General features: G+C 38.1%; 1 protein-coding gene across 1 annotated transcript; it reads left to right on the top strand.

The window, feature by feature from the left end:
• Positions 1–35,494: 35,494 nt before the first annotated feature.
• Positions 35,495–65,794, top strand: LOC149300238 (SPRY domain-containing SOCS box protein 4-like). Its single transcript, XM_089485434.1, has 2 exons — positions 35,495–36,188; positions 65,667–65,794. The coding sequence occupies exons 1-2, from the start codon at positions 35,495–35,497 to the stop codon at positions 65,792–65,794; spliced, it is 822 nt and encodes a 273-aa protein (XP_089341560.1).
• The last annotated feature ends 6,295 nt before the right edge of the window (positions 65,795–72,089 follow it).

Here is a 72,089-nt window from a genome sequence, read left to right as displayed (position 1 = left end):
TGTATCTCAAATAAAGAATTGCACAAATAAAAGCATTTAATGTGCATGTTATTAAAATTGTATTCTAACAAATACAAGACATTAGACAAAATGTACTAATTCAATACATAAATCAAAGTAGGGATCAGCGACATATCCCGACATCATATCCTGGAGCTCTAGGACCTTTACAAGCCGCCCATGGACGTACATAATGTATGGCTTTTTACTCTATAGTATTTCTCTTTTCCTGGTGAGACCCTCCTCTCCTGGTGAAGTTAAAAAGTTTATTATATTTCCTGGTGTGTGTGTGTTTGGGTGTCTGTGTGGCAGAGCATGTCCTGGTGTGTGTGTGTGTGTGTGTGTGTGTGTTTGGGTGTCGGTGTGGCAGAGCCGGTCCTGGTGTGTGTGTGTGTGTGTTTGGGTGTCGGCGTGGCAGAGCCTGTCCTGGTGTGTGTGTGTTTGGGTGTCGGCGTGGCAGAGCCTGTCCTGGAGTGTGTGTGTTTGGGTGTTGGCGTGGCAGAGCCTGTCCTGGAGTGTGTGTGTTTGGGTGTTGGCGTGGCAGAGCCTGTCCTGGTGTGTGTGTCTGGCTGTCGGCATGACAGAGCCTGTCCTGGTGTGTGTCTTTGGGTGTCGGCGTGGCAGAGCCTGTCCTGGTGTGTGTGTGTTTGGGTGTCGGCGTGGCAGAGCCTGTCCTGGAGTGTGTGTGTTTGGGTGTTGGCGTGGCAGAGCCTGTCCTGGTGTGTGTGTCTGGCTGTCGCATTGACAGAGCCTGTCCTGGTGTGTGTCTTTGGGTGTCGGTGTGGCAGAGCCTGTCCTGGCAGGGCCGGCCCTACAATGGAGCCGAGTAAGGCAATTGCCCCAGGCGGCACTTTTGAAGGGGAGCCCCAAGCGGTTTTTTTTGTTTTTTGTTTTTTTTTTAAGCGGAGGAGAGAGAGGGGTGCCGAGTGTTTTTCGCGCCCCTCTCTCTCCTCTGCGAGCCCTCTAGCTCGGTCTCGGTGCCGGCTTGTAATGCTGAACGCCGGAAGTGACGTCAATTTCTGGCGCTCAGCATTACAAGCTGGCACCGTGGCAGAGCAGGGAGACTCGCCGCAGGACTGTTTAACAGTAAGTAGATAGGGAGGAGGGTAGATAATGGCGTCGGCGAAGTTTAAAATGCATTTTAAACTTCGCCCCAGGCGGCATTAAGTCTTGGGCCAGCCCTGTGTCCTGGTGTGTGTGTCTGGCTGTCGGTGTGACAGAGCCCGTCCTGGTGTGTGTGTTCTTGGGTGTCGTGTGGCAGAGCCTGTCCCATTGTGTGTGTTTGGGTATTGGTGTGGCAGAACCTGTCCTGGTTTGTGTTTGGTCATCTGTTTCCTCACACACAATTACACATCCATGTTTACATACATACATGCCCTAGAGGCACCGCCCGACCCCTGTAGTTACGCCAGTGCATGTATGATGACTTTTCTTTTTAATGTACTGAGGTACTTCCAATCCCTTTACATAAGAGCATCCTATACTATCTGCCTAACACTGATGTGATCAGTGAGTTAAGATTCTGTTTAGTCTGTCAATTTTATGTATTTCCATAAAAAGGCCCACCAAGATCCTCAGCACCAGGCCAATGATGTTCTAAATCAGATCACTCAATATATATATTACTTTGGATATGTCATTTTCCCAAACACTACACTTTACAGTTCATTCTATTACATTACATTTATAGAGCACTGGAAGATTCTGTAGCTCTATTATAACACAGGAAGAGTGAAAATTAACAGTAAGGAAAAAATGGAAAATATGTAAATTTACAAAAAGGTTAATATGCTTTAAGGCATACTGGTATAGGAGAAAAGGCCGCTCCTCTTGCAACCTTAAGTATATACCGTATGGGAAGACATATGAATGGAGGTATTTGCATGATTATTCCTCCTCATTGTTAACTTATTGTTCCCTTTTGTTAAGCGTTTGCAATAATTGAATGTGAATGGAAGAGGGTTCCAAGGCAGGTAACTGATCATTATGTCTGTAGTACAGGCGAGTAGTTTTGATGAATTTCTTTCGTTATGTTAAAACTTGTGTAAATGTTTAACGATAAAGTACACTTAACAGTCGGAAATGACATTTAATATTAGAAAGAGGAATTGTTATTAATCTATACTATATATACATGAGCCACTAATGTTGTTTCAGAGCCCCTGAAGCTATTGAAATGATTGTTCAGCATGTGTCATGTTAGACGGAATGACACTGAAGGGTCTCGGTACAACAGAAAACATATTACTTCCATGTATTGCTCTGAGTTTCAGGCAATGAATATGCTCTCTGTGACAATTGTGGTTTACACCAGAGGAAAACATGACACTATCTACAAGTAACATTCCCCAAAGCTACATTCTAACAAATAGTGATGCAAAAGTGTTATATCCGGTTCTCTAATTAAGCAGCCCACTATACTGCTTTGAATTAGACCAAGCGACCGTATCCTTATTGTGTATCTATCCTGTGTAAAAAGACAATCCAGTGTCCCATGCAGCCCCATTAATGAAGAATGCATAGTACTTTAATTTGCGTTCTTCAACCCGTTAACGGGACACTCCAGCCATCGTATGCACTTTAATGCATGTAATAGCTGAGTGGTCCCTTTAAACTTTTGTGATGTTCCTAGAAAAGAATCTACGGATTGGTAGCATTTGTGCAGGGGATCATATACTTATCGCATTATATATTGTATACCACCAGTCAGCTCCCACACTGACTGAGTGAGCGTTTCTGTGAGGTTCTAACAAGACACCCCGTGGACAGAAAGAGCCTCCACTAATTTTAATCAGTGGCACCAAATGTGCCAAATGAAGGATTTGGGATCTATAGCTGCAAATTCTATTAAAGATAAGTGACTAATCGTTTTAAATTTTTTTGACAGGTGTAAGGAATGCAAATCAATGTACAAAATATTGTAATATGAATTGTTTGTATTAAAGGCCACCTGGAAGTGCTTCCCTGCCACTGATTGGCTGCTTGGACACCAGTGAAGGAATCTGCAGCTTCTCCCAAATGTAAGTATTTTTTTAAAAGTTTTTGCAGTAATGCATACTAAAGCTCTCAGAAAATACTTTAATATGCAATCTTAAACGGAGCACACTTTGAGGAGGTTACATTATTTTCGCAAGGAAACCTAAGCCATGATTAGCAGCACGGATGTGTATGCAGGAGGGCTTATCTATTCCCTAATTATAGCAGATGCACATGAAAGTTGCCACAGGCATCATTGTGATGAATAGATGGATATAGAGGTTAGCAGAATATAACAGCTTTTTTTTTTTTTTTGCTCTTTAGGTGATCATTTCTGAATGCTCTTTCACGGAATGTAAAAACAGAGTTTAACCAAATTTAACAACCTCCTTCAGCTTGAATATATATTCAAGCTAAAGGAATATATATATATATATATATATATATATATATATATATATATATAATGTAATATATGACAAGGACTATACAAGGAATTATTATTATATATGTTTCTTTTCAAAGGAAGGTGAATTTAAAAACCAAACTTTAAACTTCAAGCTATTCAGTTCTGAATGGCAAATATTTTACTGGAAGCAAGACACAGAAGAGCTTTGACATTGTATGGAAATTAGCAGAGCTGCATTTGGTCTGTCAATCTGAACTTTGGTATGGGTAAAGGGTGAGGGGAAGGGGTTACACGAGGACATGGGAGTTTGTGTTAACAGAAGCTGTCACCTATGTAGCATTAGCAATCAACATGGATCCCCATAACTGGCTGAACCGGGATACTGAAATATCATATTATAACATCAATATAATTTAGTTAACTTTTTAAAACCATAGGAAGATTCTTCACCATATTCACTAAACAATATGGATGATTCCCCATCCCCCCAGCTCCACTGCCCTGCAAGGAACACATTTGCTGTGCTTACGTGCTGTCTTACGGAAGATTTACAAGCGGTCTAATAAGACCTACCTGCGCACAAGCACGTTTGGTGATCCCATTTATTTCCATCACAATGTAAATTCTACATTGGCTACACTGGGACTTGCAACATACTATAATAGATTATCCATATATGATGAGGTTGAAATGGGCAGTAGAATGCCCTTTTAAAGTGCTATCTTACAAAATTCAAAATCAGATATTATAGGGGCAACCATTTGAAGACTCAATTAACTGCACAAGTTCAAAACCATTTGGGCCATCTAGTCTGCCATTATTCTTGCATTAAAGGCTCAATTCTTAATCAGCCCTTGATTCTGCCTTAGATTCAGGATAGCCAAATGCCTATTCAACATTTGTTTCAATTACATTACTTTATAACATCTAGCACTGAGACTGATTGACTTATCTACCACTCACTCACTAAAGCAGAACTTCCTTACATTGCATCTAAGCCTCTGACCGTCTTTCTTTAGATTATGACCTCTTGTTCTAATATATTTTCTCCTTTGTAGGTTCTGGGAGACCCCAAAAAAGGGGTCCTCTTGTGTCCTTTATTGCGGCGCCTTTTAACGCAGGAAAGATGCTGACCTCAGAGGGGTTGGGGGGGCTTGGCCACCAAGGAAGATGAATTCATCTCTGACTGTAAACATTTAGTACTGTACTTGGCCATAAAGCACAAACTCACCTGCAAAATTAAGTCACTTTTAGGGAGGTGAATCCTAAGATAAAGTGACTATGATAAGAGAGAGGGACGCCTTTACAAGCTTTGGACAAACACAGTACTAATGTATTTTTTTTTAAATAATATTAATTATTATTTATATTAAATATTTGTTTGAATTTCAGATTTGGTACAGTACACTTCTTAAGGATGGACAGTCTCTACTTGGGAACCTCTCTGTCCCTGTTTCCTCCTGTCATGTACTTTTTCTTTCTAGGAACTCAGAATGTTCACAGGTAATGAGTGTATTGGGGTTCTACAGCACTAAAAGTCACAATAATTCATACAGAAAAAATGTTTATAGTTTAAACTGTTAATAAGGTACATTTTTCTTCTTCTTAATACCTTATTCAGTTATCAGTAGGTCAGTAAGTCTCAGTAAAGCCATTTGATAAAAACAAAAGTTTTCTTTGGCCATATCTGAGGTAAGACCCAAATAGTTCATAACAAGAATAATTATCAAAATACATCCAATAAGACATTTATTATGGCAGACATTGCAATATTTCAAATTTCCTATATAAGACAACTTTATGTCTGGAGGGGGCATGGTTGGTGGCATGTTACTTTTTAGATGACTTTATGACCTAAAAATACAGTTCAGGCACCAACCCACAGGGTATTTGCAAACCCCCAACATTTTGGATGTCCAAATTGGGATTCCTGGGTAGGTAGTGTACCTAGAGGCAGGGTGGAAAAGGGACCAATGTTGTGAGGGGCATGGCCAGGGGTCACCCACCGACAATGTAACTCCTTTATTAAAGTACAATTTCTTTACAACTTAAATAGTATATTGGGTGGTCCATGCTGCGCGTACTTATCAAGCATTTTGTTTTGTATGCACAGAATGCATATTCATCAATCTTACGTGCTATTAGTGTTGTTGAACTGTCACAAGATCTCAAATCAAGTAGACCTTAGTGTAGCATGATATATGCATATTTGTGACAGATCAGCATTTACATCCTGATAAGGGGCTGCTGTCCCATGGGAGCCCCATTAAGGCATGAGGAGAATTTCACATGTCAGTTTTTTATCTACTTTGCATTTTCAAATCCAATATTTATGGTGTCAGCAAAGGGACTCTAAGAAGCAGGTTGGACGGCCCTTTTATATAACATCCAGAGACTGAGGAATTGCAGATGTCTAAATTATGGGTTCCCCTCCACTATAATCATGCCCAGATTTATAAAAAGTATAAAAGTTGCAAATAAAGGAAAGGCAAAATATGTTTAAGGAATTGGGCAATAACTTTAAAATTCATGAGAATTGATGTATTAAACAAACATTACTTACATATTCCTCCAGCACCATACCAATCATCATTATCTTTTTGTTTTCTAGAAGCCCAAGGTACATCATGATTCCCCTCGTCATGTGGAAAAAAAGGTGCTGCAAAAGTGATAGGGACCCAGTTTCATTGTGGCATTTTCAGGGAAAACCAAAAAAAAATGACCAAAACACATTTGCACAATAATCAAACAAAAAGGGTGCCAGGGAACATGACATTCCACTTCAGTCGTGTAACCAGCTCCAGGGGTCTCTAAGAGTAACTTGGGCGTCTTAACCCACTTGGTCTTAAGGCCAGAGGACCAAGCTTTTTTTTTCTTCATGCAGAGATGTATTTACCTCCATCGCTGCCCTAGACCCAACCCAACCCAACCAGCAACCTCAGCTGCCCCCTACACATTGTCCATTCTCAAATGGTGCACCAAGATATCATCTTGGCACTACATGTCTTAAAGGCACACTGCGCCTTCGGATGCAGACTATGGAGGCCTGTGTCTCCTCAGCACAGTCCCCCATAGTCGGCAGAGGGACTACTGCCCCACTGGACCTGCCACCCCAGGCCCAGACCAGAATAAATTGCTGGTCACACACAGGTGTTCACTTGATGTTAGCCAGAAGGCAGAGAAGCCATACCAACCACCATTTCAAGTGGCCACAGAGGATACTATTGATTAAAGGGGTATGGTTTAAGGCATGGCCATCAGTGGGCCTTTTCCTGGACGTTATTGAGATTTTGTGACCTACTGAAAACTTTAAATGCAATTCAGCAAGATGTGTGAAGAGCAACCCTGGGGCAATCACCGGAGCAACCAACACAATGTTCCATATGACTGCTTCTCTCTCTTACCATTTTGCATGAGAATATATGTTTGATTGCTAAGGGTTATAAACCAGCTGCACTGTTTGCCCCTGTGGTGTATCATGGTTTGGAAGCACAGCTAGCCTTTTTATGTCAGTTTGGATGCATATAGTCCAGCAATTCAGCAAGTACATAAGGTAGTAGGAATAGGATGTGTGGTTTGTATTGCTTCAGCAGCAGCGCTAGAGTGTTAGGTTGTGTGGAGGGCTGAAGAAAGCTCTGCGATACATCACAGTTCAGGGGCAAAGCTGGTCAGTGATTTATATATATATATATTACTTATGTGATATAGAAGCTGTAGCTAGAGAGCTGAAGCTCTTCTTCTCCTCCGTAGTCTGGCATTTCTTTTCCTACTATTTGGCTACTCCAAAGAAAGCGCTTTCCACACATGCGCACAGGGGTCTCTATAGACACCAGCAACCTCCCAGAGCTAGCAGTGGAGCTTACTGGAAGTATAATATCTGAGTGGGGAAAGGTGAAAATGCATACACAATGTTAGTTTCTTCATTAACATAGATGAATTCACAGAGGTAATGACCAAAACCAGCTTAATCTTGCCAAGTAATCCCGGTACCATACCACACACCAATTTTGGGAAGGGACATACCCAGATGCCCCAACCCAGACCTGAGCTTCAAAGCACAGCTCCCTGTAAGGAACATCCCACCAGTTATGACCACCAATGATTATACCACCACATTAACCCCTTGGATACCTGGCAAGCTACCGCCCACGACTGTGACTAATACAGCAACACAACCCCAAACAATGGGACAAACAATACCAGGTAACCTTAAACAAAATGACTGTTTTGTTGGGCTTCAATATATGTTGAAGAGCTGCTGTTTGGTCTGTCAAAGCAAAACATGGCAAATGTCTCCAACAATTTTCCTAACTTGGCCTACATTAGCAAAATAAAAACAGGTGTTTGAATGGTCATTGAGAACACATGTACATTTTAGGTACTTTCCCCACAATATTAATTAAACCCTATTGTACAAATAATGCTCAGCACATAAAGACATGCTCATTATGTGACTGCATCTTAAAATATAAATTCATATGATTATTTAGTTACAAGCTGCCAACATATTCTCCAGCTCCACAATGACATTGAATATAAGATCGGTAGCCAAACGAAGCGTGACTAATAGAATGTTCTTTGCGGTTGTGCCACATTTAGAACTAATCACTAGAAGTGCTCTTTGTAAATATGGCCTAGAAAAATGTGTTAATTGCAATAAGGATTTATTGCGCCTCAACATGTACCTAGTCTCCTACACCCTTTTAAAACCAGCGTAAGAATCTTAACATAGGCAATAGCCAATTTGTTATATAAGTGCCTCTAATAACACAATTCCCATGTTTAAAAAATGCAAGGTCCAATAAACCAAAATGTGGGTCGATCACCAAGAACATCGCACTAGTTTCCATAGTGATAGCTCCACATTTAGAACTTTGCCCAACAAATCCTCTTTATTAAAAAAAATAGCTTTCTATACTCTAGATTGTAAGCTCCTTTGAGCAGGGCCCTCCTCACCTATTGTTTCTGTAAGTCAAATTGTTATGTTACACACTACTTGTTATGTCCTGTCTACCCATTGTACAGCGCTACGGAATTTGATGGTGCTCTATAAAACAATAAATAATGGTAATAATAATAATAATAATAATAATATGAGAAGCGCAAACAGAAAACCAAAACCACATGCCACAGCCTAATAAATGTAAAAAATATCTAATATGATAATTAGTGTAAATTAAAAGTTGTTATGGGAATACAAACAGCAAATTTGGTAAAGATGATGATACATTTTTTGACTAACTGAAGCATAATAGATTGCAATCTAAATCTCTTCTTCAGGCATATCATAGAGAACACAATAACCCTTTAAATGTCTGCAAATGGCACCCCCACCCACAGTATGATACTGCCCTAAATTAAATCTCCATTGTTTCAGTGGCATTTTACTTTCTATTACTCTATTTTTAACAAAAGGCTTTTGGAATTTGGGGATTTTTGGTCTTTCTGCTGACAATAAGTCCTGATGACCACTAGAATCCCTGAAGATGGAGCACATCCATTGAATTCCCAGCACCGGCAGCCAGGATGAGTCTATTTCCACTCGCAGCCAGCTGGGGGTCTCCTTTCATTGTGTGAGCTGCCGGGAAGAGGAGGCAGAGAAGGGGGCGTCTCCATCTGCTCCTAATACCCCGGCCATTGGATTACTTAGTCCTAACTGATGAGATCAGCGAGGATCAGCTTTCAGGATGGGGGATTGTTTTAGCAGCAAGCTCTTCCCATCTGGGCTGTCTCTCCCTTATGAATGCGGTGGGGGTGCGAAAGGTAATCTTTAAACACAAAGCAAAAAAAAAAAAAAAAGGGGGGAAGGGAAACGCTGGGGTTCCCCAAAAACCTCCCGGAGAAAGGGCCAAGAAGCCGGAGATGTAGCTGGATGGCTGGCGTTACTTCCCATGCGTTCTGTGCTGGTGAGAGAGATATATTTGGAGGTGGCTCATTGCTGTGCCTTTAACTACAAGTGTGCATCAGAGGGGGTGTACGGCTGGGTTCTGCTGCCTTAATGATTGGAGTGTCCATCGGTAACTTCAGGAGGCTGAGCTGACGATTTTCTTGGGGAATAAGTACAATCTTTCAATAGCGCATCTACACATCTGGAATCCTGAGACCCCCCCGGGAAACGTTAACAGTTTCATAACCCACCCACCCAAACTGGTTTACATTACGTCTTGTTACTAGGACGGATACTGGGTACCCCGCACACTATAAGGTAAGAGCTCTCTTTTCTCATCGGAGGGGTTAAATCTGGTCTAGGAGGGATCGTTTGAAATGTCTGCTGTTTGTTGGAAGCAGCTCCACCTTTTTGTCCCCGGGAAGTGTTTTTCCAGCCGTGTTGCAGCCAGTGATGCATTTTATTGGAACGATTTGTTTTTAAATTGCTACACGAGTGTTGGTAAACAGGCTCGTTAGAGGCACAGAAAGCTTGGTTTAGTTAAGATCTAATCGGATATTTTGTTGCTTGTGTTAAACCATGCAGATTACACACACACACACAGCTGTACAAACTAATGTGTTACAAAAAGATGTACACACATAGAATGTGTGCAGTAGCATCGAGATAGGAAGAGATCATTGCTAACCAAGATCTGCGTGTTTAATCTGATTCAGGTTAATATACACTGTCTGTGTGTGTATGGGTGTGTGTATATATATATATATATATATATATATATATATATATAATATATTTTTTTTTTTTCTCCGATGAGTTTCACTGCAGCACATCTTTATCTATGTATTCTCAACTAACAATGACAACCACTCCTAGTTGTATGCAGAGCCACTCGGCTATCTTCAAACACACACATGGGCTTTATCCTGAAACCACAATCTTCTCTGAAAATGAAACGCTAAAGCAAGTTTGCCTGGATTTCATATCATGCCAATCGTATCCTTTGTGTTAGGAGATTAGAAGGCTGACTGGCTGTCTTCTGCAGACACAAGTGCCTAATCAGCCCTAAAAGGTATGTTCTAACTGTCTCGAAGTTTGGAACCTGCCCATGTGGTAGGCCATTAACCCTTTGATCAGTGTGTGTGTGTGGCCAGTGATGCCTAGAGGGTATAAATTGAGCCTTTCATTCATATCCCTGGAACTAATATGCAACTAGCCTTCTACATAGAAAATACATTTGGTAAAGATTAATACCTTTATTGGTTAACTGACATATAATGGATTGCAAGCTTTTAAGACTACCTAGGACTCTTTTCAGTCATATTATTCCTTGCCTGAAGAGCCCTAGATAGCCTATAAAGGTATCATCTTAATTTCTCTTTTTCTATGGTACAACACTGTACTTTAGTCTTCTACATAGGGGCTATGACAGCAGAGTATTGGCGAGCAAGCATTGCTGTCAATAAAAGATATGTAATCTGGATTATGCAATTTTCCAACATTATTATAATCATTTATTTATAAAGTGCCAACAGTTTATGTAGCACTTCTTACAGTACGTACATTCAAAGGGTACGACAAACTCATGCATTATGAAATGTTCTGTTTAAAATTAAATATTTCCTCCTCAAACTGCACTAATATCGTATAATGGTAGCAATTTACCCCACTTTTCTGGATTGTTCTTATGATGGTGCTTTTTAAGGGCAGCTCTACCTAAAACAAATTTGATTGAACACAAGGAGATAAGGCAGCAAAACCGTGCATTATCAGAGAGTTTGTTCTTGCATACATATGGTACAAATATAAGTGAGCTTTAACTCTGCAACTTGACTTTGATCCATACCCCATGAGTCTTAATGTCATGTTGATAAATTACAAGCTTTACCTTTTGTAAACATTACACACAAGCTCCCAAATCTCCACTTTAATATAGCATAGATAGAGAACACAAGTTTTCCTGGGAGACAAACAAAGGGTATAAATTATTACTGATCCTTGTCTAGCTGACCGTTTTATAGAAAGGCCATGTAGTATTGGCGAATGGAAAGTTCTATTAGCAAGTGCTAGTTAAATTGTAAATGTACCGCACGCGCATAATTAGGATGAACACCAGGTCTGGATACGTAGCGTGCTAAATGGATTTGACAAATGTACCGTATTTTACCTGTCGAGATTTATTTTGTGATAGCCTGCACTTTTATGCCCTGTTCTTATAGGACACTTGCACAAGTTTTCATGCCTTGTTAATAATACAGTGCTGTGTTCTTGTTGACAAAGCTGCGACTCTTCTAAATTTCAGGTCCGTTACAGTTGGCAGCATTATTAATGGCTTTGCTGCCAGCCAGGGCCTTAGCATCGTACAATAGGTCTCATCCAGTGCTATGCTCGGTAAGATTCGGAAAATTAATCATCAGGAAACACTCAGATTAAGGGGAGCCTCTAGCATTTTAGGGCTACGTGTAAATAATCAAAGATCCAAGAGAACCTATTTCTATGAAAAGCACCAAATTACACACATTGGACAGTTTGATACAATTGTAATGTTTCTTTTGAACGATATATTAAACATTACAAATGTTGGCCTATTTGGTGGTGCCATCTTTGGATTTATTGCATCGTTGTTATCCACAGTCATCCATTTAAATCTTTGTGTGTTTTTGGGTAATTTTAACTCTTTACCAGAAATCCTTGTGTGCTGGTGAGAAACTTACCAGCAGGTTTACATACAAGTTCAGACACCAGACAGGTAGGCCAGCCCTACCATCCTCTCATATGAATACATTGGACGCTCCCACTATGACATGTCCCTGTGACAATCATCTTTGGCACTACTGTTGTGGGTAGATATGGTAGATCCCTATTGAGCTAAATTGTGTCTGCATTGATATACTTTGGATTGAGAACTGTAGATCAGCTGTCTTCCAACTGAACTCATATGAACTGTGCATGGCATTGACCACCTTCGCAAGGGCAGTATATCAGTACATATAACAGGTTCATATGTGTTCACTCGTAAATGGTTAATCTGCTAACGATAAAAGGAAATGTTCACTTTTTGAGATTTACTCAGCCTTAAAGGCAAAGACAGGGAAATATGGTTTATTGCTTTGCAACCAGCGCATCAGCGAGCACTTGGCCAATATTTAGTACCCATTAGATTTGGTTCTTTTCTTGAAGTATCTGTTCTGATAAGTGCTGTGATGACCCTTTAGTAATACCGTATATATGTTTTGCTGTAGTAGCCAGCTGTCACTCAAGGGTTCCAGAGTAGTCTTTGCAAACGCAGGTGAATAATTTAACACGTGAGAGGAGTAGTCATTCAGCTTCTTAAGAATTTGGTCTGTGGCCAGGTTTAGGACTCTGAGCTTTAGGAAAGATGAGAAGCTTAGATAAGCGTTAGTAGGAATCAGGTGAGACTAAATAAAAAAAAAAAAAAAAAAGTGATCATGGTGTACTATCATAAGAAATGGATGAAATCCCTTTCATACAACTGGGAAAAGGATGTGCTTGGGCCCAGTTATTAGATCTCCCTTCTTCAGAAGAGGAGTACCAATTATGTGACAATAAGTCACAACTGAACAGAGCATGGAAAGCCATCTCACGTGTTTTTATTATTTATTGATTTATAGAGCGTCGTCATATTGCTCAGTGCCGTACTGTTGTAAGAAGTTGTACTTTTTTGTTTTCCAGAGTTCTTGTTTTGGCACTTATTTAGTTTAAATGTTCACCTAACGGAGGCTGAGCTCAGGTTTTTTTTAATACAAAGTGCTTGTTTTAAAATGTAAACACTATTACAGAACTGTAACATGTTGAATTTGGGAAGAGTAGCAGATCTGCATTCAGTGTGGTAATTGGTCTTCTGACAAACGTGCTGAGTTACAGAGGGAGAGTAAAAAGAGACCGTCACCTATCCACGGTTATTTATTTTAAATCATGTCATAGACCTTCAAAGTTCCCTTAAGGGTCGATGAGATCTGGGACAGAAATTGGTCAAGGGTAGTGTTGTTTTTATCGGGTGGTGTTCCAACCGGCAAAACACTACACACATAATGTTAACAAAGTAGCAGGCTAGGAGCTTCCAGTCATGCCTTACGTAATTTGATAGGGTAAACGGCTGTCCTTGGGAGTTGTGGTCATATATTTCAACAAATGTAAATGATGCAATGTGCAATAAGCACTCTGCCAAAGGGCCTGCAACATCACGATTTCCCGTTAGCAATCATCTGCCTCCACCATAGCCTCTGCTGAGAACAGTGAATACCATAATTGTTGGCCAGGTAACACATACAGGAGTCATAGTTCTCGGCAGCTGACGTGACAGAAGTCGCTTGTGTTTCTAGAGAAGTTATGATTGTATTATCTTGTGTTACTGTTCAGAAAAATAAACACACACTCAAACAGCAGTACCAGGCCCTGGCTGAGCCACACACTCACACGTCTGCCACTAAAGTGGCTGGAAGCTGCAGCACAAGAGGATTGATATGTTCGCATATCGAGCTGTTAGCTGCAGCCACTGAAGGGCCAGGACCTCCCCGTCATCGCCAGTCAGGCCCTGGCAGTAACTTACCAGAAGTCAGTGAGAAGGACTTGAAGGCTTGCAATGCATGTACAGAATGACACATAAATTACACTCTAAAAGCAAACATAGCCGCTCATACCAATGGAGGTTTATACTCCAATAAAACTTACAATGTGGGGTTTTTTTGCCTGAAAAATGTACCAGAACAGTGACTGTGCAACCTCCTTACAATAGTTTCTTTATTTTGCTCTTGTAAACAAAGCAAGGCAGAAAGGCATGAAGAAAAGCAGATGCTAGTACCATGCTGCCTTACACAGTCATCGTTGCCAACCACGTTAAAGGTTCTGTTCCACTTAGACAAATCATTCATTGTATTCTTTAGCACATTAAGCAAATAGTAATACTGTAATAGTAATAATCTTAGCAGATCTGCCATATATTTCCTCAAAAGTTTCATCAAATTCAGCAGAATGGGCGAGACAGCTTCTGTAGCAGTATTATACTAGCAGTATTAAAATTGACAGTATACAAAATCCTTTGAACAGTCTGTTTGGTGGGTGTATAAAGATATGTCCTGCTTGTGAACTCAAAGGGTTAATGCCAGAGTAAAAAAAATAAGTACTAGAAAATGTGTAAATATGGATAGATTGGTGGGCAAGTAGTTCATATATTCAAGTATAGTATTGATATACCTTTTCTGGTTTCATGAATGCTATATTTATTTTATTTTCCCAGAAGGAGGGTGCTTGTCTGTTCCATACAAAGGGACTAGTGTTCCAGCTTTAGACATTGCTATTTTGAACTTAGTTTCACTATACATTTTTTTTTTTTTTTTCGGGAAGAGGGCAAAACCAGGACATGCATTTGACAGGGCACTGTAGACTCTTACTTAACCATAAATGTCATGTCCTTCTCGTAAGACAGTCTGTCTGATTTATAGGAAAAAGCATGATGTCACATGAACCTGCTCACCAGCCCGGGTTATTTCAGCTTGGATCTGCCTGAAATATGATTGTGGATGCTGGCGTTTAACCTTAAAAAGTATTGTAGGACTAGTTTGTCTTCTGTGGTAACTCAGCAGCTAAGGTAAATTTCTTAAGCCAACCAAAAGCAACTTCTTGATTTTGTTTTTCCATATTTACAAATAAAATAGAAAATAGATTTACAATCTCAATCCAGTGGACGGTTTATAAATACTTGTACTGCATAACTTGATAACTATTATTATCTTTACAGTACTGTCTTTATTTTTAATGGGACCATGGCAAAGGCCTCTTCACAGGTTCTCCAGGCACCATCTCTTGTCCCTTCTCCTCCTTCCATTTCACCTTCAGGTTTTTCCTGCCTAGGAGAGTAAAGCAAAACTCCAGTGGCTTTTGAACACACAGACCTTCTGTGGGCTTGATGAGAATAAATAGGCCCCGGGCGGCCTCCTTTTGGCTTGGTTTAAAGACATCCTGTGATATTTAATACATAGTCTATTTTGGATTTTGGATTACAGTGAAGTACAAATGCAGTAAAACTGCAGTAATACTGCCGTAAAAGTGCAGTATTGCAGTTTTTTCATGTCCAAAACACTGCAGTATTACTTAAGAAAAACTGCAGTAATTTTTTCGTAAGGGTCTTTAGAGGAACAGTCTCACACAAACGGCTTCACCAGTGATGAGTGCATTTTAGTGTACTTGGCAAGTATGTTAATATGCACTTTTTAACTTGGAAAAATACTTACCTTGCTCGAAGTTGCAGCTGCGGTGTACCACACCATCTGCTCTCTGTTTCTCAATGGCTTTGGTTGCTGAAAGCAGGACAACTGAGTATCCATCCATGCATGCATGTTGCAGTGCAGGTGATGGGTTCCATTAAACACATCCACTGCAAAGCAAACCAGAGCAAACGCACAAAGAATATTTGGTTGAAAAAAAGCTAAAATAAAAAGGCAGCAGCTATTGTATATATATTAAAGTACTTATGGTTGCTTTGGAGTGTGCATTTAATGGAGGTAAAGTAATTGCGGCAACTTTAAAATGTTATGGTATTTTTTTTTCCCTGGAATCCAGAATAAGATCTACATTATAGTCATCAAACAATGTAGCCGTAGGGAATGTTGGTGTGATACCTTCTTTTTAAGTATTAGTAATATTTTAAGTCCTACTTCCTTCAGCTCTGAGTCACAGCTGCTCAGAGGTCATTTTTTATTATCTTGTACATTATTAGAGAAATGTAATGTGTCATGCAATTGTCTTCATTTTTAACATTTACTATTGATTGCCTAATTAGCTCCCTAGCAAAACAAAATGTACAGCGCTACTAAATATCACCACATGCAAATAACAATAGATACAAAATTTTGTAGATATAGGTTAGAGATTTGAGTAATTATTGTAAAAGAGTTTCTGGTAGAACAAAAATCAACAATAAAGTGGACAGGAGATAAAAAAAAATATATATTTCAGTAAGTACCAACAATAATAAATCTAATCAACCTCCCCCCATAGAGGATAGCATAAGGAAGGCATTGTGTTGCTACTATCGCATATTACATCTGTGGGGGATTTTTAAAAAATTAGTATTATTGCAACTTTTACTGTAATCTGTATATATATATTCAATGTTTCCATACATTTAATATTCTGGTATCTTAATTGTTTTACCCACTTGTGATTTTTTTTATATGATGAAATTATATCAATTAATGTAATGTAATAAAATATATATTTATCTAGTGTCACAGTATTTTGTTAATTTAGCGTTGTCACCTTTATTGTTGATTTTCCACCAGCAAATAACAAAAGCCTGCTTGAAAACAACAAGCTTTTATTTAAAAAAAAAAAAAAAATCAAAAAAAAAAATTATAAAGATCAGCAACTAATTAAGATGCGGCTTTAACACATCCCCACTTGGATATCATTTTTGCTGTTATTTCTTAGAAATTAGTTAATGAGTTCTGAATCAGAATCAACTACCCTGGCCGATACAGCTTTGACACAAATTGCATGCCAGTTTCTCATGCCAACGCAAGACAGATGCGGAGAGGAGCTTGAATAGTTGCAGGGCTGAGGCAGTAGGCTCCATTTGCATTATGTAAGCCAAGAAATGAACCTTGACGTGTGCCCACTGAGGCGCGAAGAACTCAATCTCTGCAAAGGACACTTCTGATTTATTTGCAGAGCTAATTTATTTCCATTGTCCTGGGACCACTAAGCTATGTTATTGGAAAGGAAGGGGGGCCAACCAAATGCAAACTGCATGACTGTGTCAAGGGACAATGTAAATGTATTCTAGTTAAAACAGAGGGCAGATGATATGTGCCTTTTTAGATGGGCTTGACATAAAAGAAGAAGAAAAAAGAAACGAGGGACAATGAATGTTTCTTTAGAATTTCATCGTGTGTTTAGCAGGGGTTAGGAGAATGCATAATGCCGGCTTTAAGTGGCATAGGTTATATTTCTGTGCTTCGTGAAACGACCACTGAATGATGGGGAAACATTTTTTACTGTTGTGTTACAGCATTGAAATACACCAACACCAATTTTCTTAAAATAGATCTGTGTGCCCAAGGCTAAAACCAAATTCAAAGCTTTATTAAACCATAAACGCGCAAAAAATAAATCACTTACATCATTATCTTTGGTGGACCTTTTATGATCTAGACCAGGGGTAGGCAATCTTCGGCTCTCCTGATGTTGCGGACGACATCTCCCACAATGCTCTTAGTCATACTGCGGGCAAAGCATCAAGGGAAATGTAGTTCACAACATCTGGAGAGCCGAAGGTTGCCTACCCCTGATCTAGACTATTTATGTTGTACACTATTTGGGATCTTTAATCTGGTTTATCTGACTTCCTTTTGGATTGCATTGCTAGCATACCTTGTCAGGTAAATAATGCCTTCTGGACAGTATTTGGCATATAAATGCCCAGAAGTGGTGGCCGACCGGGGTGCAGTTATTATTTTCGTTGTCTGTTAAAGCAGTGTCTATGTAGGTTCATCCTTGGGTTCAGTTTATGACCAGGTTTCTCCAGTGTAACACATCCTGTTTCACATATATTGCCCTTGACATATGTTTTGTTTTTGTGATGGGCAGTGTTGTCATTACAGATGTGTTTGCATAGTTTACGGCAAGATATATTGCATTTTTTGGTACCAGTCTCAATAATGTTTTGTTCACTTCACAATTTTCTAAGGACCCTTTTCTGTTTCAGGTTGAGTGTCTGAAAGCCAGGATAGGATCTAAATAAAGATTAGGATTTTTTTCACTTTTGAATACCCAAATGATTTAGATTTTAAAAGAGGATCTATTGTGAATTATTAGCAAAGATACACGATTACTTTTCGTTCAAGGTGAAGCTCTGTGTCTGGCCAAAGTTCCATTTCAACATTTCAGCCTTTTAAGGTTCTTCTGCTTCACTTGGTCATTGCCATTGTTACCTTTACTGCTCATGGATCCTATGTGTGATCCCTGTGCATAGGGAATATGAACCTTCCTTCCGCCAGACACATTGCGTCACCAGGAAGGAAAGCTAAATATCATCTTTGTTGACAATTTGTGATCGTTCGGCTTTATGAGTTTAAGCAATTACTTGTATTTGATTGTACACTCCCAAAAGCAGGGACTTCTAAATCTTATGCATCAGTAGCATTTTATGTTTTTTTTTAGTTCTAGCTAGTTGTATTTTACGGTCTTTATAAAATGTAACCTTTCTTTTCAGTACATTGAGTACTTGAGGGAAAAATAAAGAAGAATGTAGTTATAGTAATAAGCATTATCATACAACCATTCATTTGAGGATAGATAATCAAATAATAGGTGTTTGACAAAAGTGTATTATATTTAATCTCCTTGCAGCTCTTATTTTTACCTCCTTTCTTTTGTGCTTTTTACATCTTTAATGCTGTCACGTTTCTAAGGTTTCCTCTGCTTTTTGTTCACTTGTCTCACAGTATATATGGTTTGAATGAATATTGTATGTTATGAGTGAGCTTAACGTGCCTTTGATTTGTCACAGATCCTAAGCAGGTAGCCAGTCCTTCTGTCTTCCTCCTATCGGTATCTATTAGCTTCTTGTTTGACCTGCCTCTCTCCAGTTTGTTTTGGTTCAGGTGGCTCGACAGATCCAAAGAGGTATTTTATACATTGTGCACCATAAAGCTGCATCCTGGAACTGGAACTTCCAGCAGCTACGAAGGAATTTCAGTTAGAACTTTGTACCCCTAATGTACTACCACCAGAATACTGGATGGGTGAACAACATATTTTGTGAGAGAGTCTAATCCTCACCATACAATTCCAAAATAATGCCCCAGTGGGGACAAGGGTAAGTTACAACTAAAGCAAACCACTCCCATTCCCTGGATCAAAAATACCCTTATTATTACCCTAAAACATAACTTTTATTACTATTTTTGTTAAAAGGTATAACCAAAAAAATCCTTACCATGAAGATCACCATCTTTTATAGCCCTTCATGTTTTTGAAGGTGGTGGTGTTTGGTAATAATAAATGGGATTCCCAGTAGGTTTCAAATATTCAAAAACTTTACCCCCAGCTCTAGTTGGGGACCTTTCATTGTTTTTTTTGTTTTTTTTTGTAAAATAGTATATGGGCTTCCATTATTAGCCAATACCATTGCTCTTGCCGTAACCGACTCCAGTATAGGATACAATGTTATGGCTGTGCTGTTGTGGATGTTTTAGACATTATGTTGGGAGGCACACATAAATAAGGACAATTAGATGCTAGAATGCTGTTATTTATGCAGCACAGTTGGTTAACTTTTAAAACCACAGGGAGAGAGGCAAGCAAATGGAAAGAGAACTGAAAACATACTAGAAACTTGTATTTTATAAATCTTATATTGGTGTAAGATGTTTAACCGTGATTTAACCCGCGTTTTATTACTGGTATCTGATTTAAAAAAAAAATTTTGGAAGTATTTTGCCATTTTCCTTTTTTCCATACATTAATGCTTTCAGGCAGCTGCATATTAGTCATTTGTATGTGGCCTGATCTAATAGACAAACACCACTCATTGTGGTAAAAAATAGAATTACTCATTCCTAATCATCCGGTCTGACACTCTGATTAATGAAAGTCCATGGAGGAAAGGAATTCGTTGTACAAGCATGACTTTGTTAGCATTGCCATAAAGAATCAGCTCAGTGATCTGATTGTGTAGGAAAAGCCATTATTTTTATATATATATATATATATATATATATATATATATATATAAATATGAATTAATCAGCACTGAAAGCAAGTTGTTAATAGGGTACTTAATGCTCAAGGAGAAATACATTATTCCACGGGTCCTCATCTTTTTATGCTGCTTTAAATAAACAAAATTGTTTATTTTCACACAAGTACTGCTTTAAGACAAGTAAGCGGTCTCATTATTTATAGATGTCACACCTCAAATCTGAAATTAAATGCATATAAATGTATATTTCTTTACATATCTTGGCTAGAGAGTGCTTCATGAAGCACCAGGTACTGTGTGTCATAGAATTGTAGAGGCTGGTTGCATCATGTCCTGTAGATTGCCGTGAAAGCTGACCAAATGTCTTGGCGTGTTTAGTACAGCTACTATTTGGAAGACAAGCAGAGGTGAATATATATATTTTTTTTTTATTTATTTTGAAATAAGCATCTGTAGATATTCTTTTGTATGGTAGAGAAAACCATAGATCCCAAATAAAGCTAAATACAGGTAATTCTCTGTGAGAGCCTACGGTGCTAAATGTACCTTGATGCATGTTCCTGCTGAGATCAGCTGCCTGTTGGGTAGAACACAAATAGTAGGGAATTAAGTTTAGTCGCGGTTTAACGTGATTGCTAAAACCTGGGGCTTAATGAATAAAACACAAAAGAATGTCCCCCTGCCATGACAAAGCTTCTCTGTGCTCCTCTTTGGTCATCTCAATTAATTTATGCTTTATTTAATTATTAGCAACTATGTTAAGGCTTGGAAAATCCATTATCTAGAGGAACATGAGATGCAAGTTCCCACAATTACTCAAATTGCTATATATAATGTTACAAAAATTATGGAAACATGAAATTTGATGACAGATAACAAAAATCTTGTTTCTCAGCTATAAGGGCCTCAAAATGTATTTGGTCCTGGGTGTTGTCTTATATTCAGCCTTATGCCTTATGCCTGTCCCTTGCGTGTTTAAACAACCTTGCTGTATGATCATCACCTTGCCCTAACTTTTCTACTATAAAATAATATAGGTTGAGATCCTTTAGTGCTGCCATTTTTGTTTGCAAACCATCCACCGTTTTGGTAACGCTTTTCTGAACTCTCTCATTATTCTTTTGGAGTAGGCGATTCCGGAGCTGTATGTTTAGTACTTTTACTGTATTAATTAGTTTTTAATTCTGATGAGGTGGGGTCCTACCGGATGGATTTGGTGTATGCGTCTCCCTAAAATCGAGCTATAATAGAACTCTATATCAAAGATTACCAGCTGGAGCCAGCGATAGTGATCACGCGTGCTCCTCAACCATCAGTGACCGGTCATACATACTTGGAACATGTCTCAATTCTACATGCCCCTCAAGGTTGGAAGACTAAATAACATCAACACACAAATAACTCTAAGAATAGCAGATACATTGCATGTTGCAGACTGCATGTTGCAAAATGCACTGGAGACTATGCAAAAGGGACCTAAAAAAATACATGTACCTAGGTTAAATGTGTGTCTCTCTCATCTACTTTGAAAAAACATTTCTGAACTCAATTCTATCAAGAATCTTAGAGATGTAGTTAAGAGTTTCCGCATTAGTCCTGTAATGTAGATGGAAGGTAACAAACTGTTGCAGAATCTTGTAATACTTTTTTATTGGGCTGACAGTATTTTGTAATGACAAGCTTTCAGTAGTCTTCCCATTATCAAGTCAAAAGCATTTCTGACCAGCAAAGAAACACATTGGCTTTTTGGTATAGAGTATCAAGCCGACTTTTTTTTCTTCTTGTATTTCACCTGCAAACATCTGTAGCCAATGGAAGAGTTTGTGTCACCATGAATTTGTACTTCTGTATGCAATTTGCTGCTACACAACTAAATGGTTATTATAATAATACAATATCATGCTCCACCTGAATATAAAATTGTCAAGCGTGCAGGAATAAAACAAAACTGGGTATTGCAAGCAGAAATAGTTACCTATTTTTCTTGTATGCTTCACCTACCACAAAAAACTTTGACTTTCCCATTGTAGTGTTTAAAATGTTGCTTTGTTGACTTCTACTGCAAAGAAATAGGACAGCAGTGCTATCTTATGCATGCTTTTGCTTCTTGTTAAATTGTAACTGTACAGAAGCATTAGTCATGGATATGCTGATGTAAATATTTTATATGGATGTCTGCAACATTGTGCATTAAGACACTTGTATAGCGTTTCCATTGTGCTTGCTATAGAACTACACATGAATACGGAGCACCGTACTGTAGCATGTTGGAATAATGGTATGTTCCTGTGTGTGTATAATATATATATATATATATAGATATAGATATATAGATATAGATATATAGATATAGATATATAGATAAAAAATGTACATGTTAATGCAGTCTAGGGCTGGCTTAGCATCTGAAATCTTCCCAAGAAGGCTGTGTGCACCATGCCTTTGTTTGAGGGGTTTCCAGGTTGGTCCCATGCTTATCCAGATGGAGTTGAAGAGGAACTCCCACCATACTTTTAGATCTTTTTGTTATTGTCATATGGTTGCGTGTAAAAATTATGTAATATTTGTTCCAAAATGCTGCATAAATGGTAACTTTAGCAATTAAGTTCTCACTTACTTATGATCCACTGCTATGTGAGAAGCTAGTTCTTGTGACCTGGAAGCCGCTTGGAGATCAGAAGCCTCTCCGATTGTGTCGCACGTGACTTGGGATGTGACACAATCATGTAAATATTTATACTGCAAATTTCATTTAAATTCCTTAAGTACTATAGTAAAACAAAATGGCAAAATGCATCTGTATTTGCGACTCTGGCTTCCCATACAGCACTTCTGGTTTATTTTACTTTACCAAGAGCGTGGTTGATAAATGTAAGAGCCTCCTAGCAGATGTGGTAGAGGCCAAAACAGTGAGGGAATTCCACAATGCAAGGAAAGGCATACAACGATCCTGACTCTAAGACAAGACCAAGGACTGATTAAGGTCTGAGTCTCTACATTAGGAAAAATGGACAGACTGGATGGGCCAAATAGTTCTCATCTGCCATCAAATTCTATGTTTTGGTGTGAGCTCAGGCTCCCCCTTAGTGTCTGTCTAAGAAGGCAAACAATAGATGTACTGCATATAAATCGAGAACAACGGACTCCCAATGCAAAACTTTCCTCCTCGCTTATCAAATCTTCCTTTTTCCCGTCTACAAGACTTCTCTTGTGCTGCCTCATACCTGCTTCCACTGAACCTTCCCTCCCAACATTCATGAAATATCTGAAAACCCACTTCTTCAGAGAAGCTGCACCATCTTAGCCGCTGGAACTTTCCTGTCACTGATAGAACCCCACACTATCTCTCACCTTTCTCTGTTCCTTATGTTTTCCTCACCCCATTCCCTCAAGATTGTGAGCTTGCGAGCTGGGCTCTCTCCACCTAATGTATTGGTTTGTGTAAGTCTGTCAATTCTAGTCTTGTCATACCGCTCGTAAATATTTCTCGTAAGAAAATTGTTGGCACTTTATAAATAAGAGATAATAAAAACTTTGAGTTTTCCTTTTGCTTCAACTAATAAAACCCTAGTTGGCATACGTTGTTCGTTACCACGCTGACAATATAATTATGCCATGTACAGGAAAAAGAAGTGTGTCGTTTATTGATTCATGTAGCGCTATCATATTCTGCAGCACTGTGCAATAGGTAAACACGGAAATGAATTAGTACATCACATAACAATTTGGATTTACGTGAACAAAATGTGAGTGTCACATTGCAGCAAGAGGGAGAGAAAGAAGGGGTTGTCTAATGTGTAGAATACTGTTTTGTGACTGTACTATTTAGAAAGGTTTAAATGCTGGTGAAGCAAGAGTTCAATGCTAGTTATGCAGAGGTTCATCACTTAACCAGGTACTTTAATTTGCACTCTTTAAAATGTTTAGAAATAAAATACTAAACTTATGGAGAAGCTGCAGCTCCATGGCTGCAGGAGAATGCCTCCTTTCTATGTATTGGCTATTAGACCCTTACCACAATGCTGGATCTGGGACAGTTGTAATAACGCTACGGAATCTGCCTGGACTAATGTAGAAGAATGATAAAGAAGAAGACACGTTTCAATTTAATGTAGCTCTCACCGAAAGTTAAGATGGCTGCTTCTGTGTATACCTATCGGGTGGGATTATAATTGATTATTAAGTAATTATTACTTGCAGAGGTATGCAGCTTTAATAGTTAAATGTTTAATATCTTTTATTTATATAGCGCCAACAATTTACGAAGCACTTAAATGTTTAAAATCTACTTGTATTGTAAAAGCAACTACTAAGAAATATTAGCAACTGGTCCCTTGAAATAGTAATTTGCAGTGTGTCCCTATTGGGGATGAGATATAGATATATATAATATATTTTGTAGTTTAAATTCAAAAGCTAAGATAAAAGGAAAATTAAGTTGGTCATATGCATTAAAGGATATCACACTGAGAGCACATTTCTGCCTGTTTGCCAAAAACAGGATTAATGTGCATTAAAGCATTTTGCAAAAAATATCATTGGGGAAACTTTCTATGGGGCAGAAAATATATATCAATCAGTACTGTCGAAATGTTAATTATATGATCAAGCACTCTGCTGGAGGAATGGAAAATATAAAAAAAAAATATTTCATTTTGAAGACATGACAGCATTTTAGGCTAATACTGCAGGTTTTTGGGTAACTAAAATGATTTTGAATAAGGATATTTACATAATGGACCATCATATTTATTCACTGCGGCACAGAGGATGACTATGCTTATGGCAAAATATAGAACTGTCTGTCAATTCTGTGTTTGCCGCAAGCGAAGCACTGTTTGTTGATGTGGATTTAAATACAGAATTGTAATTGTTGCAGTTATTAGCACTGACTTAACAAGTTTAGTGTCCAAGGACTTCTCAACCCTTAGGTGAGGGGGCACTAAAGTGATGGCCAAGTGGTACATTTTCTGAAATCTCTGCCTTTTGCCTGCATAGATGTCCATCTCTCTCAGGTTCTAGAATCCATTCAGTGTGGCAACCGGGTATGACATATCCCAGGTTTCCCCAGTGTTAGGGTGCAAATGATGGCACCTGTCGGCATCCTCTCCCCAAGTGGTACTACAGTCCTAGTCCTACACATACATGTGATCAACAGAGCACCAAACAAAACACGATCTGACTGTCATTAACACCTAGACTATCTGTGGAATGTCCTCTGCAAACATAGACTAGAGAGGCTTGCTTCAGATCAGTCCTGAACTTATTTCTTATATTCTCACCAATGTTGAAGAAAAAGTAGCTATACGTCCAATACCCGTTTTATAGGTTAATTGTTTTAGCAAGCAACACAGCTGTCATTTTGGAAGGTTTATCATTAAATATATTAAATATGAGCTCTTTTGAGCTATCTGGGTTATATTGTACGTAGTTATGCCTAGTGTCCATCTTCTTTGTTATGTGTCTTGCAGAACTTGCTCTGTTTGTTTGACTTGTGAAAGAAATTAACACGTACCATCAGCAGAGATTGTCATACTGAGATTACTTAGGGTCTGAACTAAGAACAAACTCCAAACAGAGGCAGAAGTCAAGTAAATCAAAATTTCATTTGATCAGGGGAGAAGCCTCCTGATCAAATGAATTTACAACATTTAAGGTGTCCAAATCAGGGTCCGTATTGGGCGGTCAACCGAAGTCAGGACCCCAGCTGCTCTCTCCTTGTGCCTTTTAGACATAGTTATGTGGTCTATGTAGACTGTGCTTGGTTGGCACAGCCTTCATAGTGTAAATGGGCCAGTTGGGCAAGATCAAAGATCTCCTTTGTAACCGGCCCATTGAGCAGCAGGATACAGGGGAGTCCCCCCCCCCCCCAGCAAGGAGACTGCTTTTGCAGTTGAAGATGACAAGATTTGATGAGTGATTTAATTTATGCCTTTACTTCAAGATATGTAGAAACATTGTTGTTGTGTCTTTCCATAACAAGCCATGTGTTTTATTGGAAAGAGATGCTTCTCCTTTAGCAGCTTTTCACTAGAATACAATTATACTATTCTAAAAAAAAAACACTGCTCCCCGCCATCACCTCTATTTCAATTAATATGATCTCCAGTGGTTTTCCAGCTGTCACTGAAATGTGGCTAAGCAAGCAATATTGGTCCCCATCACGTCATACAAGCAATAAAGCAAGAGGTATGCACAGGCTGAAGCCATCTGGTGAAGAGCAGGGGATGCAACCCAGGTGCTGGTTTTATAACAACGATGAGCGTATTAATTGGAGGTTCTCCCTAGAAAGTAGGGTTGTTGGACAGTGTTAAGATATAGGCATGTCACGCATTAGTCTTATTTTAGATACAATCACCGGCTGCCTCTTATGTTAATTTGGTTCTATCTAGAAGAGACATCAACAATTTTTTTTTAATCCACAAGTTAATGACATTTTGTAGCCAATAGTCTATAGACGCCCACCCCAAGATATTTTTATAGGGATGTGTCTGATTCCTACATGTGTTAATATAATTGAAAAAATACTAATTTAAAAAAACCCATATACAATACATGAACTTTTCATTATTGCATAAAACAATTTAATAAAATGTTTGCTTGTAAACATATAGAAACCAGCATTTAACACCTATGTGCAATATATATATATATATATATATATATATATATATATATATATATATATATATATTAGTAAATATGGGCAGTGTCTCAATACTAAAATTCCTGTTTCATATCACTACAAATTCCGGAGAGCAAATGGACCATTTCATATGTGATCTTTACTAACCATTTTAAAAAGATGGCCTCAGATGAACTTGAAAGTCAATTCTTTTCCACAATTAACACCTTCCATCCAAGGATTTCCTTCCATACTCTCACAGAGCTGCTAGAGCAAGGCATATAATAGTTTCCATTTGTCAGATCGGCAGCCAGACAAAAGCATGTGGTTACATCAGTACTTGTTTGTCCATCACATTTCCTGACCATGTTCCAGTTGTATGTAATGTAACGGGAAACTCCTCGTTATAGACTAATTTCTAGGAATTTTAGCGGAACGCTTAACAGTTTGCCATTTATGTGTTCCAGTTACTTTGCTTAACACATGCATCACTTGGTTTATCTTAACTTAAACACGCGTCAATTTCCATGGCCAATGTCTTAGAAGAGATTGTTCAGCCTACAGAAGACAAAACATTTACTTTCCACTTAAGTAAATAATGTCCTTACAAAGTACACATTGTGTTCAGTGCATGTCCCCTGATTGCCGGAAGCCCTCAGAAATACTGGTTTATGCTGCAATTTACCTTTTTTATACTACTAGCTCATTCAATCTTTGTGTACATATACAGTATATATGTTTTTTAAATATTCATGTTGAGGGTTATGACATGCATCTTGGATCCGTGGTGGAAATCCATATTTTGCTATCAGGCTATGTTCTTATGTTTTCCTAATATAAGCAGTAAAAAAAAACAAACTTGCGGGTGCGGGCGTTTTTTCGGGAATTGCGGGTGGGAGAAGGTGGTCAGACAATGTATCTGCGGGTCCCAGTAATCCCACGCACTCCCACAAGGCTGTCTTCGCGTTGCTCACAGACAGCGTCTCTTCTCTTGTTCCACCCAGGAACCCAGTAGAGTCACGTGAATTTACGTCACGTTGCATGCCTCTGCTCCATCCCGGCAGGACAAGAGAAGAGGCGCTGTGTGCGAGCAACGTGAAGGAAGCCTTGCGGGAGTGCGCGGGAAATCTGCAGTTCAGTTAAGGAGGTGGGGGAGTTTGTATGAATGAGTATGTGTGATTGAGGGAATGAATGAGTATCTGTGAATGATTAGTCTCTGTGAATGAGTGAATGAATGTTTGTGAATGATGTTTGCGGGAGCGGGCAGGATTGGACACATATGTTGCAGGAGCGGGTGGTAATGGTCAGAAATTCAGCGGGAGCGGGCCAGAGCAGGATTAAGAAAACAGTTCCGCACGGGGTTCTACTTGGTTACACACAGCAATTGCGATGAAAGTTGGCATATACATGCTGATAGCAGGGCTATCTCACTGCCGGTAGCTATGCATAAGCAAAAGTTGGTGGTGAGGATACCGTCATCATGTATTTTATACACATACCAAACTGGGGTATAAATAATTGTTTGTTGATGGCAAGTTCCTTAAATCGGCAGACTCAACGGAGTCTGAGTTTAGGACAAAAAACTTTAGTGTTAATGATTTTACCCTGAATGCATGTTGGCTAGTAAAAATAATAGTTACGTAGCTACTGTACTATCAGTATGTATTATTAGTAGCAGTGTATTCTAAATCCGGAGGTAAGCGGTTAACATGCTCCTTTTTAGTCATTGAGTAGCTTAAATGCAAGCAGAGTGCTGGTCAGACGCTGAGGCGTTTTTTTTTTTTCTGGCATACTTATGTCATCTTGTAGCTAAAATTAGTCTGGTGCAATTGACAGGAAACGCAGGAATCTGATATCTAGAGATAGATGGAATATCCCGCAGGCTTCGCTCATCTGCCTTGTCTGGTCAAAACACTGCAGTCTGGCTGCAGAGGACAAAATTTATAATTATCAACCAGCATAGAAGCAGGAGTCTGTCTGATCATTTGATCATTTTTATTTTATATTTTACACTTTCTGGTGGGGGGGGTCCTCATTAAAAATCTTAAAATAATTGGCAATTGGCAAAACTCAACACAACCTAAAATAAAGTATATCTTAATAATTTCACAAAATTGATTATTCCATAGTTCTTTGGAAGCTGGTTTGAGAACATTGAGAACTCAGAAGAGGGTTAACAGTGGGACAAAGGGTCAGTTCCCAGGGCTTTAACTAGGTATTCCTAGTCTGGCATTTATATGTCTACAGTTATGGGAAAATATATTTTCTCCTTGCCTGACTCGCTGCATTATTGGATATTTTTTGGCACTTTTTATTAGATCTTCAACAATCACCTTATATTAGATAAAAAAGGAACCTGAGTAAAGAAACACTGTCCCTGTAACAAAAATAATCTCCCCCTCTGGCTCAAAACCTGCCCCTGTAACCAGCAAATGGAAGGGCAGGCTGGGTAACTGACACGGATATCCGTAAATCCTGCCATGATGATTTCAATGTATGCATGGAAGGGAAACAGACCGTGTCTTCTTAGTGCTTTTGGAGGCTCCAAGCTCTCTTCTCAACAGCTTCAGTGCTGAGCTGACTTGTAGCTTCATGCAAAATCCTCATTCAATGATTAGTCCAATATCGGTCCAATACATAATAGAAATGGCAAGTACTATTGTATGTGTGTGTGTATGTATGTATGTATATATATATATATATATATATATATATATATATATATATAAAAGCGGGGCATGATGGACGTGCTCTGGCTGAAGCCACAGCCCCTGTTCCTGAGTTGTTAAATGTGGTCACCTCGGAGTTGAGTTGACATGCGTATCACATGTGTGGGATGCATAGTTAAGTACATGGTCTACTTCAATATTTACAGACAGGAGAGAGAGAAGCTGAGACAGAAGTCTCATATTCCAACTGTACACTGGAGTCCATGTTGAGCGACACTGTTTAATATATCTTTCATTCATTGAATCTTCTCACTAATTATACATTATTAAGGGCCAGCCACTCATGAAGAACAATTAACCAAATATGCCACTTTTAAAATGCATAGCAAACTCTCCTGCTACCTTTATGTTTCTCTCTGAATAAACCCCCAAAATGTTCTAGACTGAAACATTTCAAACCTATTCATTTATTTTTAACTAGAAAACTTGAGCCAGGTTTGATCGTAAAGAAAAGTATTTTTGTCTTTAACCAGTTCACATACTTCTAAAGTCTATTATGTATAAAAACCACTCCGTTTGCCCTCTGGATTTCTTCCAGTATTCCACTAATGTTTTCTTATTTGCCAAGAAGCAGCTATGAATGCTTTGGTTGTTATAGCCCAAGCTTAAAATATTCTAGACTCATGCTTGACAAATACTGTCTAGTCTGATAGAAGCAAATTTGACTAAGCCAGATAATTAGATCTGGTGTCGTTTTAAGCTGAGAGGCAGTGGACGTGGGTCACGTGATTTTTTAACACTTTACTGCTTCTAGTCGAGACCAATGGCCCACTCTTAAAAATAAATAAATAAATAAATAAAAATTGCTATCTGTATGCATTATGAGCAGTTTCCTACCTGGATCCTGTATGTCAACAACGTAATGTATGGTAGGGCATTCATTCCTAGGAGAACATTGGACATGACCTTAAAATATGTCCCATTTTTTTGCTTTTCCATTTAATACTGACTATTCTGTATCTCGAATGCCCTTTCAGTGCTGGAGATATGCATTCTTTGTGGAAAAAGAACATTTCTTTTTCATTTCTTTTTGTTTTGGAATGGAAGGTTGCGCTAACATTTATGATATGAAATACACGTCGAGGACGCTATGTTCAGTGAGCTCATTGTTCTTTGTGTCCTTGTGTTTATATCGGAAAACATCAGTGGGAAAGTATGAGACAGTATTTAGGTTGGGAATGTCCAAGTAGCAAGCAGATCTGATGGGGGGGGGGGTGTAAAGAGTATCTAAAAATCTGTTCAGGGTACCAGAGTTTCTGGTGTAGATTGTGTTCTCCTATCTATGATAACAATGGTTACCAAAGAATGATCCCTTCAACAAACACATTTAATTGGTTACTAAATGTATGTAGATGTTAGGCAAATTAGTGTCTTACTACACCTATTCTAAGGTGTTTTAATCTTTTTTTTAAAATAAAGTGCATTTTATATTATATTAATTGGGAGCCTAACATAATTTTGCTACATTCTTGGTGGAAAAACAACCCATTAAACTTTAGTTATTGTAATGTATAATGCTTTTCACTTGAAAATTGAAATTTGTGGCTTTGATCGTTCCATAAACCCATTGAGCTGCCCAGAGCCGGCCTTAGGTGTTCTGGCGCCCCCCATCCCAAAAAAAGAAAGGAATAAAAACTTGTAACAAAACCCCAATCACTATATACTACGCCAAACATTGATGTGGTCTAGGCCTACCACTTAATTGTCTGGCTTAGTAGTAGGGATGCACCGAAACGAATTCTGGACTGAAACCGAAAGTGCAGCATTTACCTGGCCAAAACCGAATATGACCCCCCCAACACCATAAAAAATCTAACACTTTTATTTAAAGTAAGTAACACACCAAAATAGGAGAAAACAATGAAATAATATTATTCATATTCCTATCATGCCCAGGCATACCCAGATTCCAGGATTTACTCGCAGACTTGGCATGATAGGAGTATGATTGCCCTATCTACCCCTTCTCACTCCCTTCTCCCTATCTACCCCCTTTCCCCTGTCTCACTCCCTTCTCCCTATATACGCCCTCCTAACTATCTACCCTTTCCCTCTTTGAAGTTCACTTACCTTTCAGGAGTCCTGCGGTGAGGGTGCAAGGCCTCTGCCTCCCAGCTCTGCCACTGTATGGAACAGTATAGAATGATGGAAGTTATGATGTACTTTTAGAGCATAATTAGATCATGAAAAAGACATTGGAAATGGTACAGCATAACACCCATCACTCTCACACGCATACCAATCCACACGCATACCAATCCACACGCATACCAATCCACACGCATACCAATCCACACGCATACCAATCCACACGTATACCAATCCACACGTATACACTAATCCACACGTATACCAATCCACACGTATACACTAATCCACACGTATACCAATCCACACACATACTAATCCACACATGTATACCAATCCACACATATACACTAATCCACACATATACACTAATCCACACATATATACCAATCCACACATATATACCAATCCACACATATATACCAATCCACACACATACCAATCCACACACATACCAATCCACTCTTACTCTCATGCTTTCCTACCTTTCCTCTTTTCTCCTTACAGCTCCTTTTCCTCCTCTTCGTTCTTCTTCTTCAGTTCTTCTGTCTTCTTCCGGGTCAGAGGGCACGGACAGCGGTGGGCGCGGCTTCAGTGTTGTGCGCCGGGATCTGACAACAAACCCCGGCGCACAGCAGCTGTTGCCGCGCGGATCACAAGGGAGTGATATCGGAGGTCTTTAACGGACCTCCGGCTCCCTCGAGTGATGTTCAGCCGGGTTCAAGGGAGCCGGAGGTCTGTTAAAGACCTCCGATACCCCTCCCTTGCGAGCCTGCTCCTCCAGCGGCGGACATTACTGTCCGTCTCTGGAGGGGTGCCGGGTGCCCCCCTGATGAGCGGCTAGGTACGCTGCTGGCGGCAGCGGTACGCTACGGTGGTGGCGGCGCCCCCTGGAGTGTGGCGCCCTGTGCGGTCGCACAGGTCGCACACCCCAAAGGCCGGCCCTGGAGCTGCCATGGTACCCAAGAGACGGTAAAACCATTTTTTACGGAAAGGCACTGGGGACATTTACTCGCTGGTAATGAGCCAGAATCACAAGCTTTCAAAGTCTTTTGCTGCAGCCAAATCAATACTTTTCAAAGATTAGTTATACGTAGGCGCTCTGTATAAAAATACTTCTCCCAGCACTGAAGATCCCCTGTGCGGCATCACTGGATCTTGGGATGCACGGATATAATAAGTTTCCCTTTTTGTGTGTATTTTATACTCCTCTTGTATCAGAACCGATTAAATACACTATGGAGCTACTTGTACTGCTAAATGGGTGACTCTGTAAGTCGCATACATCTCTGTGCAATGCCTATTGCTGGTTTTAAGAGTATTTTTATCTCTTGCTTTATTATCGGCGATGTTGAAACCGTGTGGTATCTGTGAATGTTCTTTGATGTGTAATAGTTACTATTTCTTATGTTTTTCTTTTACGGTTTCATTTCAAATAACGTTCAGTCGAGTGCTTGCGGAATGACTCATACTCTTCCCATGTACTGTATCCCGGTATGCATCCGTGGGGAGAAATATGGCATGCCGTGATTTATCCGCATACCTACAGCCTTGGAAAACGAAAGAGCATGTTTTCTTATAATTGCTGTACTTGTTACCTGCTGTGCCCGACCAGTTAGATTTAAAGGACTATGTATGCGACAGACATCCTCTTGTCCTTGTTTTACCTTCGTACAATCTTAGAAACATGGAAACACTGATAATTACAGAGGATAACAACTAAATGGATAATCTAACATGCTTGTTACCCAGTCTGCCTAAAACCTCATACTAATTTGTAAAGGATTAATGATGGTCAGACTGTAATTCCATTTGCAAAACATTTCTAGTATAATAGATCTGCTTTCAGTGATGGCACAGTGTATCTGCCATGCAAAATAATGTATCTGAAGTTTGGAACCAATATATGGCGTATCAGAGGTAGGATACCAGCCGGGCCATGGTCGTGATGTAGAAGTAATAATGTACCCCATGTAGTCCAAGATACCACGCATTCCTTAGACAGACAAAATTTACTCAGATGGTTGTATATTTAAAGCTTTAAAAATAACTGGGGAGAATTTGGTAACCTTAACTGTATTTCCATTATATAAATACCAAATTTAGCCAAACTAATCTACTGATTAAGGTTAGTGTGTGTGTGTGTGTGTGTGTGTGTATGTGTATGTGTGTATATAGGTGAAGCCGTATTAGTCCAGTAGACACAATGTCAAAAAATAGAGTATTGCAGAGTATGCGGTGATACCTTTTATAAAAGGTATCACCGCATACTCTGCAATACTCTATTTTTTGACATCATGTGTGTGTGTGTATGTATATATATATATGTATATATATATATATATATATATATATATATATTAATCTTTTATTTATATAGCGCCAACAATTTACGCAGCGCTTGGATATTTTATATATATATATATATATGTTAGATATGTGTTTAATATATATTAGATATTCGTTTTATATATATATATATATATATATATATATATATATATATATATATACACACACACAAGACAGTAAGTATTACAAGGAGTAAAAAAATGTACCCTGTAATCCACTAAGGAGAACCATTACCTAAAAGAATGCACGTAATGTTCTTATAGCCGAGGCGGGGCTTTGGCTGGACTGATGGAGGAAAATGCTGTCTGTATCCCATTATGAATCAGAGGAAGTTATTGTCTGTGCCGCACACTGTGAGCTCTGTACATTTTGTGCCGGTTGCTTCGGTTTATCCTGAGTCTGCGCAGGGTGCATAAAATGCTGAAGCCGATGACGCGGAGGTATAAAGATTACTGCATGTGGGTCTGAAGAAGAGCACTCAGTAGTCTGCAGTGTACTTGCAACCTTGACTGGTAAACTGAGCCTGCCAAGTCTGATCCTGCTTGTGAGTGGAACTAAAACAATTTGTATATGTAGCCAATGAAAAAAATCTTGTGGGTTTTGCTTTTACAGTAGCACTACGGGGGATGATATTTCTAAATTAATTTTGTAGAGTTGCAGAGTAGTAACCATGTCATTGAAGAGAAGGAGGAAAAAAAGAATAAACACAAAGAACAACATGTGTGTATGTATATGTGCATCTATGTACAGAATATACACCATATACATTTAATTGGATGCACTTATTCCCAAGATAGGGTTTGTGTTATTATAGTCAAGTTCTCTGACTTTGGAGACATCGACTGGGTGCTCTGTATTGGCTATGGTTGTGTTAGAACCTCCTAGTACACATGTAGGAAAGCCAGACCAGTGACAAATTAATTTGAAATTGTTCCTTCCACCAGATGGTTGACTATACGATGATAGCATTTGCTTTATATCAACGTAATTTTAATCAACCATAAACATTTTATTTGGTTCTATTGCTTTGATATTAAATTGGTAGGAATGTTGGCCCAGACGTGCATTGAAGACGCTTACCATAGTGTGTGACTATAACAGATATTAGAATTTGTCGTGTATACAGAAATGTTTTGATTGTCCAAATACGCTGTCCAGGTAGAATTGTGATCACTTGTATGAGAATATACTGCTTGACCCTAACCTTCAAATGCTTATAATCTGTCATATTTATGTACCTATCCCTCCAGGTGATAGTTACATTGGCTAAAGAAGGTATTTTTTAATGGAACTAACATCATTCCATCTTCCCACATTTATATATTTAAAGGCCTTTGTTTTAAAAATACCATATGAACATTTGAGTTTTTCCTTGTTTATGTGCCATTGGAAATAGTTGCATGCCCAATCATAGACTGGTAATAGTAACAATGCATAACATGTATTTAAGAAAAACGTTGAAAGCTTGTAATAAACATGTATTAGTGTCCCAAATAATCATTTGTATTAATAAATATCATCTTTTTCCCAGGAGCATCATTATTGAAGGATTTCTGCGCTAAAGTCTTCCAATGGTGCAATTCTTGCACAAGTATTTGACTTCAAGAGGAATTATGTTAATTAGGTAACAGCAGGAAACAAAGGACCATATTCCTTCTCCCCTGTCCCCAAGCCCCTTTAAACCTTGTGAACCCACTGCTGAAAAATGGGTCAAAAGATCTCAGGGAGTATAAAGTCTGTGGATGTACGGGATCCCCCTTACAGACCAGTCAAGCGTGAACTTAGAGGACCTGACTTTTGCAAGCCTGCTCGGCTTGATATGCTTTTGGATATGCCTCCTGTCTCTTTGGAAGTTCAACACAAACATGCGTGGAACAATGAGGACCGATCTCTGAATATCTTTGTGAAAGAGGACGACCGATTAACGTTCCATCGACACCCAGTTGCACAAAGCACAGACTGCATCCGTGGCAAAGTTGGCTACACAAGAGGCCTTCATGTTTGGCAGATCCATTGGCCTACGAGGCAAAGAGGAACACATGCTGTTGTTGGAGTATCAACTGCAGATGCTCCGTTACACTCAGTGGGATATACATCACTGGTTGGAAGCAATAGTGAGTCTTGGGGCTGGGACCTAGGACGGAACAAACTTTATTACAACTGTAAGAATCAACCTGGTGTTACGTATCCAGCCTTTTTAGAACCTGATGAATCGTTTGTACTCCCAGACTCTTTGCTTGTAGTTTTAGACATGGATGAGGGAACGCTCAGCTTTATAGTGGATGGACAATACTTAGGAGTTGCCTTCAGAGGACTTAAAGGGAAGAAACTGTATCCTATTGTCAGTGCTGTATGGGGTCACTGTGAAATCACAATGCGCTACATCAATGGACTTGATCGTAAGTATTATAAGTCATACCTCTCATTGCTTGTTTTATATATATTTTTTAACATAGCTGACTAAAAGTCATATTAGTATCATTCAAAAAAGGTATATACAACAAGAACTCGTTCATTCTGTGCATTAGGGTAACCCAAGTTTATTCCCTTGCATGGAGGCCACAAAGCTTTCTGGTGGCATGCCACTAAGTGACACTTTCCCCTATGTAAGTGTATTACTTAGTGTGGACATCCTACGTGGTCAAATTTGGCTGTTTCTATAAGCAGTTGTACATTTAACTACCTATTTGAGCATTTAATTGGCATGTGCCAAGATTATTCTATGCATCTCTAAAACTAGACCACTTTCATTTGTAATTTTAAGATTTGGGTTTCACCCTAGTTTTTGTTTAGGTTTCAGATTTTATAATTTTTTCTCCTCTTGGCTTGCCCAGTCCATCCTTGCAGAATGATACTTTATAATGTTAAATAAATCACGGTAGTATATGCCGCGCAATGGCTTTTACAAACAGAGGACTTTTACAAAACGCTGTTGATAGAGCAACCAATAAATGCTTTTTCAGGTCTTGTCTTGGTTTTCAGCTTTTCTTTCTTGTGCCCATAAACAACATTCTTGAACTCTTCTGTATGGAAACTTCATGATTTCACTGATGACTGCAGACGTGTGGATTGTGCTAAAAGCCAAGTTCTCATATTATTTTTCTGTTTGTGCTTCTTGTGCTACAGAACAGCGCTGTTGCTCGCATTCTGTGTTAAACTTAGGGTGGCTAAATAAGCATCTATAATTCCTGCGCGGCGCATTCACTTTCTTGGCATCTTCCACAGAAATATTTAATATATTTCTGTACGTCACCTGCCATGGAGCTGATACAACCCACTTGCAATACCGCGGTCATTTTAGGCATCCATCTACCTTTCTATCTTCTTGATTTCATTACCTGTTATAAAACATGGCAAATATGTTTAAAACAATATAGTATGAGAAAAAAAGTCAGGGGAGGAAGTAAGTTAGCCGCAGGGTGGGTAACAAGACAATTTTAATAATCATTTGCATTTATTGAACCAATACAATCCCACTTAATTGAATCATGTAAATGAGGGACTGTCACACCTGAAATCAGGAAAATTTAAAAGAGACCGGAGATCAAGAAAATTTGAAAGCAGCAGTGAAAATCATCATAAATTCTAATAGCAAACAGGAAGTTGTAACATGCTTCCTGTATGCTAAATGCAGACGGTACACAAAGTTCAGACATAAAAACTGTTTAAGTCATGGTTGGCCTGTAAAATAATCATGAACATGAGGTCAGTGCAGCTTCGCAAAATAATTTTTTAATTTTTTTTTTAATCATAAATATATTTTAATGATAAATTACAATTTAAAAAAATATTGTTTATAGAATAGTGCAGTAGCTATGGCTCCTACATTTTTAGAACTGGCTCATAGTCTAGTGCACCTTTGTATATTGAGATACAAATATTAAGATGTCTTCCAGATTTTTCTGTCTTGTCTTCTACACAAATTGTGTCCATTCCTATTATAGTGTAAGAACTAGGATTGGGGTAATCTTGTATGTAACAATTTTTTAAGTCATGATCAAATATACACCATTCAGTGTTTTGCTTAAATTGTTTTCCAAGGAAATGCTATATCAAAGTATAAATAAGTGCAAGTTGCAGAGGACCTTTTTGCACCATATTAATTGTAGATTGTCAAAGGTCAACTTCGTGATGCACAGTTAATAAAATAATTTCACTCAGCGTGTCTCACATAGAGCTCACTGTTTAGTGAATAAGTCCATATATGAAGGATGTCTGTGATGCATTATTATTATTTTTATTCATACAAAAATACATCCATTAGGAGGGCAGATGGAACAGCACCATTCACTCTAAATTGCTGTGATTTTTCCAGGTAGCAATTTGCTGTGTACAGTAGCTTTAAACTGACAGCATATTACTGGCAGCTTAATAGACCAGTTACTTTTGTGTTGTCATTGTAAATGAAAAACAAAAAGTAAAACCCTGTTCAGCTGTTCTCTTCTTTATTTTATTTATGTTAGGATAAAATAACCGGTCTGGTACTTGAATATCCCTCGACCAGCAGAAAGGTTGATTGATTGATCGAACAAGTGGACTATTTGGGTGCTGTTTGCTCTGCATTTCTGCAGGATGGTGATTGCTAAAGAAGTGTAAATTTGTGTAATCAGGAAAGCCATCTTCAGCACTGTTCTCTCATAGGAGCTGCCAACACATTTTTTTTTTTTCATGATTTGCTATCTTCAGCATTTAGGAAGCTTAAGAAGAACATTTAAGATTTACTTTTTGCACCGGGATCACATTTTTGCAGAGTAGCCGATAATTGCCGGTATAATTTTAGATAAACAGAACTATTGATTTTTCTACTGAAGACCCTTAACCACGATTCTGCTATGTCTTGTTTATGGTTATGTAAAGTACATTTTTCCTTTTTTTATATCTAGTCTGAAAGCAATGGTTGGAACATGAACAAAAACCAGCTATATAGGGCTACAGACAGCCTTAATCCCTTAATGAGATCTTCTGCCCAGCTGACCCCTTTGTATTTAGCACTCAGTTGATGGTCCTTGGGCATCCCATTTGGATTCTTGCTATTATCACTCCTGTCATATCTACCTGGTGTGAAACATGACTGTCCCTGATTGTGGATGTGATGTAGTCCATGCTCTGGCCACATAAGGAAAATCGGCAACAATTGCTTAAATATGTAATTGTTCTCAAATGCTACATATGTTACTTAACAGTCCAACAAAATGTTTGATGGAGATTTTTTGTGACAACGCTGATTGTGATACAGATATGATTGTGAGACATAGTGTTTGATGGAGAGACATAGCGTTTGATGGACGGTAATAACTTTTTGGCAAATCTAGTCTGCCCATTTATCCTGATGTAAAGACTCAATCCTTAATCAGTTATTGATCTAGTTTTTATGCATAAAGCTAGCCTGAATCTATCCAATGCGTGTTTAAATTCCCTTACTATATTGGCCTCTACCCCTTCTGAAGGGAGGCTGTTCCATTTATCTGTCATGCTCTCAGTAAAGTAAAACTTCCTTATGTTACATCTAAACCTCTGTAAAGTTTAAATCAGAGCTAACATTGTAAGAGCCGAAATCATGGTCACTAGAAAATTCACCAATACCCTATCCGCTATACAATAAATCAATAAACCTAAAAAATCAGTTGAATTTGCCACAACATAGCCATGCCTTTAAAATTGTAGTGAATCCTTTTAGAACACGGGGGCTTTGTATATTTTTACCTATTTGGCAACTGAACGGTTAAGAAATGTGTGACATTCCATGTGTTGTACAAAGGAAGAGGGTCTGGGCTTGTATGTTTAATAAGGTCATCTGTTCTTGTGCTGCAGCCAACAGTCGAAGTTTGTGCTGTGTGATTCACATTTTAGTTTCTCCTCTTCTATATCTGAATCATACAATGAAACCCCAAGTTAAAAAAAAAACGAAGTGGCTGAGTAACTTCCTTAAAAAGGTCTTGATTAACCCTTTTTTAGGTTAGTTTTCAAAGCTGTTCCTTAAAACATTAATGGTACTCTGTAATACTCTTCTTTCCACTTTTGCCCTCTATTCTTTCCCCAGCAGGTGTTATCCTACAAATACAGCACAGAAACATTTTAATATGTTTTTTTTCATCTTCCCAAAGGTACTAAGAATGGTGTTTCTAATCCTTTATTTAGGTATGAAACTGTTAAATTCAGTAGGTGTAGAGTTGCTGACCACCTTTCCAACTTTGATGGAAACTTGGTGATGTCTGAACTGGTGGCCTACCAAATAGGGAATATCATATGGCATATAAGCAGTTGTGGCTAACTTTTTATAAACTGGCTTACTTACTTACCAAATTATTTATTAAATTTCTTGATTAATTTTGTATCAAGAAAGAGTTCATTTGTATCCACAAAGAGTTTATCAGCTTGTAGTCTTCTCAAAAGCAATTGCAACCCTGACAACACCCCACTATGACCACCTTAAGTGTTAAAATTTCTGCTCGTATTTTAAGGCTGGCGGGTGGTAAATCGCGAGATTGACATCTACACTACAGTAGTACAGCGTCTGGCCGCAAGCCTGTAATTTATCAGCTGCTGGCCTTAAATCACCAGGTCCATTTTTAAAACTCCTGTACTAGGCGTACATTGGTAGAATTTTGCATTTCCTATTTTGTGTAAGATTTATTCTGTGCCTATGTAATAGGTGAATTAACTAGCTATATGTTCACATACAATGTCATTGACAAAGTATTTTACTCAAGCAGCAAACCTTATCTCTAAAGAAGATGTTTGGTGGTTGCTTGGGATTACTTAAAGAAGCCCCTTTACGTTTTTTCTTTTTAATATGTATTTTGTTTATGAAAGTCAATATGGCTATATAAGAAACCATTAGTTATAGTTTTCCAAATAAAAATCTTAATACAGTTGGAAATTATTAGTGTTTAGGGACTAATAGTTGTTTGCATAGAAGTGATTTCTAGTTTATTTTAACATTTTAATATCTGCATTAAATAAACATGAATTGCTTTGAATTATTGTAACAATGTGTACACTTTTATTGCTTGTGTCGTGATTGTAGAGAGTAAGACAGATTTCTCATGGGTTTGTAATCGGTGAATTTACAAATGTACAAAGGGCAGCTAAGGTTATTCGTTGGCGCAGTTAATAGCCGTAAATTGCCGGGATGGGCCAAACCTGCTATAAATAAAATATGTAATTATATTAGCCGTGCGCACGGTTACGGGTCTTATGAAGGAAGGACACTGGAGTATTTTAGAAAATTACTTGGAGAAATTCTCTTTGTGTGGCAGATGCTGGTTCATTTGCACATCAAACTAACAGCCATCTGCCTCTGGCAAAGCTTTCTGACTCTTTCGCTTCCCCCAGAGAATGTTATATATTATTGACACATAGGACTACGACACTAAATTGATCCACGATTATCACAAGTGATAATATGTATCTGGCTATGAAAGTTACAAATGCATCACAATTCAGTGCCATATCTACTACTAAATGCATTAGATTCACAAATGTCCATATTTCAAGGAGCTCAACAAGTCATGTATTACAATTAACAATTGGATCTGACTACAACTAACATTTATCATAGTGGTTATGTTATCAAAGGCTAAAATGGATATTACCCTACTGGTCCCATTGACAATTGCCTAAAGTTTTTTTTAAGCAGAAGAACATTCACTTTTAATAAACTCAGCGATGACTGTTTTGGCTTTATGTAGCTTCGACACCAAGTATTATCACAAATACTTTCAGTGTGATACCAAAATCCGTGCAATGACAAAGCTGGGAGGTTGGAAACTGTAGTTAGATTGTGTAGCGTTATGAAATGCTGGTAGCCAGGGCTGGTCTTCAATAGGTCTAACCAGGTTGACACAATGGTTTCTCTTAGTGGTAGTCCCTACAACCTAGCTAGATATGCTAAGCACAAAATCAGGTTTTAGAAAATCAGCCCTTCTGGTGGTTAATCACTCACTAGTGCAGGGTCATTAGCTCTCACCCATTCCAGAGTACTGGATATGGTGCTTTGAGCATTGCATCGGTATCAAGGCAGTGTTGGGTATCTACTCAATGCACACAGACAACGGGAGTATTCCCATCACATTCACTCCAAGCAAGCTCCTTTTAACAAGGGAGCCAGTAGTTCCTGTTCCTGCCCCTGCCATTAATATACTAGCTTTCTAGACAGGCCAGCATACTGGTGCATGGAAAATAAAAGGAATCTGGACACCAAAACATGGTGGAGGGTATCAATATCTGAATATAAAGTTAAAAAATATATAAAGAAATGGGCATGGTTACCTTTTACTCAATTCTCTGGCAATAGGTTCCGCTGATAATTGTTTAAACCCCTGTATCTGGAAAGGTAGTATAAGGATAGTGGACCCAGGCACTGCCTTGCCCAATCCAATTTATATATATATATATATAATGTAAATAATATGTAGTAATTTTATTAAATATTTTAAACTATTTTGTGATTAAAATAACCGATTTAGGCAAAAGTATGCAAATTTCAAAATAGGTAACCCTAGTTTTGGTTTTATGCTACATCTGTAAGTATTATTTCCAAGTTATTTATTGATCTATAAGTGTGTGAATATGCAGGTCTAGTTAGATCCATTTATATGTTGTTGATAAAGTGTTTTTGAAACATCCTTAAATTTAGGTACAAAAATGTTAAGACGAGGGAAAATAAGTGCATCTTTTTGTTGGCAAACAGTGCCAAAGCATCCAATTGAGTTTATTTACTGGTTCCTCAAAGGGCCATTGAAACTGTAAATGTGGGTGGCAGAGCTTTGTATGTGCACACCAGGAAAGTTAATCGTATTCCATGCTTCATGGCTCTGCTAATCACGTAAGGATCAGTTGGTTTCAAAGGTTATTATCCTTCTTTCTCTCTCCAAGAGAGTGTGTCTGAAGGAGCTGAAAAGTTTTAGCTTAGCAGATGCAGTGATTAAAGTGTGGTTGGTGGTGGGGTTAAGTTAGGAGGTTAAATGCAAATAGAGCCGCTGTTGTTCTAGTCTATTCTATATGTTCATAAGACTTCATGTAGGTGACCGGATACAGTTCCACAAACGGTCTTTGGTTTCTGGTGCTGCTGTTTCCTGGCTGTTCTCCAGAGTTTGAAAGTATGTGGGTTTTTTTTTTTCTTTAACAAAAATAAATAAATAAACCAAATAGCTTTTGATGCGAGCAAGGCCAGACTTTGTCCAGATTGTCCCCCAAGCTAGTATTCCCAATGGCTTATGCACCATTGAGTCATGTTGTATCAATAGACATTTTGACCAGTGCATTAGTTAAATGAACAGATCCCTTTTCAATCATGGTGGTTTGCTGAATTAAACGGTAAATTAAGCATTACTGCAAGATATTGCCCATACAGCTTTCCGTGAGCACATAGAGTTCAGTGTGGTACATTATTATTATTATTTATTGTTTTATATAGCGCCATCAAATTCTGTAATTCCTGTAGTGTGTGCAGATTCCTGATTCTGGGGACTATCAAATTCTGTAAGGCCGTACAATGGGTAGACAGGACATAAGTAGTATGTAACATAACAATTTGACTTACGGAGACAACAGGTTAGGAGGGCCCTGCTCAAAGGAGCTTAGAATTAGAATTATCCAACAAGATAAGCCAAATGTCTACCTTGGGTTTGAAAAAAATGGTCACTAAACATCTGTATCACCATTTTGCACAATCATGTAAATTTTTGAATGGTGCACCATGTTTTATCAGCTATATTTTGCATATCGATATATATTAATGCATGCATGCAGATGTAAAAGGTAGCCTAACTTCCTAACTATGGCATTAGAAGGTAGAGAGGTAGTATACCCCAAAATAAAAAAAAAAATGCACTAGGATTTATCCCGGACGGTCTACCTAAAAGCAAAAAAAAATAAAAAAAAAATACATACTCACAGATAAACAACAATTGCATAAAACGTAAACAGATACAGAGAGTTTTGATGTAATCTATGAAATGATATGGTAAATGTAACTATTAGATTTTCTCCCTACCTACATATTCCGAACCTTGCCCTTTCCCCATCTCCTCCCTCTCTCCCTTATTTTATACAAGTCTTAACATAGAATGTACACTCTGGGTCACATTGACCTTTTGATTTAGGGTCCCTACACTTCCTGTGGACATTCACCCAGCTGGTCTACTGGTTGCCATTGGTAATAGTGAATATTAAATTGCGACCTTTGCCTGTTGCCTTATTAAACACGTTGAGCCAGAAAGTTCACGAGATGTCAAGGGAGAGAACATAAAACCAGTCACAAAGACGTCTCTCCCCTACCTTGTTCTGTTAACATCTGGTGACTGGTGCCTGGCTTTGTTGCATATTTGCTCATCAATGAGTGTCTTCACAGGAGCTTCATTCACTGAAGGCTGAATGTTAACATTGCTAATAATTAACATTAGCTGGGGGATGACTACCGTAGAGAGCTGCATTGACACAATAGAGGGCCGGCTATACGCTAAAGCTGAGGATTAACCTTTAACTATGACTGATGCATTTTGATGAAGTATGTTAAATCGGTAACCTCAATGTGCCACTTAAATTTATACATATTTTTATGATTAAGTATCATTCAATTTTCTTCTACAAAACAATAAACACATTGCTTGTCACTGTTCCTTAACCTATGTCCCATTTTCGAGTAGGGGACGTTCTTTCCTGTGCTTTCCATACTAGGCGTGGGAGTGATGTCATCAGCAGGCAGCGCTGTGTTGTCACATCATGCCACACATATGTGATGGCATCATAATTTAATGTTCCAGGCCTGCCCACATTGTGCAAACAACGTCATGCCATCAAATCGGATTCAAGTTTCACCGTGATGACTATTCACACACCAGTCCCCTGTTTGGTCATAACTGGTCGTCTGGGCCTTTGCAGCCTACTTGATTGGTTTGTGACATGTTAGGTAGTGTTCTCTACTTGTAGCAGGGCCCTCGTCATCCTGTTTTTTTCTGTAAATCCAAATGGTTATGTGATGTACTACTTTTTATAGCATGTTTGCCCATTGTACAGCTCTGTAGCATATTATGGGGCTTTATAAATATGATAATATTCACCTCCTGTTTCTCACCCCTTATCCACCTAGATTGTAGTTCCTGCAGGAACAGGGCCCTTCATTCCCCTCATATCTGTATGTCAATTGCTGTATTGTACTTGTCGTTATCTGTAAAATTTTCATCTTGTACAGCGCTTTGGAATCTGTCGGCGCTTTATAATTAAGTATAATAATAATAATGTAAGCTTCCAAGTATGCCCACCATAACAACTGTATGGTGACATGATCATGCTGATTTTTATTTAACATATTTACACAATACCCTTTTATTTTATTCAAAATACTTTCTGAATATAAATGACTTAAATAGCATGGATTTGTATTGGGGGTAGGTCTTACAATATGTTCGTCAAAAGTGCACCTTAAAACAGAATCAAAATGTATATTCTCTAAAAGATCTGTTACTTGGGCGTCCACAGCCTATTAAGCTGAAACCTCATTTGCAAGCTCATGCCACAGCTCCTTAGGCTCCAGGCAGCATCTGGTATGACACAAGTCTCTGGAGACTTTATTAAAGCAAGTGAAAACATTCTCAGTTACTGCAATAAAATGTATAACTTCAGACTATACTCTACTTTACATCCAAGTTTTCATTGCAATAAGCTTTTTTTTATTTAAAAAATGTTATAGATGTCTTGGGAAAGCATAGCTCACGTTTTGAAAGCATGGTGAGAACCTGCAGATGTCTAATTGTGGTTTGTAAAATATGCTTGCGATGAATATTGCAGCTGGTCACTGTATACTGATTAAGAATTGTGTCCAGAGCATAGCAACCATCTTGGAAAGTGTAGACAAAAAGGGATAAGGTCTTGGTGAAGATGACAGCTGGAGTTTGGAGTAGACAAAATAGATAGCAAGACATATGTTCATGATCTACAGAATCGTTCCAGCAAGTGTATTAATTGTAATGCAAATACAATACATTCCTTTCTTATACTCCAAGCCAGCCTTATCAAGCCCAACGTGACTATAGAACACATAAGGCTAATGCACTGTGGGCTATGGTGCGGGTGGATTGGCAAATGATGGCACACGTATGTACAGTCACATGACCATAGATAAAACTGGGCCTGCATGGTATATCATAAAATTAACATATATCACCACACTACAGACTTATGTTCTTTGCAGTAGAAATTCCCTTCCTGATTAATTCACAGAACAAAAAGCCATTCTCTACAAACAAACAAATGGTTTGCTTACATTTGTTACCTGTCAATGACGTCTTTCCGGTGTAAAATATATATTAATATTATGCATATAATTACTGAAGTGTATCTAGGCACTGTACTGAGTTACTCCTTAACTGAAACTAGGAACCCTTCTCAATTTTCACTGTGAAAACGGTGCTATAGAACACAGCTGAAAGATTTCAGCTCTCTAAAACTCAGTATTTAGTTTATCGCCACCTTTTCTCTAAATCAGAAACTGTTTAAGACATTTTTCTTAGTATCTGTTTTCAGTGGATAGAGAGGCAAAAGGTGATCATTGTTTACCTTCTTTGCATGGGCCTATCCAGAATCCCTCGTGGTTGTGGCAGCACCATGAGATTTTCGAGGAAAAAAACAAGCCTTCTGGCTTGTCTGGTGTCTGTAGATGGGTGTTTTGCAATGCTTCTACTATCTGTTTTCAGAGTTTGTAATATATATTCTGGATTTGCCAAAAAAGATCATATAAATATGTGATAGCTGCTCTAATAAGACTGTTTGTTTTTAAAATGCATAAAAAAATTCAAAGTAAAAGCCAGATGCTGTTTTTTGTAATTCCACATATCCTTATCAAAAGGGCCGTTGGTTTCACTTTACAATTTTCATCTTCAATGTATTTAATGTCCTTCTTTTTTATGACAGATGAAACGGCAGGAACTTGCTGTTCGTTATTTACTTCGGCAGAGGCATACGTTTAAATTTCAAGTTAAGCTTTTGCTCATGTGAATTAACAATTCTTTTTGCTTCCTCATATCCTGAGCTCTTTTGCGCTATTCTCCCAGGAGCAGCTGTTGAGATCTACAGAATAGCATATAATTTTGTCCTGGGCGTCGGGAGATCCGAATTGCACATCCCTGCGCTAAACCCCGAATATAGGCCGCACCCCCACTTTAAAGACTTAAAGTGTGGGGGGGGCGGCCTATATTCAGGCAAATACAGTATATGTATTTAAAAATGCAGTCTCTCTCTCTATCTAATTTGCCTCTTTGTTTGACCATCCTCATCTACAGCTACTTTCCATGTAAAAGATGTGTTTGGCTGTGCACGTGATATTCTAACTTTTACGTTTTTAAATAATTCATATTAGAATATTCACATAATGAGACTGTCGGGAACATAATGCAGTGGGTACTTAATAGTACCCCTAATATCCAGTTTTCAAAATTGCCTATTCTTTGATGTCAAAAGAGCTAAAGAGCAAAGCCTTTAATACAAAATAATATATACTACTGAATTTAGATGTCTTTTGAATATTGTGAATGTACTTGCAGGTTTGAAGAAACTCTACAAAACCATATTCTTACTTTCCTTGGATCACCTAGTATAGTTAGTTTGCAATAATTTTGTCTTTTCTAGGATACTCCACTACACAGTATTAAAATATATCCTGTACTGTAAACCATGCATTAGACTGATACATTTTACAAATATTTTTGGAAATTCATTCATTGTTACAGTCTTCAAATTGTTTCTAAAAGTAGCTACATTGAGGCATTTCATTATACCAATAATCCTAAACCAATAGCTATTACATGTAAATTCTATTATATTATTAACAAGAGCACGTAGACGGTTATAAAACTGAGTACTTTATAATTTATATTGCATGTATTTTGTTAATTTGAAAGCAGGATGCTTAATAGTTTAGCCCAAAGTACTGGATTACATACTGACACATCACCAAACCTTTACACAATGTTTCCTATATTTATTTATTATACCTGGGCAAACCCTTTTCTAATGTTAGAATTTAATATGTTTTATGTTTAGTAATGCTATTGTTATATACTGCAGTACTCACAATGTGTGTGTGTGTACATAAATGGATGGATTATTATCTTTTATTTATATAGCGCCAACAGTTTACGCAGCCCTTAATACAATGCGTATATTCAAGGGGTCTGACGAGACAAGAATTGGCAGACTAAGACAAACCGATACATTAGGTGGAGAGAGCCCTGCTCGCAAGCTTACAATCTTGAGGGAATGGGGTGACAAACATAAGGCACAGAGAGAGTGAGAGGTAGTGTGGTGGTTGTATCGATGACAAGGACGTTCTAGCAGCTAAGCCCATGGGAAGAACGTAAGGATCGAGTAGGAGAGTATTTGTTTGAGGGCAGAAATGTATGGAGGAGCAGTGTTACGGAGGGCCATATTTGTTAGTACCAGGATTTCAAATGTAATTCTAAAGGTAACTGGGATCCAGTGGAGGGTTTCACAGAGTGGGGATGGATGTAATATAAGGAAGTTTTACTTAGCCAAGAAGAAGGGAGTAGATAAATGACACAGCCTCCTATTAGAAGTTGTAGAGGATAAAATGGTGAGGGAATTTAAACATGCATGTTTTTTATGTGCAATCAAATTCTATTTTTATTTTATTTTAAGTTTCTATCTGACAATACTCATTCATGTATCCTGTAGTGCCCATTACCTAAGCGTCTTATTACATTATTATAGGTAATTTTATTTTCCTGACAACCGATTAGCCATATTTCCTCTAAATACTTTCTCAGCTTGAATACAGTAAAGAATGTATGGAAGCGAGGTGGAGCCATTGAGGATTTATTTGACAAGGAACTATCGTAGATTACCAAGAAGATAATTTGGAGAGAAAATAATTTGTACATGGCGGATGCTGCTGCTTCATGCTCTTCCATTTAATACTACATCTTTGACTGTTGTCCCCATAGACTCTTATAGATCCCAGCATGTAAATGCTTTTATAATTTTGTTGTAAGAAATACGTCCGTAGGCAAGCAATGTATTATTCAACAGGTTGATCGACATAAGCTGCTTTAACTCTTTGAGTGCTTTGCTCACCCATCTGGCCTTGAACAAGTTAACCTTGTATGAAGACAGGATATCCTCTTCCTGTCCTGTAAAAAGACATCATTAATGTGTTAATTGACATCCGTCTAGAAACCTTCCAATCCGAGTAACACCATATGGTCACTGAGACTTTTCTGTACCATATGTTACAAAGTAACCTGCGGATGCAGTCGGAATACAAAAGGTGCCAGTGGAAGTTTAGGTCTAAGACGCTCTGAATAATACATGACCGGCTGACTCACAGCTGTGTTTTTTTTATAGTGTATTTTTGTCAGAAATATGCACAAGGCGAGTTTTTTGCTTAGGAATTCTGTGCTTTAGGTTTCTATGTATATGTAATCTATTCTGCCCCTGGCTGTGTATAGGACTGCTCCGTCTGGAACACAAGGGGTTAAGGGTGGCCCTACTCACTAAGATTCCTCTTAGAGGTCACCTAATGGCATTATAGATATTCTGCGCCATATCCACATCAATAATTCAAAGTGAGCCTCTCAGCCATTGATTTTCTTTTTTTGTGCGTCCGTGGGAGGAAACCAGCACGACTAACTATATGTGCTCTTTGCCTCCAGAGACGGAGTATATTTTGTTATTTTTAATACTTCTTGTAATCTTGAAATTTTAAGAACTGGAAACGTTTTTAAGCATTTTGCTGCATGTTAATGGATGGTTTCATCCTGTCTGCGGAGAAACCTTTAATATGCCTTACAGCAATGGATGGCTACTGCAGGCAATGGCTCGCAACCTGTGCTCCCTGTTAGTCGGTCCTTAGTCCTTAGTCAGTAGACCATCTACATTATTATTGATTGTCAGCTTCATGTGTTGCAGTCTTTAACAGGGCTTAGATACAGGGCTGTCGGAAATCAGTCCTCCTGACACTGTGGATTGGATGATATATGTAGTGATATTTGGCTAATAACATGATACAATGAGAAATCCTAAAATTCTGGCAGGATCACTGCACCTGTGGACTGAGTTGGTTATTTTTTCAAATGCAGAATAAAATAAGGGCATTCTTATTTCTAGCAATAGCTAGCTAACAGATCATTAATTTAGTGAGTGTTTTTCCAGAACAGATTTTTTTTTTTTATGTCTAGGAAAAACATGTACATGCTTTTCATCAGTATGTCTCTGTTTATCTCTATCAAGACAGTGGTATCAACTATTCAAATCCTAGACAAATGATCTGTAAAATATCCACAACAGCGTCTTACATAATAAGTAATTATATTGCTTAATATGACTACTTACAGATGTCATAATTAGAAAAAAATTATATTTTTACATGAGATGTTGCTTTGCAATCAGTCTATAAATCAAACAGTGTTATGTTCCTGTACTGTCGCTGGTTCTATTATGGGAAATTAAAGATAGATTGGAGATAAATAAATTAAAGCCCTGGAAAACCTAAGGTTCATTTCTTCCTTTTGGGCAACTAAGAGCCAAACTTCATTTTTCAGCGAGGATCTTCTCAGAAACGAAAACACACAATTTTCCAAATATGTGTTTAATTTTATCTTTTATCTTGGCAGCCATGCAGACTTTTAACCTTGGGTGCCTCAGGTCACTCCCTATAATCACGACTATATGGAAACTGAGCTCTGAAACCACCCACTGTGGTTATCTCTGGGCTTTATAGAGGCCATGGTCTTCTGGTTTTCTTCCATCATTAGGATCCGTTCAACTGCTTCATTTGTAACCGTTGACGGTAAAGTACTTAAAAGCTCAGCACCGATGACAAGTTTAATGGCAAGATGCCAGCAGAGTGTATGGTTAGATCAGGGAGCTGCGTTTATTACCATTATAGAAGGCCATGCAAGCTCTTCTTGAAGGAGGAACTAACTGGGTTAGTTCCTTACTAATGCATATGAAAGCTGGTGAGTTGCAGCTTTCCCTCAAACTCCCGTCTCACGTAATAAACCCCTTAATTCAAATTATTAATGTGTGTTGGCATAATGTTCCTCCTCCTGTTGTATGCATACAGATTGGGCCATTTCTAATGCGGTCCAGAGGGTAAAATAAATTCACAGTATTCCTATTGGAAAGAAAAATACTAAAGGCCAAAGTTTTTTTTGTTAGCAAGAATCTTCCTTGAACCAGCTTTTGATTTAGACCTTTTTTTCTGAAAGTACTTGAAGGCGACAGGATGAATCGTCTCTGTAGTCTCTGGAAGGATGGCTGCGCAGATATCCTGTCTGGAGACTCTATTCCAATAATCTGTGTGAAATAACTGCCAGCCTCAGGAGAGGATGCAGAGTTTTGGAAGTAGTTTCCTAACAAACCAGATGTTCGTCCACGCATGCATTACTTTCAAAGAAATGTTAGGTTTGTGATTCAGTGTTTTCCTCGGTGTACGGAGTGTAAGTTACTGCATTAGTAACAGATTAAGAGGAAAGGGCTCCAAACTGCAAGGGGCGCTATAGAAATGCTGTTGTGCCAAGGTCAAGGCATTTTGATGAAAGAGGCGTTATGGGGAGAAAGAATCATTAAACCTTTTTTGACTGAAACACTGAGGCTGGTGAGACCTCATCATGTAAATATGTGGAACCATAGCATAGCTCCACTGTATTTCACGTTAAATTGCAAGTACTTAAAATGTGCGGCTATATTTTACTTAAAACTTCGGATTTGTATATTCTTCTGATGGAAGTTTTAGCTGTTGTACCATAATATGACACTGTGAATTGTCCTCCCTGGGACACAGGCAGGAGCATGCTATGGCAGGAGCCGCAGGTCGATGGCACCCAGGCACCTGTCAACCAAGACTCCTGTAAATGAAGCATTGAGCAGGTCACATGATTGTTAGCATTAACATGTAGTGTCAGATTGTGTCTTGGTGTATTATGTTAGCTTGAGGGAACAAGTTTCTTAATGTGTCCTCCTCATTGTGTATGGTATTAATTTTGTACCAGCCTTCAAAGCGGAGCCTGGTAATGTATGGATGATCGCTAGATGTGTTTAGAATGGCTTATTCACTAAGGAGGGAGTTGGCAGGAGAGTTGCATTTTCAACACAATCAGTTGGCTGTGCATTATGAAGGGCCACCACTGACCAGATTTTAAAAACCTTGAAAAAGGCATATATAACACATGAATGAATTCATGATGTACGGGTTTACTGTATGGTGCCTACTTTGCTCTGCAGGCCCAATCAGTGCTTTGTGGTTTGCTTGTGCAGGGGCCTAAATATACATTGGCAGCATTACATTTCTGAAAAATGACTGTAGCTTCCTGCGCCCAAACTGTGATTACTAACTAAGCCACACTGGCAGCAGAAGAAAGGGGCATCAGCGCGTCTCCAAAGTCGAACTGGAAACCTTTGTAATTAGAGCAGTGTATTGGCCTGGACTCGCTAAGGGGTGCAGTTTCGTAAGACAGGTTCTGGTGCCATCAAGACATCTTGCTGTTTACACAAGTGAAAGAGCTGTAATGCTTCTTTTGCTGGTGCAGAAGGTGCTTTAACAGTCATTAACGAAACATGTAAGAGGCGTTATGATACACTTTTTGCCACTACAACAGTTTTTAGGCCTTGAATATTATGCATACATATCTATATAAACACACAATGCATTAGCAAGCCATTGACTGTCTTTCCCTTCTGCAAACTTTTTTTTCTTTTATTAACCCGTAGACAGGAATTCTGATTAAGAGGGCAGGAATGAAACTATCCCTTACAAAAACATTACTGCAGTTTTTCTGAAGTAATACTGCAGTTTTTTGGACATGAAAAAACTGCAATACTGCGCTTTTACTGCAGTGTTACTGCACATTTACTGCAATTTTTTTTTATATTGCAAACCTGCAGTTGTACTTCAGTGTACTGCAGCTTTATTGCATTTGTACTTCCGTACAAAAATAACTGCAGTAAAACTGCAGTACAGTGAAGTACAAATGCAGTAAAACTGCAGTAAATGTGCAGTAATACTGCAGTAAAAGTGCAGTATTGCAGTTTTTTCATGTCCAAAAAACTGCAGTATTACTTCAGAAAAACTGCAGTAATTTTTTTCGTAAGGGATACAAACAAAGCTGGGGGGGGATCGCGCAGAACAAATTTTTGTTCTCACAAAACTGCTTGAAACTTAACTGAATGTCCGCACATAACCAATTGCCCATCAGATAAAGCAATACAAGAATACATTCTTATATCATGGAAGCTGCTTCTGTATTGCACTGACATACATAAACACACAAAGCCATAATGCACATGCATACAAACACAGATATGCTTAAGCATAACTCCATTAATTCATGTAGCTGAATCACCACAAATACATATACACATGTATATACTTGCTGACTGTCATAAATACAGATTCCAGCTCCTACCTACATAGTATTTATCTCCCTGTAGCCGCAGGTTGATGGCTGGAGGATCCTGACACATTAACTCTGTTCCTCGACTTTTCCTTATAATAATCAAGAATGGGTGCCCTTTCCATTTGGCTTTGCTCCACTAACACCTAGGCATGCTCTATGCGCAGAAATGGATGGAGCTTAGCCAAATGACCGTGGCAAATGCCAGAGAGGGCAATTGAGCTGTTGGAATGGGTGGGGCAATAGTTATGCCCCTCTCACTCTCAGTTCACCCATATAAATATATACCCCTACATGATACTGGGCCATTAAGTGGCAGATTCTCCATTGAGCTGTATACATTGCTGGAGTGCCAGGTTTTAAAAAATATCGCCAATCTATACAAATACGTATACAAGTCAAGCAGATGTGCATCACAGCATGTCTGCTGGGACTCCGTGGCTTATTTTTGGGCCCTAAACGCTATTTCAGAGATTGTGTAACATGCCGCTTGGTGCTAATAGCCTACAAATATCCTGGTTTTTCTAATTTGCACCATTACAATCATAGTGTTTATAGAGCAACAGAGATTGGCCAGCTCTGTATTGTTTAAAGTATGATGAGTAATATTTTGGGGAGAACTAAATTTGAAATATTCTTATTTCATTCTCTGTCATGCTCTGCAAACCATGAGAAATGAATGAATGCCTAGAATTACATAGTTACAGCACACATTGAAAACAAGTGTCTCAGAATACAAACACAAGGAATGTAAAGAAACTGTTTCATATCAATGTGTTTTGCATTGTAACAAAATATACATATTTATTAATACAAATACATATTTGATCTCTAAACATATTATCTAAACCGCAAATGTTTTAGCGCACCCCCCCCCCCGATGCCTGCTATCAGGTTATTCCTTTCTTTTTTGTCATCTCCTCTTTTTAAAAAGAACAAATAGAAATGTGTTGATAATTATATTTAACTTGCTAGACTTTGTGGTCATATCTCTTCGCGAAGCTGGGAAATGTCCCCGTGCTGTTTCACCTCGGTTCACTTGCAACTCAAAGTTTAGTATAAGAAATAAGTCTCTCTAGCTCATTTTTAACACGGCATTCAGAAAAAAAAACTTTCTACTGTCAATTTTTATATTAAACCATAAAACCAGTTATCTGATCCTTTAACTATTTAAGCGCCAGAAAGCTATTGGAGAGCTATGCAGTCACATAGTGCCCTTGCTTTGCACAGGTTAAGCCGCCTGTCATACACTCATGTTTCCATCAGACTTGTGATATTTCACAGGCACGAGTGGGAAACCATCATCACAGTTCCCTTTTCTGTCTTAACACATCAGCCTGTTCTTCACAGGAAAAGTCTGAGGCTGGAAATGGGTCTGCAGGAGAATGAAAGATCACACAGCATTATTATTATAATTTTTTTTAACAAAACAAGCTAGCCTGATGCCCAAGGGCAGCCCGTCAAAACATTCATTCTTGATACGGCCTATGGAAATTATTGTCCCAAATTAATCTAGCCAGTACTCAAACCTCGGAAGTCTTTTGCTTTATCTGTGAGTCCTCCTCCTGCTTCAATATCATGTTTTTGTTTTTTTTATATCTTGCACAGAATTTACCTTAATTTTGGTGTTAAAAAAATTAAACTAAAAATAGACTCTGCTGCTTTAGCTTCCCCACAAGCAGCAGATGACGAATGGTTGGTTTCTGAAGATGTCTATGCTTTATGATTCCGCAACTAGCTAAAAATGTCTCTAAGATGTTTCTCCTACACTGAAACAAAGGCAGACCTTTTCCTGGAGGTAGGATTTATCTCGCTAACAAAACCAAGCAGCTGGGTAAGCACCGCTTAATTACAAGGCCTCAACCAAACACAAACCTTTCCTTCTATCTCTGGGGTAAAGTCATGCCATCTCCAACACCCCTAAGTATTTGCTCAGCATTCATGATTCATGAATGGCCTCAGTATGTGCGTTAGAGATAAACCATTATCTCTAGACATTTTCTGTTTGCCTGTCACCGCTTGCACAGATACAAGTTGGTTGGTGTTGTTAGAAGATCCTTGGAAGGATATTAAAATCTTTTTATTGGTACCAATATAGCATATATGTGATTTATTTGTATGTACATCTTTTAGAACCCATAACTCTTCATTCCTCATAGGAAAGTAAGATTAATGATAGCCATATCTTCCAAGATTAAGAAAAACAACATTTGGACCCAAGTCCCCCTGTCCCTCTTTCTTTTACTTTCCAGGTGCTCAAAATGCTTGGAGAGCATATATATATGAGTATATAACTGTGTTCCGCAGCCCGAAAAATCCTAATCGATATTGAAACAGAAAATCAGTTTATAAAAGAAATTGCATGAATAAAGTACCTTGCTCTGTTATATAAATGTGTATCGAAACATAGAAATGGTACTAATTAAGCCTCCCAGCCATGCTTCTATCCACAGCCCTAAAACAAAAGTCTTGTTGGGAGGCATTGAAATATGTTTAAAGCGGACTTATATTACATCTTTATAAAAGAATCAACAGGTTGCATTTGCAAACAGAACGTGGCTGCCTAATATCATACAGTTACTTTTATGGTGATTGTAGAATGGTGCCATATAAATCAAAAACATATATCTATGACCATAAAATTGTATATCGTGTATAATTCTAATAAAGTGAAGCGACTAGATATACGACATTTCTTTAAAAATACTAATTCAAACATCATTGAGGCATATTTGTCCAAAACACTTATACTGATTGCCCAATTAACCAGTTGTGCATTGACAAATTATGCTTGTGTGCCTTTACAATATTAAAATTCATTAAACATGGATTTATTGGGCGTAAATAACTGGAGACTCTGCTACATTGGCCCTTTTGGTAGTAAAGTTGTTAAAAATCTTGTGTGCCATGGATTCTTGCTGTACCCAAAATTAGTGTTATTATGTTGAACACAGTGACTTTAAGCATCATTTGGCACCTCATGTTTCCTCACTGTTTGCATAAAATCATAACTCAACAGGGTATAATGAGCAGCTATTAACATCTTTGTGTAAAAAAAAAAGAGCCCGAGTACTGCAATCTGTAATGGCTTCAAGCTGTGGCAGCTCTGTTACATATGGTGTATGACACATATCGGAGGATACCAAATTGCCTTTACATATAATAGGTATTTCCATCAAATATACCCTGTGTATACAATACCATTAACCCTGTGATGCGGTAAGCTAGTCATAACCAGGGTATCCCATTACATCTAACAAATGCCGTGTAATGGACGGGGTCACCGATGATTTCATCGAAAATTATTAGGAAATTATGATGATTTATATTAGAAATGAAGAGGACAAATGGTTAACTATTAATAAAATAATCCTCACTTTATTTGTTATTCAGTGCTAACTTGGTCCACGCAGGAGAGACTCACTGGGGTTGTCCCTTCACGTTTAGTAAAGAAAGACAGATAACATATTCCATATCTCGCTTGAAGTCATCTACAGCTGACAGTTTAATGAATAAGGACACCTATTTGTTGCGACACAGTACTGTTAAAAACATGCAGATTATATTTACTGTAAATTTAAAGTAAATACAAATATCCAAAACCTCTGGAATGTTTCACCCTCCAGAGTTGGATTAGGGAGCGATGAGGGTTCCTTGAGGACAAACACACACATAGATAATCATGGCATATAATATTGTCACACCCGGGAACACCCCAGACCTGGTTCCTTGGAGTTCTTCTCTTCAGAGGAGGTGTGAGGGAAGGATTAGCCATACACAGGGCTGGAATTAGCCTCCAATTAATTGTTAATGGAGCAGTAGGTGGAAAAAAACTTATTTTGCCCCAATTGGAGCCTGGTAATCAGCTGTGATCCCTTGAGATTCCAGGAAACCTGGATAATTCATAGGTATCAAAATTGGAGTTCTAACTTAAATTCAAAACGATGATATTGGTTAAAGTCATAGGGGGGACGCAAAACAGCCTTTGGAATTGGCCTCTACTGTTGGAAGATATGTGTTTTTGTATATAGAGTATGCTTTATCATATCAGTTATCAAGTGTGTCAAGTATGGGTTTATTCTATGAGAAGTACCAGCTGAAAGGGAGAGCATTACGTTCCAGACATTCCAGGTCCAAGGGATATGATTCAGAAATACCAAAATGTAGCTGGCCGTTATTTGTATATCTCTTCCATTCAGGGGGATTCTTAAATCCGCTTGGTGACCTGACCACAGGTATTAGTTATCCCAGTACATAAGGCTAGGCACTAATACTAACTTGAAATATCAAACAAGCAGGACCTCATACTTACCATGCTTCAGATTGTTGGCCCTCTATAACAAATACATAACAGATATAGCTTTTGGTGTAACAATACATACATAATGCCTATTTGCCAATCATCCACACAAACAATTACACATAAAAGGAGGCTGCGTGCTGTACTTGTGTTCACAGTGCAGGGAATTTCTCTGTTGTGTCTGTTCTCTCAATGTGAAAATGTTTTACATTATTTTTTTTCCTAGGAAAGCACTATGTGACTCAAAAAAGTAATACTCCTATAGTTTAGCATAACATACTTTATGGTATTTGTCTCTTAGACATATACATTTTCTATATATTAAGAGATGATCTGCCAATATCCCCCAAATCAACATTTACAGTTCAGTATGCTTAATAAACCAATGTGGTCTTCTCACAATTTGCATTATTATTTCTCCTCATTGTTATTCCTCCCCTTTGGCATCCTGAGAAGGATGGGGGAGGAAAGAGGAGATTATTTCAGAACAGGCAATAAACAGTAATGCAGGTTTTTTTAGTATCCCAGGTAAAAACGGCCCACTGATTTTCAACCAAATATCTCCCAACAAAACTTTGTATAAAAGTATAAAACAAATGCCTCAAACAACAGTATGCTTAGACCACAGCAGGAGAAGTAGATATATATATTTTTTTAACTTTATGAAACCCTTTCTCCCTTGTGATGTGGGAAGTTAAGGATCTAGAGCTCTTACAGTATGGTATAAGCATGTGTGTATGTCTGCATATAGTGCGTGTATTAGTTTATGGTGTTAGCATGTGTACATGAGTGTAGAATGTTAGCATCTGTGTTACTGCAAGGTGTTTGTGAGCAAAAGACTTTAGCGTGTGTGTAAAAGTGTAAAAATAATGGTAAAACATACAAGCTTGATGGTGTTAAATACCCCTTGTCATAAAGGGGTTGACTTTAGTACCATACAAAGTGGTGCAGCACTGAAGAAAGGTGTTGTATTGCCGGGGAAATATATAAAAAAAACAAAAAACATGATGGGGGGGGGTCACCGAAATTGTTTGGCCGGCTCCTAGCTCCAAACCAAATTTGTCAACCCCAGTATTGGGACATGAAGTCAGAAGCCAACCCTAATATATCACCCTATTTTATTTAGTTCATAAAAATGCTAAACATTAATATATGTATGGCTGTCATCATGGCAAGTTTTTTGGCAGATTGGTATGCTCTTTATTTTCAGCACAAATGCTTGTTTTGTAGTTGATGTTTGAAGTTTGTGTTCTTTTCAAGTGCCTTAAGGCGAGTGCATTGAGACAAATTGTCAAGGTCAAATCAATGTTAAGCTTGTCTGTCCTGTGGTTCAGCTGCATCAAAGATTATCCTGTTCCTCAATGCTATGGTATAAATGATAATGCATCTCATGATTAAACAATAAGGATGTAAATGACTTCTTTTTCATATGCACGTTCACTTTGGGCAATACGATCCAACGTGGTTCTTTTATGAACTGGATTTTGGAAGGCAAAGACAAATGTGGGCTTAATTGCTCTCCTCTCAAATAACTCAAGGGGAACACTTAATAATATATGTCTCTGCTTTGGCGTTTATGAAAACCGCTGACCTTTTTGCAGCCGCTGAGGTTGCCGTGGGTACAAGTTATTAATAATTTAACCATTCGAGAGTCTGCAATTGTAAAACCCATTGTTTGAAAAATGTTATATTAATTCTATGCTGGTGTTAGGAGCCTGCCAAAATGCTGCAGAGTAAAAGTATCAGGGCTCATTGATAGTTTAATCCTGATCATGTTAATGTTGGATAATTGGCCAGTAATTAGAGAAAAAAAGGGAACTCTCAGGGTTTAACCATGAGTCTCTGGATTTTTGCCCCAATCTCAGGGTGTTAGGGTGAAGGCAAAAAATCTCAGGGTCGCACAGTTTGGCGCTAATTCCTTCCCATTTTACACTGTCAGGCTCGTATATAAGACCGTGCTGTGGCTCCCAGTATGTTGTGGCTGATATCCCTGTTTGAATGCAGATGACCTAATTAAATGTATCTTTAAATAATGACAAGTCCAAGGCTAGCATTGGAGCCATTTAGTGAACACATAAGTTACTACATAGAATCTTCACGACTAGCTATTAAAAGGTTAACATTTTGAGAATCTCAGGGTCAACTGATAAAGTTCCCAGGTAGAGTAATTATTAAGATATTAAACAGATCTTGTGTTCAGATAATTTAACATTTTCTATACTTGAGATCAAGCAAAACATTTGAAATATTTATCTATTATCGCTAGCAGCCTGTCGTGTTCATGTAAACAGATACCGTCACCTAATTAAAAGCATGAATGTCTTAATGAAACAGTGGAAAATCAACATAACTCCCATAGACCTCTTACTGGTCTTTAGTTAAATAATGGCTTTCAAGAAGGTATTTAATAATAATACTATAATAATGTAAATTATTTCACTTTCTTGGCTTGAGTTATGTTATAGGTCTTTCACTTTTTTCTTGTCTGCCTCCATTCTTCCTGTTCCCTTTCTTTTCTGATCAGCCCTCTTCACCCCTTCCATTCCTCTCTCTCACAAAATACTTCTGGCGCACCATTAACCCGCTTTTATATAAATCACTTTTTCCTTGTTACTGTTTGCACAATGATTGAAAGTTCAGTCTGACGTGTGTGTGCAAAGGTAAGGGTGCATGACCGTGTTTTAGTCTGGTGCTGCTGACCCCATTTATTTTATAGTGCTTCTGAAAATTTCATTCCTTGGGCTCACAGGACATGGTGACCTTGTCATCTATAAAGTGTATTGTTTTTTGTACCTAAGGTTTTCAAAATAATTTTTAAACTGCAACTATATCTGTGTCTAATCATCAGTAAACTACTGTATCATTTCGTAAGTTTCCTTTTTTTTTTAGAATTTCAGTAGAATGAAACCATTTATATCCAATAACATCACAGAACGCCAATGTGCTCAGCAAAGCGATATTCCTCCACCAGTAAAGGTCCTTTAAAAATAGATGCTTTTGTTTTCAACAACATGTTCAGATCAATAAGCAATTATATCTTCATTTCCTTTTATGTGCGTGTGTAAACTGTAAGTGACAGGAGATCATGTGCGCTTACCAGTAAGAGGACCAAAAAGGCATGTATTCTTACTAAATGCACTATAAATAAATGTTTCACATTGCGATAAATAATAAACCAAGGGGCGGCATCAGTATATAGGTTCATGTAATGCTATTTATGTCTAAAGTGAGTCTTTCCCCCTGGGCGGCTTTGAGCGTCATCATGTCCGGGAACCCAATTCTTTGGCCTTGTTTCAGGGTATGTTTGGTATTTGACCTTCAGAATTTGATTTTATGCTAGTATATCATAGTTGAAATTCCTGTTTTGAATACAGGTTACCTTAAGGACCTCTTTATTATAGTATACCATCCAAGTGTCCCTCTTTAACAGGGACAAATTGCTTTTCTCACGTGATATCCCTCTTTTTGAGGAGCTCAGACTGCTGGGTATCACAGACTGGGGACTCTGTTATTCAGTACTATAGATCACTAAATGTTGCAATAGTGTATAAAGAAACAACATGAAATATGTTTCCCTCTGAGCATTTCAAATGATGGGATGTGATAACAAAGTCTGTAGGTAAACTGTAAATTTTATTGTTGGGAAGAAAATGTACTGTCTCTTATTTTGTTCATAGTGGCTACTAATCAGACAACTAACTTTTGATCTGCCAGACTATTCTTTAAAATGTTACTTTGAAATGTAATCTTACTTCTCATGAGGATTTGCCATCACTTTAAATCCATGATGAAAACCATTTGGTCACCACATGTTTTTTTTGCCCCTATGTAGAATCTTTTTTTATAATATGCTAATATTTTAAACCCGTTCTAGGTCAGCATACTTGGACACTTCATAGACATCTAAATGTATTTATTTAAATCTGTATTATTAAAACCCCTCACCCTATTAATCAATAGATTTGAAGATCAAGTCAGAAAATTAAGAAGAGATTTGCATAGGTGGGCTTCATGACGGATACATTGCACCTGGATCCTTCAGTCTAGGGTTTAACAAGTTTAGAAGTTAGGAGCCAGACAGAAAAATCTATAAACAAGATCTAAAAAATACGAGCCATGGCTACTGAAGAGTTGTCTTAATTGCACTTTTAATTTATTACTTCAGTGGTTTCCCTTTTTGGGGGGGATCTGGCCCTCCTGTTGGTCTTTTAGCCAGGGATGGAAGGAAAGGTTTAAGGAAGGCGAAGACTCGGAACTCTGTTATTGATAGGATAGACCTGGTTCAAATGGAGGTAAAAAGATTGAAGTGGCGGGACAAAACAGTCTCTTATAGATTATAAGCTCGTTTGAGCAGGGCCCCCTCACCTTTTGTGTCTATCAGTCCAAATTGTTATGTGCAGCTCTGTGAAAAATGATGGTCCCATATAAATCAATAAATAATACTATAAATATGGCATCCCACCTTTCCGTTCAGTCATACAGGGTGTTGCTATATACTTAATCTAAAGCTGACGGAAAGAGGCGTTTGTATCCTCAAGGTCAGGTACAGGAAATGGAAGGTCAAAAAGTGTGCACTTTTACAGAAGGAAATCGGCATTTTGAAATAAGGTTCCCCTTGTGCTCAGCGACCCATGAATTGTTTAGTCTGCTGAAGAGGTGAAGCATGAAAATGCCAACATTTTAACTACTGACTCGGCCCATGGAAAAAAATTGATGAACTGCACTGCAGAGTGAAAGCTAAACAGTCCTTAATCAAAAGATTTAAATTCATGACATAGCCCTTATTTTAGTGCTGGAAAAACATACAACGGTTTCCCATGAAAAGACCAAAACGGTGCGTTCTGTAGCATAAGAAATTCCATTTAGAAGCATTCTCTCTTTCAAATATATAGTTATGTACAACACTGTGGAATATGACGGCGCTATATAAAACAATTAACTGCATAGCTACATTTTATCAACATCCATTGCCCATAGCTTTTGTAAGTACTTTTATTATTATTCATTCTTTACCCCCAACCTTGGCATTGCCGTAAACAGAAAGCAAGGCTTGTCCACCTCTTTGGTCTTGACAGCCAAATGTTTTTGCTCCACTTACCATCATAACATAGCTTGGCGACATTAAACATCAATAATATTCTATGTACCCATGAGGTCACACACCTTTAACTCTGAGAACATTTAATAAATGCATTTCCTTGGCCCATTAACACCGAGTATTATTTGAATTGGTTTTAAATTCAAGACCGTATTTCTCGTCTTCTCTAAAGAAATGTGCAAAATCATTAATTTGCAAAAGTCGTCTTGAGAAATGACCTGAAAAATGAGTTCATCAAAGTATATTTAAAGGATTAATGAAGCAACACCAAAACTGTACAATTTGAACTAATTATAATGTTCTGTAAATATTTCAGCACTACTTCTGTATATTTTATTCATGTAGCTCTGATAGATTCTGTGAAGCTTTGCAATGATATGTACAGACAATTTCAATTTAAAACAGAGGTAGAAGGTGTATCTAAAGAGCGAAGAGAACCTGTTACACCGGGTTAAAAGGCAAAGAACTAGTCGCAAGGTCAGCGTCCATGAATTCTCTTAATTTTTCTTACACAGTTTTTTGTTTTTTAACAAAAAGCTAAGGACGGCTTTAGTAAACCCACTTATGTGGTTTTCCGTTTTCCCTAACAGTTATCTGCTAGTACATTAGCTGCAGAGACTGCATTTTCCACTTCTGTTGTGACCGAAGGATTGTTTAGTCTGCAAAGGTTCTGAGCTATTCCTCAGGAAATGTAAAGATGAATGAATAACACAGCTAGCTGGGTTGATGGGATGTTATTTACATTTTTGCTATAAACGCAAGCTGTACCATCGGCGTCACAGTAAACCAGTGTCCCTAAAATCTTATCTTCTGGATTTTAACCTTAAGACATCCAAGAGGGAGTGTAGCTCCACTGCTCAAAATATGTAGATCCCATGAGGAAAGAGTGAGACACATCATAAGTGCAGCATGGAAGAGGAGACTGTTGTTTCGTGGGGTTTTCAGAGAGCTAGATCTCACCTTTATAGATTTTCATGTGATATTATGGTACTGCTTACAAACCTCACTGCGGTGATTGCTCTATAAGAAGTTTCTACCTATACAACTGTAGTAGTCAGCTAGTTCCCCTAAATTAGGACCTGCTTATTCTACTATATATATATATATTTGTATAGATCAAGGGAATTGTAAGAATTTTGTTCTACTGTTTCTCTCCTAAAGCTATAGATGTGGCAAAAAAAAACTATGTGCATCCTGTTAAATATTCATTTTCCATAAGATAGAGAATAATCTCTCAAGAAATTGCAAAATAATGATATTAAATTGACTTTCAAGGAAGCTAGTAAATGGTCTCCAGAAACATCGTGTATCATACTGTAAAAATGATAAGTTGAAAATGGCATTAAAAATATGTTTGCATGCCAATTTGTTTGGCTGTATGAGTGAAACCTAAGACTTGAGTTGCAAATGTTTTAGTTTGTGTGTACATTGTCAGCTAGTGTATCTCTGACAGCAACAGGTACACTTTGTGCGGATCCTCCATAGACCTCTTTAAATGGTGTGATTTAACCCTTAATATTCCTATGATGATGGGACCTAAGTACAAAGGTCTCTGGAGACTCCATGAGTAGCTTGTACACAGCGTCTCCTTTTTTGGTAGTAGAAACAAGTAAGAGCAGACACTATAAAAACAGTTGTGCTCCATACAGTATGTTACTGTAAAAATCAGCGTGACTAGTATTTTCATAGCCTATAAGGAAACCTATGGTTTCCTGTGGAGAGAGAAAAAAAATCCACCCCGCGCTGCAACGTCTGCGGCATGTTCAGCCCAGAACATAAGAGCCTAATGGAGCTCTTTCCAAATCCTTTAATGCTTTCTGCCACACTTACTTGGCAGAGCCTCTCAAGCCGTTATGTGAGATTGGAGAGTTGACCTTAAAGCAGGATTTTATTCTGGCATGTCTCCCACGCAAATATGCAGAAATCTAGCAAAAATGCCAAGGGTAGGCGATGGATATAGGAATGCAGGTTTGATACAAATTTTCCAAAGGAAAACACTAATAAGCACTGTGTAACATTTTCAAGGACTTCAATTGACTGATAAATCGACTCACGTTATAAATATGTTATCCATCATTATAATCATCTGTAATATATCCATAAATAAGAAAAAAAAACAGAAATTTGCCCATTAAGCTTATTTTTCTTTTACTTTACTTATTGCATAGTAGGGGACATTTTTCATCTGGTTCGCGGCTCTTCTATGTTTTGCAGCGCTTCGGCTCTTAGTTGAGACAAAGATTGTGGGCAGACAAATAGTAAACACTGATTGAGCTTTCTGCTTTTAGTAACTTATCTGTAGGTTACAGAGTACAGCCATGTCTATCGTCTCAAGAGATCCTGGTGGTTCTGCCTGTCTCTGGGGTAGAGCAGGATTCAGCTAAACATTTGTGCCCCTTGCAGATCTTTTACCTGCTGGCAGCATTGGCATATGGATCCATATTCTTTTGTCATCACTGACAATGAAAGGTCTGCTAGTGAAACGGGGAGGAGAGGCCAGGGAATCAGGGGTACATTTTTCCTCATCCTTCTTTGTTCCTCTACCCCACCCTTTCCCATCTGGGATATTTGTATTGGTAAGAAGGCTCTGGGAATGTTTGTATATTTACCTCTTCTATATTATGTCCTCTTACAAATATCACGGCATAATGAGTATTTTTTTTTTTCAATTATGCCTACCACCAAAATATTCTTGTTTATCATCACCTGTTCTTTGTTTATTACACTCCAGCATATTAGAACCAATGGGATGTACATACTGGAAGCCCAAAAAAGCCGAAATTGAGACTTGCGCAGTTCCCAATCTAGCATTGATTTGTGTGTGCTTAAAGTCTCATAGAACAAAAAGGAGGTTGTGTATATTGGGAAGATATGGCTGTTCTCTTTCCCCAAGTTTACCTCCAACATGGTTTAGCAATAAAAGCCCAGATACAGCAACCAATATAGATTCTAATACCTTTTCTGGATTAATACAATCTATATCTTTTTAATGGCTGTACTGAAAACCCAAAATGTTTTGATGAATGCTTAGCCTGAAAAATAACATTTTCTTTTCTATTTTCCTTTCTAGCTGAGCCATTGCCTTTAATGGACCTATGTCGAAGATCGGTTCGCTTTGCTATCGGAAGAGAACGTTTGCACCAAATTGAGTCTTTACCTTTGCCTCAATCGTTGAAGAACTATTTACAATACCAGTGACTTGTTCCACTTCCAATAAGCCTCAGCGGAGAACATTGAAAGGAAAAGGAAATAATGCAAATCAACAGATATTGTTTACATGGAACAATAACTCCTTTGTGGTGGACTCGAGCATTATTTAATTTTTAATATATTGATTTCTGTCTATCTGGATGTTGTGCCACAGAAGATAACCAGAGCTACTGATAGTGGGAAAAAATCTGTCTGATGTTCCATCCAGTATTAGAAGTGTTTGTCCGTATGCACACAAGAGGATTCTTAATTTCTACCCAGCTGTTTATTTTCCAAAAACAATGATATATTACATGGGCCTAAATTGTTTCAAACGTCTCGGAGGTCCTTTTCCAGTTTTAATAGGCACATGAAAGAAAAGTTAAGAGTATTGTGTTGATGCACCACATTGTCATCATATTGTTGCTTATTGTTGTTCTCCCTTCCACTATTTGACTCCTGCCCTGGCAGGAATAAGGTGGTGTACACAATCTTAGGAGGGTTCTTACAGTAGTTAGCAGTCTCTTTTTTTGCTTGCTCCCTTAGCTTGCTCCTCCGTAGCAGTGCCATGAGCACTGGAATATTACAGGATATGATCTTTGGTGCTCTTACTGTAAACGTACAAGGAAGCAGAAAAACAAAGATCTAAACTCTCCAAGGCACAAATGTCTTCTGTCTGTTAGAACACCAAAAATGAGTACAGGGGGCTCCTTCAGACTTGTGGGGATTGATGCTACAGTATCCCTTCATTGACACTGATATCAAATACTATAGGGCAATATGGTATTTCTTGGCTCAGAACAACTGATCAGAGGTATGATCATTTAATCAACTTTGTTCTGTGTAAATAGAGCCAGCAGAATATAAAAGTGGCTTTCACTGTCGTATTCACCATGATTAGGTTACAGGGTGTTAGACAAACCAATGAGAGCTAAAGGAAGTAAATGTTCTAACAATACATGTTGGGGTTTCATAGAGAAAGTAGTGGCCACTAAAACAGCTACGTGTCAACAGGTAGAACAAGTTTTCATGACCATAGACAGGAAAATACTCTCCACCAATCCTCTTGATGTTATCTGACAAAAAAGAACCAAATTTCTATGATCCCATTATATGTTCAAAGTGCACACTTGAGAGTAAGATTTTCAAGATGTTCTTCATTCTTCAATGAAAGACTTGTCACGTTTTTAATGAATGGTTTTTACTTTATATACACTTTAATTGTTCCTCTTTTAATGTATATATTTGATACATTGTTTATTTATCTTTGTAGAGACAGTTGGATCTCCTTTAACCCTTGGGGTGTACAAGGCATTGTGCAATACTCTGCTCATACCCCTGTGGCCCCCAAAGGGTGTACTCACTAACCCAGGAGCTTGCAGGAGAGTTGAACTTTTCAAATCTATGATAGGACTGGGATTTGAAACATTGAACTCTTTGTGAGGTTAGTGAATACACTCCCAAGGGTTAAATGTGATGCTGCTGCTATGTAATGACATTGTTCTCCAAGCTCAATGTCAATTTTATTTTAGCCCTCTTATTTGTAGAAAGGACCTGTTCAATGAGATCAAGGACCCTCTGACAGATAAGATATTAAATATGCTGCTTTTTTGTTACTTGCCACCTGTATAACATACTCCTCACTCGTTTCACCATTTAAATTCCAGAAGGGACATCAGTGCTCACGGCATTCAAATAGACTAAAATGTTTTACAAGCTGGATAGTCTTCAAAAGATCTATCTGATAAAACTGAGTTCTCCATTTGGGATATCTCCAGCTGATAATGATCCATAAAATATGTGCAAAGGATTCCATGTATATGTTTTTGATTATAGAAGTGTTGGTGGCTAGAAGCTAGCCAACTTATTATTACTAGTAATACAGAAACATGTGACATCTTACTATAGTGTGCTTGGTAATTCATTCTATCTTAAAATCACAGAGTTGATTTCTCCTAAGGAGATAGTTGAGCAACTCTGAGACATTATGTTAAGTACATGGAGTACTTCTATAGTCTTTCTGTTCTGCCTTGCTGAACCCTGATGTCTGTGTGGTTGCTAAATGACTTTTTCTGATGTACCCCCTTCTTAAACCATGGTTTCAGACTGTTGTTGGGCAACAATTCCCATTAGCCTCACCCATCTAACAGTATGAGGATCTTGGAAGTTTTGGTCCAACATCAGCCTATGCCTTAAATGCATCTACTCAGCAATGCCCTAAATCTGTTATACCAATGCAGTTGACTGTAAGGAAGAATGTTCTGGATACAGGAACTGAAAGTGTGTTCACATGAAAAGATGCTTGGTCTCATTATACAGCGTAGCATGATTGATTGTTTTTAGTGGGTAAAATAATTGTTAACCCAAACTTGAAATATATTATTGAAAATAGAAGACTTTGTGTGGTTTAACCATTTGATGTGCTTGAGTGGGGAGTATTGCATTTCTCACTGGCCTAGCAGGCAAAGGGTTAAATATGCCACTAAGCCTCCACTCTGTTGTAATCCCTACCTTCTCTGACTTCTGGGACATTGTTTGCTTCAGGAGTGAGGTTACCACTTGGCTTCCATCCAAGACCTGTTGTTTAACGGCTAATGGTAACCCGTTTCCTGCTGTGCCTTACTAACAGCCCAAACAAATGTCATCCACAGAGCTCACGAGAGCTCACAGTCAAAAATAGGGGAGAAATCAGGGCCTGCTTACAGGGTCCATATGAAAATGAATGAAATTATGCTTTCTAATAAAGTGTACTTCTTTAAAAATGAAATGCGTGTTCTGTTTATTTAACATTCCAAAATCCTCATCCCAAATGGGCATTGACAGACGTAACTGACATTGAACAGTGGTATTTATTTATTTTTATCATATCTGTACCATATTTTTAAAACATGAAGTCCCTGTGGCCTCCGACAGACAGATTTGGAACACAGTTACTAGGACAGAATACATGGTGGCATGCTCCTTTGCGCACAAGACAAGAAACAGCCATGGGGATATATACAAGCAGGAATTCTTGACAAATTCCTGGTGCCAACACGATGCAGGGTCTTATATCAGAGCAAACAAGAAACTAGCAGGTCTGTTTCTTTTTTTTGCACTGATGAACAACCTTTGTGGTGGAAACTTTGGCATTATGTGCTTTGACTAATAAACTTTATGCATTTTGCTTTATTGCTATTTTGAGGGTTTACAGGTTCATTGTCTATTTGCACCTCACTTATTGATACCATTGATTCTACACAGCCATACTTTTTTTTCTTTCTAACAAAGCTTATTTAACCGGCATATGAGTTAGGTAACCAATGCTAAACATTTTAAATTAGTATTCCACGTGTATTTTAAAGAGAAGCCAAGGATTATACTACAGTTACTTTTAGATAAAAACTCATACACATCAGAGGGGTTGCATACTTAAGTTACTTGGTAAATGCCCCTGATGCCTCTTCATAGACCCTTCAGTGGGTTCATTTTTGGTTGAACTAGACACTTCTGGCCTGAAATGGCTGATCTGGAAACCTAACAGTCAATTGGCTCTCTGGCAATTCCAATCCTACCAATGCCATGTCACAATCATTTCTCTCAATCAGAAGTCACTGCTAAGTCCACTTAATGACTATTGAATCCTCATGGTGTACAAAAGATCGATAATGTCATCTACATGTCATGATCATACTATCATAGTCATGTATAATCTATGCTTTAGTCAAATTGTTTTTATACAGATTGTTAAAGTGTTGTCTCACTTCACAAGATCACATATATTGCATTTTCGGACAACTCTGAACGATGCTGTTCACACAGTGTGGGAGTAGCCGGAGAAAAAGCTGACAGTGAAGTAAGGGGGTGTAGGAGCTAAGGATCGAGCAAGTGAATGAGTGAAATGGGAGGTAGTATGTATGAATGAATGTATGTTAGAATGAGAATGTATGTGTAAGTGTGTGTTAATATGAATGTATATGTTTGCATTAGAATGGATGTGTATGTGTGTTTGCATGGATGTGTACATGTGTTTGTGTGTTAGCATTGATGTGTATTTGTAAGTAAAATATCCAATGTCTCACTACAAAAAAAAATGAAACGAATAAGAGTGGTGAGGTGCACTAACCACACAAAATAAAATACAGGAACTTATCTCATAATTCTAAGATTATAAAAGGAGTAAGTTTATTTAGCTTATGTAAAAGAAAAGAGCAAATGGAAACTTAATGTAGCGTGATATGTATAAAATTAACAGGGTTAAAATAATCAACTCCATTGCCTTTTATAGAGCAATCCGCTGACTTTTACCTAGTCCCTATTTGGTGTCAGCTGTTTGAGTCTGGCCACCTTTGTAACAATTGGGGAGGGAAAGGGGAATATAACATCAGAACAGGAATCTACTCCTACTTTTTCCCATAAAACTCAGCATCCCTAAGGTAATTAATTTAAAACAAAACAGCTATGAAACATTTGCACAGATCAAAAAAACACAAACTATAGGCAATTTTCATAAGCTATGAAGGTGACCGTTTCTAATGTCTTCATTGTATCTAATGTTCTTTTAAAGGGACAGTTTTAATGTCCCCAACTATAGAGGCAAGCATATTAAAGTACTATGTGAATACTTTTAATATGCTTTCTTCCAAAGCATACGTAAAAAAAAATTGCTTACCAGACACACAAGATGCCTGCCTGCTGCAGTAGCTGCCCTTCTCCTCCACAGTCAGACTATTCTTGTCAGTGATTGGCCCATTGAAATCCATGGGCACACTTTCCAGACATGAGCAGAGGGGTTTGAACAGACTTTTACCCGTGGCATTCACAGAGCCATAGCTGGAGGGGAGTACCGTATATTATGTGCAAGGAGTGCGTTAGGCTGAGTACATCTCCTGCAGAGTGTTTAGCTAACGGTTGGAAAAGGGGCAAATGCATGTAGGGATTCTGCAACACAAATATTTAACGAGACCTTTCAGCTATAATACGCATTAAAGTTTTTCTATGCAGTTTCCACAATACAACCAAAATGCAAGCTTGATACCTGTTTCTGGTTTTTACTTCATACAGCTGGTGCTGCTCCGAGCCAAAAAAAAAAAAGTCTCTAAAATCAAAATATTTTCCTAGTCTCTCTGAAAATCTCAATTTAATTAGCAGATATCTACCATCTGTGTTTCATATTTATAAACACAGCTTCATAGGATTCTCCTAACTTAACTGACCTTAACAAACATGTTTTAGAGATGTATTAATGTAACCATATAGAATGCTCCACAGCACTTTCACCCATTTTTTAATGAAGGAGATAAACACAATATATACATATTATTGGCATGCTAGTAGTATTTCTTATTTTTTTGGTGTGTAATAATCTCCAATAACACATACTTATATGAAGTGCCAAACAAAATAAACTGAAGAGATGATAACTGGAAAGTGTCTAATCCTTGGGTGGTTCTGGCAAATTATAAGATAAGCAGCTAGTACAATGTCGGATTCATCATAACTCTGTTTGGCATCTGTAACTTACATAGCAATTTTTGAATATTGAGAACGGAATGTAAAACATCCTTTTGCATAGTTTGGCTAAACCTCATTTTTGGAAAGAGGGTTGCTGTTGCCAAGTCCTCTAGAATCAATGCTATAGAGTGAATGCAATGCTATGGAGTCTAAGCACAATTTTTTTTTTTTTATATACCAATTTCTCCAAATCAAGTATACAGATTTAGCCTTATTTTCATAAGAATACAATTAATTTAATATTTCAACAGAGAACAAACATTTAAAGCTGAACATGGAACATAAATTATGAAACATAATACTGAGAGCATGCATTCTTATAAGGTTCCTCAAATTACATATTTAAAAAGTACACTAGGTACAAAGTTCATAATGGCACCCTTGTTACGTATATGCCACTCTGGTTTTGTGTTCTGATGGTCGAATGGATCTACAAGCAATTTGAATATTGCCTAAAATTAATATGATAAGCATTCCCAGCATCAATCCTTTCATCATCATCTACCACAAAGTGATTCTAGACAAAATTATTTTCGGGACAGGCTGGCATAGTAATTTCCAATGCTAACAACTCCCAGGTATGTTGAGAACAAAGATGTTGGTACTAAATTACTTTATTAAGAAACCGTATCAAAAATTAACTTACATCAGACACTATTTAATGTAAACATAACAATGCCAAGCAGTAAAGATTAGTATGTTTTGAATCCTAATGCTTTAGAAATAAGTTATGTAATAATTTTATTTAATTTTCATATGTAAAAGATGATACCTTTCAATTGATTCCTATCCGGCCTAAAATCAGACAATG

This window comes from Sceloporus occidentalis, unplaced genomic scaffold, assembly GCF_023333645.1.
Source record: "Sceloporus occidentalis isolate IW3139 unplaced genomic scaffold, rSceOcc1.0.p SCAF_25, whole genome shotgun sequence".
NCBI lineage: Eukaryota > Metazoa > Chordata > Lepidosauria > Squamata > Phrynosomatidae > Sceloporus > Sceloporus occidentalis.
The sequence above is the reverse complement of the archived record's forward strand: the minus strand, read 5'-3'. Positions and strand labels throughout refer to the sequence as shown.

Bases quoted from the DNA above. Each gene is read 5' to 3' on its own strand.
- LOC149300238 (XM_089485434.1), top strand. From the start codon at position 35,495: ATGGGTCAAAAGATCTCAGGGAGTATAAAGTCTGTGGATGTACGGGAT. The intron at 36,189-65,666 runs GTAAGTATTATA...TTTCCTTTCTAG, and splicing joins CTACATCAATGGACTTGATC to CTGAGCCATTGCCTTTAATG.